Here is a 72,089-nt window from a genome sequence, read left to right as displayed (position 1 = left end):
AAGGCTTTCTCTGCATCTATTGAGATAATCATATGGCTTTTATTTTTCAATTTGTTAATGTGATGTATTACATTGATTCATTTGTGGATATTGAGAATCCTTGCATCCTTGGTATAAAGCCCACTTGGTCATGGTGTGTGATCTTTTTAATGTGTTGCTGGATTCTGTTTGCTAGAATTTTGTTGAGGATTTTTGCATCTATGTTCATCAGTGACATTGGCCTGTAGTTTTCTTTTTCTGTGGCATCTTTGTCATGGTTTGGTATTAGGGTGATGGTGGCCTCATATAATGAGTTTGGAAGTTTACCTTCCTCTGCAATTTTCTGGAAGAGTTTGAGTAGGATAGGTGAAGCTCTTCTCTAAATTTTGGTAAAATTCAGCTGTGAAGCCTTCTGGACCTGGGCTTTTGCTTGCTGGAAGATTTCTGATTATAGTTTCAATTTCTGTGCTCGTGATGTGTCTGTTAACATTTTCTATTTCTTCCTGGTTCAGTTTTGGAAAGTTGTACTTTTCTAAGAATTTATCCATTTCTTCCAAGTTGTCCATTTTATTGGCATATAATTGCTGATAGTAGTCTCTTATGATCCTTTGTATTTCTGTGTTGTCTGTTGTGATCTCTCCATTTTCATTTCTAATTTTATTGATTTGATTTTTCTCCTTTTGTTTCTTGATGAGTCTGGCTAATGGTTTTTCAATTTTATTTATCCTTTCAAACAACCAGCTTTTGGCCTTGTTGATTTTTTCTATGGTCTCCTTTGTTTCTTTTGCATTTATTTCTGCCCCAATTTTTAAGATTTCTTTTCTTCTACTGACCCTGGGGTTCTTCATTTCTTCCTTTTCTAATTGCTTTAGGTGTAGAGTTAAGTTATTTCTTTGACTTTTTTCTTGTTTCTTGAGGTATGCCTGTATTGCTATGAACCTTCCCCTTAGCACTGCTTTTACAGTGTCCCACAGGTTTTGGGTTGTTGTGTTTTCATTATCATTGATTTCTATGTATATTTTGATTTTTTAAAAATGTCTTCTGTGATTTGTTGGTTATTCAGCAGCGTGTTTTTCAGCCTCCATATGTTGGGATTTTTAATAGTTTTTCTCCTGTAATTGAGATCTAATCTTACTGCATTATGGTCAGAAAAGATGCTTGGAATGATTTGAATTTTTTTGAATTTATCAAGGCCCAGGATGTGCTGTATCCTGGAGAAGGGTCCCTGTGTGCTTGAGAAAAAGGTGAATTTCATTATTTTGTGGTGAAATGTCCTGTAACTATCAATTAGGTCTAACTGGTCTATTGTATCATTTAAGGTTTGTGTTTCCTTGTTAATTTTCTGTTTAGTGGTCTATCCCTAGGTGTGAGTGGGGTATTAAAGTCTGCCACTATTATTGTGTTATTGTTCATTTCCCCTTTCATACTTGTTAACATTTGTCTTACATATTGCAGTGCTCTTATATGGAGTGCATATATATTGATAATTGTTACATTTTCTTCTTGGACTGATCCTTTGATCATTATGTAATGTCCTTCTTTGTCTCTTTTCACAGCCTTTGTTTTAAAGTCTATTTTATCTGATATGAGTATTGAAACTCCTGCTTTCTTTTGGTCTCTATTTACGTGGAATATATTTTCCCAGCCCTTCACTTTCAGCCTGTATGTGTCCCTTGTTTTGAGGTGGGTCTCTTGTGGACAACATATATAGGGGTCTTGTTTTTGTATCCATTCAGCCAATCGTTGTCTTTTGCTTGGGGCATTCAACCCATTTACATTTAAGGTAATTATTAATAAGTATGATCCCATTGCCATTTACTTTATTGTTTGGGGTTGAAGTTTATACATCCTTTGTGTGTTTCCTGTCTAGAGAAGATCCTTTAGCATTTATTGGAGAGCTGGTTTGGTGGTGCTGAATTCTCTCAGCTTTTGCTTGTCTGGAAAGCTTTTAATTTCTCCTTCATATTTGAATGAGATCCTTGCTGGGTACAGCAATCTGGGCTATATTGCTCTGTTTGGGGTGGCCTTTCTGTATTCTGGCAGTTTGTGGAGTTCTCTTTATTGTGGAGTTTCCTTGCTATGGGTGGGGTTTCACAGGTGACTTATCAAGGTTTCCTGGTTAGGGAAGCTTGTGTCAGTATTCTGGTGGGTGGGGCTGGACTTCTTCTCTCTGGAGTGCAATGAAGTGTCCAGTAATGAGTTATGAGATGTCAGTGGGTTTGGAGTGACTTTGGGCAGCCTGTATATTGAAACTCAGGGGTGAGTTCCTGTGTTGCTGGAGAATTTGCATGGTATGTCTTGCTCTGGGACTTGTTGGCTCTTGGGTGGTGCTTGGTTTCAGTGTAGGGGCTTTCCTGGTGGCTCAGAGGTTAAAGTGTCTCATTGCAATGTGGGAGACCTGGGTTCGATCCCTGGGTCAGGAAGATCCCCTGGAGAAGGAAATGGCAACCCACTCTAATATTCTTGCCTGGAGAATCCCTTGGATAAAGGAGCTTGGTGGGTTATAGTCCACGGGGTCGCAAAGAGTCGGACATGACTGAGCGACTTCACTTTCACTTTCATGGAGGCATTTGATGAACTCCTGTTGATTAATGTTCCCTGGAGTCAGGAGTTCTCTGGTGTTCTCAGGATTTGGACTTAAGCTTCCTGCTTCTGTTTTTCAGTCTTATTTTTACAGTAGCCTCAAGACTTCTCCATCTATACAGCACCATTGATAAAACATCTAGGTTAAAGATGAAAAGTTTCTCCACAGCGAGGGACACCCAGAGAGGTTCACAGAGTTATATAGAGAAGAGAAGAGCGAGGAGGGAGATAAAAGTGACCAGGATGAGATTAGGTGGAATCGAAAGAGGAGAGAGCAAGCTAGCCAGTAATCACTTCCTTATGTGCGCTGCACAGTCTGGACCACTCAGAGATGTTCACGGAGTTATACAGAGAAGACAAGAGGGAGAAAGGAGACAGAGGTGGCCAGGAGGATAAAGGGGGGAATCAAAAGGAGAGAGACAGATCCAGCCGCTAATCAGTTCCTTAAGTCGTCTCCACCGTCCGGAACACACAAAGAGATTCACAGAGTTGGGCAGAGAAGAGAAGGGGGAGGGAGGAGATAGGCGACCTGGTGGAGAAAAAGGAGAATCCAAATGGGGAGAGAGCAGTCAAGCCAGTAATCTCACTCCCAAGTAAAAATGGGTACTGAAGATTGGGTTCTTAAAGGTACAAAATTGATACTAAATATAAAAAAGCAAAGATTAAAAATCTAGAGTAGAGGTTGGATTTTCCAAAATACAATAATACAGAAAAAGAAAAAAATTCACAAAAATTATAAAATATATATATATATATATATATGAAGTTTGCTTTAAAAAATAGGATCTCTCTTTTTTTGGCAGAGTAATAGTAGGTTATAAAAATGAAAATTAAAGGAGTAATAGAGGATTTAAAATAAAAAAATTAAAATAAAAAATATAGTAAAAATAGTAAAACTATATCTAGGACTTTCTCTGGTGGTGTTGTGGGCAGTGTGGAGTCAGTTCATTTTTGGATAGTTCCTTGATCCAGCTTATATCTCTCAAGATCTATAGGCCTCCTTCCTATGTAGTTGGTACTATCTACAGGGTTTTAATGTATTGCACCTGTCACTTCCAAGGAGGGCCCCTCTGTTTTAGCTTCTTCTGTTCGCTGGTCCCTTCAGTGTCTAATTTCCACCCTGGCACAAGGGGGCGGTGGTGGACACTCTTTTAGGCTCAGTTGTTCAGTTGTGCCGTGGGGAGGGAGGGACACTGCAAACAAATAACACTGGCGTGTGCTCGCAGTGTCTTGGCCACACTGGGTTTGCTCCCACTCACGGTGTGTGTGCTTTCCCTGTCTGCACTGCTCATGCTCTAGGTTGCTCTGCCGGGAACTGTCTGAGGCTGGCCCTGGGTTGTATGCACTTGCCAGGTCTAAGCCGCTCAGGTTCAGGTATTTGGGTAGTCCTCAGAGGCACAGACTCGGTTGGGCCTGCGTTTTGTGCCCTTCCCAGATCTGAGCAGCTCAGGTGACCAGGTATTTGGTGAACGAGGTTGCTGCGACTTATCCCCTCCCCCGTCCCTGCTGCCCAGTTTTCTGGGTGTACAACTGGTGCACCTTCTACAGCAGATGTTGACCATCCAGAATCCCAAGAAGTCTTGGTTAGCAATGAAGCCTGCTTATAGTTTGGTAGATGATTCCTCTCTGGGGCTGTGACTGCCCCCTTCCAGCTCTGGCTGCCTTCGCCTGCCTGTCACTGAGGGGAATGGGTGGTCTGAAGCCAGCTAGCTGTGCTCAGTCCTTTCTGTGAGCAGGCCTGATGGTGTCTTAGGTTAGGGCTTTTAGCATAGCTCTAGTCAGTCCTTTGTTCTGTGAGAGGGCCTCCTTTTGAAGACAATTGGCTGCTTTTCCGGATGCTTGATGTTCTCTGCCAGCATTCAGAAGTTGTTTTGTGGAATTTTCTCAGCGTTCAAATGTTCTTTTGATGAATTTGTGAGGAAGAAAGTGGTCTCCCCATCCTATTCCTCTGCCATCTTAGGACCGCCCCCTGCAGTATTCATTTTAAATAAACTAAGACCACACAAGCTAATAATTTGACAAACTCTTGTAAATATAATAGGCCAATTACAAAAGACAAAAAATAATTTAAAATGTTCAATAAATGCTCAGAGGATACAGCTATGTTAAATACCTGTGATCAAAATATTTACCCTATTTGGTGAACAGTTTCCTTTGAATTACTTTCCTTAATGCTCTTTTAACATCTTTGTTTTGAAGGCTGTAGATAAAAGGATTTAGCATAGGACTCACAAAGATATAAAAAACAGCTACACTTTTCCCTGTTCTACATATGTCTCAGAAGGGGGTCTCAGAGGCATGCAGAACAATGTCCCATAAAATATAGTGACAGCCCTCAGGTGAGATCCACAGGTGGAGAAGGCCTTGTGCCTCCCTTCTGCAGAATGGATACACAGAATTGTTGTGAAGATGAAAATGTAGGAGATGAGGATGATGGTGAGAGAACACATGAGGTTGAAACCAGCCCCCATGAACATGGCAGTCTCTTTGACATAAATATCTGAGCAAGCCAAGATTAAGAGCAGTGTGTCTGCATAGTGAAAGTGGTTGATTTCATTTGGTCCACAGAAGGAGATATGGAGCATCAGGATGATCTAGGCAAGACCATTTGCAAAGTGTTAAATATAAGGATCAGCAACAAGAGAAAGGTAGACACCTTGGGACATCTTGCTGCCATATAACAAGGGTTTGCAGATGGCCATGTAGCGATCATAAGCCATCACTGACAAAATATAATAATCTGTGATCACCAGGGAAATGAACAAGTGAAATTGTATGACACAACCAAGGAAGGAAATATCTTTTCTCTTTGATAAGAGATTGACCAGCATCTGAGGAGTGACATTGGTGGCATAACAGAGATCTACAAAGGCGAGGTGGCTGAGGAAGAAGTACATTGGAGTCTGAAGCTTTGAGTCAGTTCTGATTAACAAAATCATGCCCACATTACCGACAACTGTGATCAGGTAGATGACTAGGAAGACCACAGAAAGCACAGGCTGCAATTCAGCTCGATCTGTCAGTCCCAGGAGGATAAACTCAGTCACCTCTCTATAGTTTTCCTTTAACATTGTGTTTGCTCAGCTTCCAACAATGGCTAAAGTAATGGAAATAGAATTCATTTGTCTTTTATCATTTTTTCATTTCCTACATCATGTCATTTAATACTTATTCCTTTTCTTTCAGACTTGTAAATACATGTGACGTAAAGAAATAGCCTCAGTTCAGTTCAGTTCAGTTCAGTTGCTCAGTCGTGTCTGACTCTTTGTGACCCCATGAATCGCAGCACACCGGGTCTCCCTGTCCATCATCAACACCTGGAGTTCACTCAGACTCACGTCCACCGAGTCAGCGATGCCATCCAGCCATCTCATCCTCTGTCGTTCCCTTCTCCTCCTGCCCTGAATCCCCCTCAGCATCAGAGTCTTTTCCAATGAGTCAACTCATGAGGTGGCAAAAGTACTAGAGTGTCAGCTTCAGCATCATTCCCTCAAAAGAAATCCCAGGGCTGATCTCCTTCAGAATGGACTGGTTGGATCTCCTTGCAGTCCAAGGGACTCTCAAGAGTCTTCTCCAACACCACAGTTCAAAAGCATCAATTCTTCGGTGCTCAGCCTTCTTCACAGTCCAACTCTCACATCCATACATGACCACTGGAAAAACCATAGCCTTGAATAGACGGACCTTTGTTGGCAAAGTAATGTCTCTGCTTTTGAATATGCTATCTAGGTTGGTCATAACTTTCCTTCCAAGGAGTAAGCGTCTTTTAATTTCATGGCTGCAGTCACCATCTGCAGTGATTTTGGAGCCCACCAAAATAAAATCTGACACTATTTCCACTGTTTCCCCATCTATTTCCCATGAAGTGATGGGACCAGATGCCATGTTCTTCATTTTCTGAATGTTGAGCTTTAAGCCAACTTTTTTTTCACTCTCCACTTTCACTTTCATCAAGAGGCTTTTTAGTTCCTCTTCATTTCTGCCATAAGGGTGGTGTCATCTGCATATATGAGATTATTGATATGTCTCCCAGCAATCTTGATTCCAGCTCAGTAAACTTGTAATTGATGTTTTCTATAATTAGCTTAACATAGAGCTCCTTTATGTACATTCACACTTTTATATAAAGCAGTCATATTTTCAATGCTTTTCTGCAAGTGTTTTCATATTTGAAAAACATTTCTCTTTTCTGCAAATACTACTATGAAATGTTTACTTATAGTTTCTTTGAATATTGCTTTTCTTTGAAATTATTAGTCTTTGCTTTTTAGTATCCCTTTTGATGTAGTATCTAAAGCAAAAGAATCTGCCTGCTTGCAGGAGACATGAGTTTGACCCCTGGGTCAGGAAGATCCCCTGGAGAAGGAAATGGGTATCCACTGAAATATTCTTGCTGGGAAATCCCATGGACAAAAAAACCTTGTGGGCTGCAGCCCATGGAACCATAAAGGAGTCCTACATGAGTTAGTGAGTCAATAACAACACTATCTTAAGCATCAGTCATTGAAGCTCATGTGTTTTCTCAGCTACGTAGACTTAAGGAAGTGGTACAGATATGTTTTTGTAGAAATAGAATCTGTCTACCTACCCCCGTAGGACCAAGATCATTTTCAAGCTGATCCCTCACTCTGCAATGCATGTTCATTTTCCCCACTTGTGTCTATCTCAGGTGGCCCTCATATCACCAAAGCTTACTTAACTTTTACAATTTTAGCTAAGGACATTCTTGGATTTGTGTATCATAACCAATTATTGGGTGTAAAAATTGATTCATGGGACTTAAATCAGTGTGTTTGTATAAAAATAATGAGCATACAGTACTAAGTGATATGTGTATGTGCATAGGTATACACACACACAGCCACACCCACACACACACACACACACACACACACATATATATATATATATGTATATATATATATATATATATATATAGAGAGAGAGAGAGAGAGAGAGAGAAAATTAAACAACCTAAAAGGTAATGATTAAAGGAAAATATTCCCAGGTGGATCAGAAGGTAAAGAATTTGCCTGCAATGCAGGAGACCTGAGTTCTGTCCCTGGATCAGGAAGATCCCCTGGAGAAGAAAATGGCAACCCACTCCAGTATTCTTGCCTGGAGGATTTCATGGACAGAGGAGCCTGGGGGAGGATATAGCCCATGTGGTAGCAAAGAGTAGGATATGACTGAGTGATTAACACACACACAATATACTGAAACTCACCCCATGGGAGAATGCAATCATTGCAAAAGATTGTGAAACACATCCCCAAATCATAATGATTTTGCTGTAACCATACCTCATTTTAACTCTTGCAAAAAGTAAAGAAAAACGCTAGAGCATGAATTAAATATGTTCTTTAAAACATATGTCATACTGTTAATAACAACAATAATAAAATTACACATACAGCTGAATCTATAGGTAAGAAATCATAAAATTCACCTCCCAATATCTCTGCAGGATAGAAATTACCATTACAATGATCCTGCAAAAAAATTACATTTTTTTTCAATAGCTCAGATACAGATGTGTCAATGTTATACTGGCTCTTATTAATAACTACAGTACTAAAGGATGGACACTGGTCACATTGTAAAGCACATGGTAAATGAATCACTCCTGCTTTCTTGCCCACTTGCATTAACTCATTCTGCTTTTAAGAATTTTAGACCTACTAAGTAGGGTAGTAAAGGGCAAGACAAGTCACCTAAATCAATGAAATCATAATTATTTAAGTTCATAACATTATAGCAAGTGTCATAATGAGAAGCCATTATTTTGGTTCTGGGATTGCATCTAATGCCTCTGTTTATGGTCATTCATCAAAAACCCTAATAATATATCCAATCTTTGTGTGTGTGTGTGTGTGTTTGAAAATGAGACAGTGCAAGGAATGAACATTCCAGATAATTTAACGATACTGATACTTTATGGTAATAACCTTCTTTTACAAAAATAGAACACAACATCCTACATGGTTGAGCTGGGAAACTCAGAGAGAAGTATTTGCAAGTGGACAGAAGTAGCTCTGGAACAAATAAATTTTGTACTGTTGATACTCACCCTCACCATTGAGGCTGTCTCATGTGGCCTTTGATATAGTTTTTTCCATTATTATGTTACTCTACCATACATTTATAAATATTTATATCCCTGGGTTGGAAAGATCCCCTAGAGAAGGGAAATGCCACCCACTCCAGTTTTCTGGCCTGGAGAATTCCATGGGCTATATGATCCATAGGGTTTCAAAGAGTCAGACACAACTGAGTAACTTTCACATGCTCTTTAAGAACAGCAAATTTAAACCAAGACACTTGCTAATTCATCAGAGAATGTTTCAAGCATAAGTTTTAGTTATTAAAATACTTATTTGTAAATTACAACGTATATTTTAACAATAACTAATCCTACCTGTGAAAGAAGAGAGATTTTTCAGAGACAGCATGGATGTGGAGAAACTTGGGACCTTATAAGCTAGGCTTCAATTATTTCTAGTAGAAGTCTTTCAGACTATTAACAACCACAAAAAATCTCTTCTTTTTAAAGAATAAACTAACAAGGCAACTGGCAAATACCTTTCATTTGTTTTTTAATTGATTAAAAATTAACGCCCATGGTGTATTCAGGTCAATGTATGTCGAAACCAATACAGTATTGTAAAGTAAAATAAAGTAAAAATTAAAAAAAAAAAAATAAAGCCCCCCCCCCAAAAAAAAATTCAGTTGATTCCTCAAAACAAACAAACAAACAAATTCTTTGGGAATTAAAGCAAGAAATTCTCAGAAAAATAAAAAAAGGAGAATTAGTCTCACACAAATTCTCACTGAAATAACCTGATATAAGGGTATATAATGCACAGAAGAAAACTAAACTTGAAGAGTAGGGGGAAAGAGAACAGTGAGAAATTCACTGACAAAGTTCACGAAAGTTAAAGGAATATTGATATTAAATAAACATTTAATATAATCATAATTACACTCATATATAATAATATTTAAAGTTCATTTTAAAATAAAAATTATTGTCAATAATTAAGTATATACTCCCAAATGATGCCACATAAGTTAGAAGCAGAATATAACTAGAATTAAAATACTCTAAGGTACTTCTGTTATTTCATTAAAAAGTAGACTTAGTGCTTAATGGAGATTTCTGTCAAAAGTTTTATGAATGAGGATTCCACTGTGTGATTAGTCACTTAGTCATGTCCGATTCTTTGTGACTCCAGGGACTGTAGGCCACCAGGCTCCTCTGTCCAAGGGGACTCTCCAGGCAAGAATACTGGAATGGGTTGCCATGCTCTCCTCCAGGGGAACTTCCCAACTCAAAGACTGAACTCAGGTCTCCTGCTTTGCAGGCAGATTCTTTACCATCTGAGCCACAGGGAAGCTTAAATAGACCAGTGTGTGTGTGTTTTAGTTGCTCAGTCATGTCCAACTTTTTGTGATCCCATGAACCAGGGCTCACCAGGCTCTTCGGGCTATGGGATACTCCAAGCAAGAATACTGGAGTGGGTTGCCATTTCCTTCTCCAGAAATAGGTTAGTACTAAGGCCTAAATATATTTGAGAAGTAGCTTGACATACTCAAATATTTTAATGGATGTATAATGTACGCAAAGGAAAATCAAACAAACAAAAAACTTTTCCTCTAAAAGCAAAGGAGAAAAGAAAAGATATAGGCATCTAAATGCAGAGTTCCAAAGAATAGCAAAAAGAGATAAGAAAGCCTTCTTCAGAGATCAATGCAGAGAAATAGAGGAAAATAACAGGATGGGAAAGACTAGAGATCTCTTCAAGAACATTAGAGATACCAAGGGAACATTTCATGCAAAGATGGGCTCGATAAAGGACAGAAATGGTATGGACCTAACAGAAGCAGAAGATATTAAGAAGAGGTGGCAAGAATACATGGAAGAACTGTACAAAAAAGATCTTCACGACCCAGATAATCATGATGATGTGATCACTAATCTAGAGCCAGACATCTTGGAATGTGAAGTCAAGTGGGCCTTAGAAAGCATCACTACCAACAAAGCTAGTGGAGGTGATGGAATTACAACTGAGGTGTTTCAAATCCTGAAATATGATGCTGTGAAAGTGCTGCACTCAATATGCCAGCAAATTTGGAAAACTCAGCAGTGGCCACAGGACTGGAAAAGGTCAGTTTTCATTCCAATCCCAAAGAAAGGCAATGCCAAAGAAGGCTCAAACTACCCCACAATTGCACTCATCTCACATGCTAGTAAAGTAATGCTCAAAATTCTGCAAGCCAGGCTTCAGCAATATGTGAACCGTGAACTCCCTGATGTTCAAGGTGGTTTTAGAAAAGGCAGAGGAACCAGAGATCGAATTGCCAACATCCACTGGATCATGGAAAAAGCAAGAGAGTTCCAGGAAAACATCTATTTCTGCTTTATTGACTATGCCAAAGCCTTTGACTGTGTGGATCACAATAAACTATGGAAAATTCTAAAAGAGATGGGAATACCAGACCACCTGACCTGCCTCTTGAGAAATCTGTATGCAGGTCAGGAAGCAACAGTTAGAACTGGACATGGAACAACAGACTGGTTCCAAATAGGAAAAGGAGTACATCAAGGCTGTATATTGTCACCCTGCTTATTTAACTTCTATGCAGAGTACATCATGAGAAATGCTGGACTGGAAGAAACACAAGCTGGAATCAAGATTGCCGGGAGAAATATCAATAAACTCAGATACGCAGATGACACCACCCTTATCGCAGAAAGTGAAGAGTAACTAAAAAGCCTCTTGATTAAAGTGAAAGAGGAGAGCAAAAACGTTGGCCTAAAGCTCAACATTCAGAAAACGAAGATCATGGCAATTGGTCCAATCACTTCATGGCAAATAGATGGGGAAACAGTGGAAACAGTGTCAGACTTTATTTTGGGGGCTCCAAAATCACTGCAGATGGTGACTGCAGCCATGAAATTAAAAGACACTTATTCCTTGGGAGAAAAGTTATGACCAACCTAGATAGCATATTCAAAAGTAGAGACATTGATTTGCCGACTAGGGTCTGTCTAGTCAAGGCAATGGTTTTTTCCTGTGGTCATGTATGGATGTGAGAGTTGGACTGTGAAGAAGGCTGAGCACGGAAGAATTGATGCTTTTGAACTGTGGTGTTGGAGAAGACTCTTGAGAGTCCCTTGGAGTTCAAGGAGATCCAACCAGTCCATTCTGAAGGAAATCAACCCTGGGATTTCTTTGGAGGGAATGATGCTGAAGCTGAAACTCCAGTACTTTTGCCACCTCATGCGAAGAGTTGACTCATTGGAAAAAACTCTGATGCTGGAGGGATTGGGGGCAGGAGGAGAAGGGGAAGACTGAGGATGAGATGGCTGGATGGCATCACGGACTCGAGGGACGTGAGTCTGAGTGAACTCTGGGAGATGGTGATAGACAGGGAGGCCTGGCATTCTGCGATTCCTGGGGTCGCAAAGAATCGGACACAACTGAGTGAACTGAACTGAACTGATGGTTTACAAGTTTTGAAAAATAGTTTGGAAATTATTAACCCTCCATATATAACAAATTGTCATTGTCTTAGCAATATTTGAGAATTCTGACTTTTACAACTTTTTACTGTTTTGAGTATTATGGGTAGAATTATCTGGCCTTTATTAATTTTAGAGAGCAATAATAATGGTGTCTTGTTTTTTCATTGAATTTCTATGTGATATTCATTTTAAATACATTGAAATATCACAAGGTAATTACCCAACACATTCTTTCATGTCTCGTAAGTGATTTACAAAAGAAAAAAAAACGACAAAAAGGGACTTATTAATTTAATATTGTCTGTAATTTGTCAGAGAATGCAAAATATTACATACCACTTACCAAATGTGTTGGAGAAGGCAATGGCAACCCACTCCAGTACTCTTGCCTGGAAAATCCCATACACGGAGGAGTCTGGTGGGCTGCAGTCCATGGGGTCGTGATGAGTCGGACATGACTGAGTGACTTCGCTTTCACTTTTCACTTTCATGCATTGGAGAAGGAAGTGGCAACCCACTCCAGTGTTCTTGCCTGGAGAATCCCCAGGACGGGGGAGCCTGATGGGCTGCCGTCTATGGGTTGCACAGAGTCGGACAAGACTGAAGCGACTTAGCAGCAGCAGCAGCAGACCAAATGTGTACCCTATTTGACAAACAATTTCTCTTGAATCACTTTTTTTTTTATTACTCTTTTAACATCTTTGTTCTGAAGGCTGTAGATCAAAGGGTTTAGCATAGGACTCAGAAAAATATAAAAAACAGCTACAATTTTGCCCTATTCTACAGATGTCTCAGAAGGGGGCCTCAGATACATGCAGAACAGTGTCCCATAAAATACAGTGACAGCCGTCAGGTGAGACCCACAGGTGGAGAAGGCCTTGTGCCTCCCTTCTGCAGAGCGGATACTCAGAATGGCTCTAAAGATGAAAATGTAGATGAGGATGATGGTGAGAGAACACGTGAGGTTGGAACCAGCCCACACGAACATGGCAGTCTCTTTGGCATAAGTATCAGAGCAGGCCAGGACTAAGAGCGGTGGGTCGGTACAGTAAAAGTGGTTGATTTCATTAAGTCCACAGGAGAGATGGAGCATCAGGATAGTCTGGGTAAGACCATTTGCAAGCCATAAATATAAAGTGTAGTAACAAAAGAGAGGCAGACACCTCAGGACATTTTGATGCTATATAAAAAGGGTTTGCTTTCTAAGGCCTGCTTGACTTCACATTCCAGGATGTCTGACTCTAGGTGAGTGATCATACCATCATGATTATCTTGGTCTTGAAGATCTTTTTTGTACAGTTCTTCTGTGCATTCTTGCCACCTCTTCTTAATATCTTCTGCTTCTGTTAGGTCCACACCATTTCTGCCTGTCTAGTCAAGGCTATGGTTTTTCCAGTGGTCATGTACGGATGTGAGAGCTGGACTGTGAAGAAAGCTGAGCACCAAAGAATTGATGCTTTTGAACTGTGGTGTTGGAGAAGACTCTTGAGCGTCCCTTGGACTGCAAGGAGATCCAACCAGTCCATTCTGAAGGAGATCAACCCTGGGATTTCTTTGGAAGGAGTGATGCTAAAGCTGAAACTCCAGTACTTTGGACACCTCATGCAAAGAGTTGACTCATTGGAAAATACTCTGATGCTGGGAGGGATTGGGGGCAGGAGGAGAAGGGAACGACAGAGGATGAGATGGCTGGATGGCATCACTGACTCGATGGACATGAATCTGAGTGAACTCTGGGAGTTGGTGATGGACAGGGAGGCCTGGCGTGCTGCAATTCATGGGGTCACAAAGAGTCGGACACGACTGAGTAGCTGTACTGAACTAAACAAGGGTTTGCAGATGGCCATGTATCAGTCATACGCCATTGCTGTGAGAATATAGCTATCTGTGAACCCCAAGGAAATGAAAAAGTCAAACTGTATAAAGCAACCAAGGAAATAAATAGTTTTTCTCTCAGATGAGAGATTTACCAGCATTTGAGGAGTTACATTGGTGGCATAACAGAGATCTACAAAGGAAAGGTGGCTGAAGCTTTGAGTCAGTTCTGATTAACAAAATCATGCTCACATTACTAACAACTGTGATCTGGTAGATGACTAGGAAGACCACAAATAAACAGATCACAACTCAGCTCGGTCTGTCAGTCCCAGGAGGATAAACTCAGTCACCTCTGTGTAGTTTTCCTTTAACATTGTGTTTGTTAAGCTTCCAATGATATCTAAAGTAAAGGAAATAACAATAAATTGGTCCTTTGTCATTTTTTCCACTACTCACATTGTGTCATCTGAGGCCTATTCCTTTCAAACTCATAAATACTTGTGGTATAAAGAGATAACGTAGGAGACTTCCCTGGCAATCCAGTGGTTAAAACGTCACCTTCTAATGCAGTGCCTGTGTGTTTGGTTCCCAGTTAGACAGCTAAGATCCCAGATGCTTCATGGCCATAAAACCAAAACATAAAACTATACTAATAATGTAACAAATTCAGTAAAGATTTTATAAATGGGCCACATCAAAAGTACTTTAAAGACCCAAATAAGCTAGTAAGCATGAACTATGTATTTTCAGTATCTAACTTAATGCAGTTTCTTTACATAAAGGAAATACAGTTTCTTTACATATTTTTAAATGTTTCTCTGCTATTCTTTTAATAGTTGAAAAGCTTTTATCTTTTCTAGAAAACATTAGCATGAATTGACCACTGATAATTTCTTTAAATATTGTTTCTCTTTGAAATTATGTTCCTTTATTTTTACTATAATTTTGATGTGGTGTCTAAAGCATCAGTAATTAAAACTCATTTTTTCACAGCTAACAGGCTTAAGTAAGTGGAATAGAGATATCTTTATAGAAAGTGTCTGTCTTCTAACCTGCCACTCTAACCTCAAGGTTATTTTAAAGATAGCCCCTCACCTTGCGATGTATGTTCATTTTATCCACTCTTGACTATCTCTGGTGGTCTTCACCAAATCTTACTTGACTTTTAAGACATCTCAAGATATCCTTGTCTTTCTATATTACAGTCACTTATTGAGGGCAAAAGTTGATTCCTGGGGTACAAAATAAACCAGTGGTTTTGTTTTGTTTTGTTTTGCAAAAACAGGTAAGCAATTAGTACATAAGTAATATGTGTATATTTTTATACATACACATGGTAACTATTAATTGAAGGAGCAATAATGTATTAAACATATTATTTGGGGAGAAATAATGTATTAAATGCATTAAACACATTGTTGGAGTAGTAATTGTAAGAGACAGAAAGAATAAAAGAAAAGCAGGCCCCAGCAAGGGCCACAGAAAAAATTTATAATTATTGATAAACTGGATGCTATAAGGCATGAGACTCTTGGAACAAGTCCAGAGGAAACAATTCATAATCTTGAAAACAAGATATGATCCTGGGGTCGGAAAACCAACCCCAGACTGTTTCTCAACTGGCATCTCAGAGTCATGTGTTTTATGTATCTGGAGGAAAATCTATAGATAAGAATACTAGTCTTAGTTACTGATTTGTTATTGATTACTGTTTCCTAATTACTCAATGGTTAATGATCATTTTGTTCTTTGGCCCTAAAGGCCACGTGAGTTATAGTTTAACTCCCCATATATTCTTTCATTCACAGCTGAAAGTATAATAAAGCTGGCTTGGATTCAGTTTTGGCACCTTCACCTTGGAGCAGTGTTGGTCCCCTGATCCTCGCTTTTCTCTGAATTCTTGTGTCTCGTTTCTCATTCTCTTGCCGTATCGTGCTTTTGGAACCTTGCTTGTTGAGCTGGTCTCGACGGTAATAATGCATTAAGTGTGTTATTGGGGGAAAGTAATGTATGAAAAGTTTCCTCTTAGGACAAGAGACAATTATTTTAAGATGACGGACAGACACATCCCCAAACTGTGATGATTTTATTGTAACTCTACCTCATTTTAACTCTTGTAGGGAATAAGGATATACTCTACAACAATAATTCTAAGTTATTTAAAGCATGTAAAAGGAAACACTGATAATAATAATTATATTACCCCTAAAGTTGAGAAAGTATGTAAAAAATCATAAAGTGCATTTCTCAACATTGGTGCATAAGGGAGACCATGAAGGCCATGTTAGAAAAATCTACACTTTCTTTCAATAGCACATAACCAGGTATGTCATTGTTATAATGACACTTATTAATAGCTACAGTGCCAAGAATGGACATGGGTCACATTTAAATCACTTTGTAAATGAACCACGTCTGCTTTTTTTTTTTTTTTTTTTTTTTTTTTGCGATTTACACTATTTCATTATCCTCTTGAGATATGTGAACTTATTGACCAGGGTCATAAAATGAAAGAGAAGTCATCTAAATCAATTAAGATCACAATCATTTGGTTTTCCTTTTATAAATTCTTAAGATTATAGTCATCCATTGGAAGGACTGATGCTGAAACTGAAGCTCCAATACTTTGGCCACCTGATGCGAAGAACTAACTCATTTGAAAAAACCCTGATCCTGGGAAAGATTGAAGACAGGAGGTGAAGGGGATGACAGAGGATGAGATGGTTGGATGGCATCACCGACTTGATGGACATGAGTTTGAGTCATCTCCAGGAGTTGGTGATGGACAGGGAGGTCTGGTGTGTTGCAGTCCATGGGATTGCAAAGTGTCAAACATGACTGAGCAATGGAAGTGAACTGAATATTATAGTTCTTCTTGAAATAAGTAAACATACTTTTGGGTAAGGATTGTGTCTTTAGTATGTATTTATTGAATCCTTAACCTAAACTCCAAATAATTAACATCTCCATTCAATTTTCACTGTGCCAGAATGAGACAGTGCAAGCAATAAACATTCCAGATCATTTACCTGAGTACTTTATGGTCACGACCTTTCTTTTCAAAAACAGAACACAGTATCTGACAAGATTGGGCAAGAAAAACTCAGAGAGAAGTGGAAGAAATGGCCAGTATTTAGAAAGGATGCCTGAATTTGAGTTACATTATAGCATTTCACCAACTGAAATGGCACTGATGGAGATGGCATCACCTAGTCAATGGACATGAGTTTGAGTACACTCTGGGAGTTGGTGATGGACAGGGAGGCCTGGCATGCTGCAGTCCATGAGGTCACAAAGAGTCAGACACAACAGAGCGACTAAACTGAACTGAACTGAACTGATAGCATTTCACAAACTTAATTGTGTCTTATATTTGATGCATCTGTTTATGACAGCCTTTTCTTGGGGGGGGGGTACATCACCTTCATCAGGTGAAAGCAATTAGAGGGGCAGGATAGCAGAAAGGGGGCTTCTCTGGTGGTTCAGATGGTAAAAAATCTGTCTGCAATGCAGGAAACACGGGTTCAATTCCTGAGTTGAGAAGATCCTCTGGAGAAAGGAGTACCTACCCACTCCAGTATTCTTGCCTGGAGGATTCCATAGACAGAGGATTCCAGTGGGTGACAGTCCATGGGGTAGCAAAGGGTTAAACATGACTGAAGAACTAACACTTTCTTCTTTTTTTTTTTTTTTTCATTCTCATAGCAGAAAGTACTCAATTAGCAGGAATTACTTAGCTGATGATCTAGGCACAGCTAATTCTTCTTTTACCTCCATTACAGAGAAAAAGAAGAAAAATAACTTTTAAAAGAACTTCACCTAGCTTATAAAATAATAATGATTTCCACACAACATTTAGTGAAGGATGTTTCTTCCATTGCATTTATTCTAAGTATGTACTGTTCTTTCCTACATTAATGCAAAAATTTTATTAAAATTAATTTAAGAATTATTTTAAAAATTGCTGTTTTATGAGAATAGGCTTCAGGCCATGACTTTATTCTGATTAAAATATTTATTTCTAGATTCCAAAATATTTTAATAATAACTAATCCTACCTATGAAAGAAGAGTGATTTCCCAGTGACAGCAAGGAAGTGAAAAACCTAAGGAGTTGATACCATTATTGTCACAGAGGAACCAAATCCCCAGGGTTGCATTATTTCTTACATAAAATCATTTAGACTATAAGCAAGTTTTTTACTCTTTTTACAATCTTAAGTCCATTGAGGACATAACTTCTTGCCACTCCCCAGTATCATCAGGGAATAAAATCTCCTGAAATGGTGAAGTAATGGGATCCATTATTTGTTTTAACTTATGCCTAAATGCCTTGATATTTTGAGACTTGATTTGGGGAACACATTAAGTTCTCCTATTTGCAAGAAACAAGATGGAAGAGTTCATAATACAGGTAACCCATCGGATAATCAGACAACTTTTGTTGCATTTGGACTACTTATTTCCTGATTCTGATCCTTGTTTTTTATATTTTAGGTAGTTATAATAATGAACACATAGCAATGGGAACACTGTAGGTAGACATAATGTAAATGTGCTGCTGATTCTTCCTTTATCAGTCTAGCCCATCTAGATCTATTGTCTTTTTTCTCTACAATTTTTCTGTTGTTGTTCACTCATAGTTTAATCCTTAGATTCCATCAATAGAGCCCCTAGGGTAACTAGTTTTGAGTTTTGCCAGTGGGAGAAATCAAGAGCATAACACAGGTGAGAGTAAGAGAAAAATATCGAAATTTCTTTTCCATTTTTCTCCCAGTTTCATAATGAAGTGCTAGAGTAGCTGCATCTTTTCAAAGAAAATTCCTGCTGCGGTGTGGGTTGAGAAGGTGGGCTGGGACATTCTTGCTGGATATAGTTTCACTGGACTCAGTAGTTCTTGTGTTGGCCTCTTCAGGTCTGGGAATAAAATTGCATTCTAGGCTTAGCCACAGATACTTTAATTTCTTGGACTGATTTCTTTAACTCTGACTGCATTCTCTTTATAAATTTGTTCCATTAAATTCTCTTTAGTTAAAACATCTGAGTAGAATTTTGTTTCTCATCCCTTACTTACATCAGCATGTCACACGATAGTTATTCAATAAATACTGCAGTAGAATAGGCATTTCTGGCTTAAATATTGCTGGATGCTAATCATTGAACCACCATCCTTCTGGACCATGGGTCACTTGCAGTCTAAACACAAGAATCAGAGATTAACATTACTGGGATTATCACAGATAAAATTGAATTTGAGAATGTCTTAGAGGTGTTTTTCTGTCCCCTTTTTTTGACAACTGGAATCACCCAGGCACAGCAGAGCAGTGAGATAACCACTGCTCCCTCCTCCCCTTTCTGGAGCCAAGACCACGCAGTGTGTCTGACTGAGATGGGACATTGTTACCAATCAGCTGTAAGTAAGCAGGCATAAGTGGAGAGTCTGAAGTGTACTTCACATCACAGTGTGTTTATAGTTGTTTCCAGACGTGCTTGACTTGAAATAAAGATACTGCACCAGTGTACTCTGCGGTGCAGTACAGCACAGCAGAGTACACAAAAGCAGTCAGTGGTAGAGGATGCATGCACATTATGTAGGCCAGACATGTGAACTAACTTACATGATTGGACATGTGAACACACACTCACATCTTTGAAAGTTCACAACTTGAAAGTTCATATGTAAAGGACCTATTGTATATGAATGCAGTTTTGCTGTTTGTGGCAGCATGGATGTACTTGGAGGGCATTGAACTACTAAAATAAGGTAGAAAGAGACAAAAAGAAATGCTGTATGATATCACATATAGGTAGAATAAAAAAAAACCAACAATATTGTAAAGTAAACAAAAAAGAACCAGCGGCACAGATAAAGACAAACTACTTGTTACCCGTGGGAGAGGGAAGCAGGGGAATGCAATACAGCATTAGGGGAAAAAGGAGTTGTTATGAAAATACATAAAATCACATGTAAAGAAAGTGAAGTCGCTCAGTCGTGCCTACTCTTTGCGACCCCATGGACAGTAGCCTGCACCAAGCTCCTCCATCCATGGGATTCTCTAGGCAAAAGTATTGGAGTGGGTTGTCATTTCCTTCTCAATGGAATCTTCCCGACCCAGGGAGCGAACCCAGGGCTCCCGCATTGTAGACAGATGCTTTACTGTCTGAGCCAAAATTTCAAAGCACTACAGATTTTAAAGAATGGTCCAGCCAATAAAAATAATAGAATAACATAACATAAAATTTATACACATATAAATATTTGCTGTTGTTCAGTCGCTTATTCATGTCTGACTCTGTGACCTCATGGACTGCAGCATGCCAGGCTTCCCTGTCCTTCACTATCTCCCTGAATTTGCTCAAATTCATGTTCATTGAGTCCGCAATGTCATCCAAACATCTTCTCCTCTGTCACTCCCTTCTCTTCCTGCCTTCAATCTTTCCCAGCATCAGGGTCTTCGTATCAGGTGACCAAAGTTTTGGACCTTCAGCTTCAACATCAGTCCTGCGAATGAATATCCAAGATTGATTTATTTTAGGATTGAATGGTTTGATGTCCTGGCTGTCCGGACAAAAGCATTCTCTAGCACCACAATTCAAAAGCATCAGTTCTTCAGCACTCAGTCTTCTTTATGGTCTAGCTCAAACATCCATAAATGATTACTGGAAAAAACACAACATTGTCAATATGGATCTTTGTTGACAAAGTGATGTTGCTGATTTTTAATATGTTGTCTAAGTCTGTCAAGCCTTTTTTTCCAAGGAGCAAGGATCTTTTAATTTCATGGCTACAGTCACTATCAACAGTGGTTTTGGAGCCCAAGAAAATAAAATCTTTCATTATTTCTACTTTTTCTATTTTTTTCTATTTACTATGAAGTGATGGGACCCGATGACATGATCTTAGCTTTTGGAATATGAGTTTTAAGCCAGTTTTTTCACTCTTCTCTTTAACCTTCATCAAGAATGTCTTCAGTTTTTCTTTGCCTTCTGCCATAAGGGTGATGTCACCTGCATATATGAGGGTATTGTTATTTCTCTGGGCAATCTTGATTTCAGCTTGTGCTTCATCCAGTCCACCATTGTGCATGATGTACTCTGCATATAAGTTAAATAGGATGACAATATACAGCTTTATCATACTCCTTTCCAAATTTTGAACCTGTTCGCTGTTCTATGTCAGTTTTAACTGTTGCTTCTTGACCTGCGTACAGATTTCTCAGGAGGCAGGTAAGGTGTTCTGGTATTCTTATCTGTTTGAAAGTTTTCCACAGCTTGTTGTGACTACACAGTCAAAGGTTTTGGCATAGTCAGTGAAGCAGAACTATATGTTTTTTTTTATGGAATTGCCTTGCTTTTTCTATGTTCTGATGGATGTTGGCAATTTGATCTCTGGTTCCTCTGTTTTTTTTCTAAATTCAGCTTGTGCATGTGGAAGTTCTCAGTCCCCATACTTTTGAAACTTAGCTTGAAGGATTTTGAACATTAATTTGGTAGCATGTGAAATGAGTGTAATTGTGTGGCAGTTTGAACATTTCTTGGCATTGCCTATCTTTGGGACTGGAATGAAAAGTGACTTTTACCAGTCCTGTGACCACTGCTGAGTTTTCCACATTTACTGGCCTATTAAGTGCAGCATTTTAACAACATCATCTTTTAGGATTTGAAACAGCTCAGCTGGAATTTCTTCACCTCAACTAGCTTTGTTCATAGTAATGCTTCCTAAGGCCCACTTGACTTCACACTCCAGGATGTCTAACTCCAGGTGAGTGATCACACCATGATGGCTATCTGAGTCATTAAGACCTTTTTTGTTCAGTTCTTCTGTGTATTTTTGCCACCTCTTCTTAATATCTTCTGATTCTGTTAGGTCCTTACCATTTCTGTCCTTTGTTGTGCCCATCTTTGCATAAAATATTCCCTTTGTATCTGTAATTTTCTTGAAGATATCTCTGCTACTGCTAAGTCACTTCAGTCGTGTCCGACTCTGTGTGACCCCATAGACGGCAGCCCACCAGGCTCCCCCATCCCTAGGATTCTCCAGGCAAGAACATTGGAGTGGGTTGCCACTTCCTTCTCCAATGAATGAAAGTGAAAAGTGAAAGTGAAGTCTCTCAGTCGCGTCTGACTCTTTGCGACCCCATGGACTACAGCCTACAAGGCTCCTCCATCCATGGGATTTCCCAGGCAAGAGTACCGGAGCCAATCTATTGGTTTCTTGTATTTCATTGTTCACTTAGGAATACTTTCTTATCTCTCCTTGCTATTCTTTGGAATTCTACAGTCACATGGGTAAGTCTTTCCTTTCTCCTTTGTCTTTCACTTCTCTTCTGACCTATTTGTAAAGCTTCCTAAAACTTATGCCTTGTTGCATTTTTTTTCCCTTGGGGAAAAAGAAAAATTAACTGCCTCCTGTACTATGGAATCTCTGTCCATAATTCTTCAGACACTCTGCCTATCAGATCTTGCCCCTTGAATCTATTTGTCACTTCCACTGTATAATTAGAAATCTACAAATTGTTAAACTTAGAACTAGGATATTGTATACTGTAGACAAGATCCAGTACAAAGGAAAATGTTCTCAATCATTGTTCAAAAACTATTAAGCATTTCAAGACAATGAGAGTAGAGCATGAAATGGGCTTATGAAAACAGAAGCATGCTAACTGCACAAGTTGGATCTGCATGAAGCTTGCCTTTTCTGCAATACAGTTTGTAAGCAGAGCTGCCAAAGGAGTATGGAGGGAAAAAGGAAAGTATCCTAAAACCTACAAAAATATTTTAAAAATGGAAAAGAGAAAAGAAAATTGTGCCCCAAATCGTGTTAAATGCTTGTGTAGTGTGTGTACTCAGTCGCTAAGTCTATTCTCACTCTTTGTGACCCCATGGATGTAGCCAATGGGCTTCTCTGTTCATGGAATTTTATTGGCAAGAATATTGAAATGGGAGTCATTTCCTCCTCCAGCTAAGTATTTGTGAGACTGTTCAAAAAGAGAATTCACCTGTCTAGATGAATTTCATAGGACATCCTATTACAAGTGAAAGGGAAACTTTTTTTTTTTTTCAGAAAAAAAGCATCAAAAATAAACTGTTTGCAAGAATTCACTGTAAGAATATTTCTCAAATTTCACAAGTACTTTGTTTTGTTTTAAATCTCATGAGAAAATGATGACAGGATGTTAAAATCATGGATCCTCAATAAAAACAATGCACCCACACAAAATCTTTTCCAATGAGTCAGTTTTTTGTATCAAGTGGCCAAAGTATTGGAGCTTCAGCTTCAGCATCAGTCTTTCCAATGAATATTTAAGACTGATTTCCCTCATGCTGGGAAAGATTGATGACAGAGAGAGAAGAGGATGACAGAGGACAAGACGATTGGATGGCATCACCGAGTTGATGGGCATGTGTTTGAGTAAGCTCCAGAAGTTGGTGATGGACAGGGAAGCCTGGTGTGCTATAGTCCATAGGGTAGCAAAGAGCTGGACAGAACAGAGATGACTGAATGACTGACACAAAATCTTCCAAAGAAATAAATCCACATTCAAGTGGTTCTTTGATTGTCTGCCTCTAATGATAAGATCTCTTGTACTAGAATCAGTCCCATTCTGCATCTGAGGACATGTTTGTGGGGAGTGGAACGTTTGCCTATTTTGATTCTTCTGCAACAGTGACAGTTCTATAAAATATTGTTCATAAAGATCAATAGATATTTCAATAACTCTGTTGTCCAGGAAGTTAGTTGAATTTGAAACTGACATTGAAAACAGAAAGGATTGCATGTACATATTTTGAGAAAACAAAGTGAAAATTGTGGGCGTAAGATTAAGACTTTAATAAAATGTCCTTTCAACTAAAAATAGAAAGTAGAAACACGGAGGCTTAATATTAGTTTGGGTATGCATCTATTTTCTCTACCTATGATTAAGAAAGTTCACTGATCCACTCTAAACTGAGAAAGCTACCATATTTCTAGCAGAATATGGGAAGTAGAGGCCTGCTCTTAAAGCAAATCTCAGAAGGACTTAGGAGCGGTAGCCATGCATGTGATATTGGGAAAAAACCCACACAAGATTCACTGGAACATCTGGGTTCATAAAGTCAATCGTATGCCTCAGTCTTATTCTAAAAGAAATCAGTCATGAACATTCATTGGAAGGACTTATGCTGAAGCTGAAACTCCAATACTTTGGCCACCTGATGGCAAGAGATGACTTGGCAAGGAAAACTTAGGGAGAAGTGGATAGAAGTGGCTCTGGTATTCTTGATAGACTCTCAGCCGGAAGCTCTGTCTTGTGGCCTTTGATCTATTTCTTTTTCAATTGTGATACCACTCCATGGTATATTTATAAATATTTGTACTATGAGAAAAATAGAATTTAGGTCAGCTGGTAAAGAATATGCCTGCAATGCAGGAGCTTCCCTGGTGGCTCAGAGGGTAAAGCGTCTGCCTGCAATGCGGGAGACCTGGGTTTGATCCCTGTGTCAGGAAGATCCCCTGGAGAAGGAAATGGCAACCCACTTCAGTACTCTTGCCTGGAAAATCCCATGGACAGAGAAGCCTGGTAGACTACAGTCCAGGGGCTTGCAAAGAGCTGGACACAACTGAGCGACTTCACTTAGTGCAATGCAGGAGACCCCATTCTGATTGCAGGGTCCAGAAGATCCCCTGGAGAAGGGATAGGCTACCCAATGCAGTATTCTTGGGCTTCTCTGTTGGCTCAGATAGTAAAGAATCCACCTACAATGCAGAAGACCTGGGTTTGATCCCTGGATTGGGGAGATCCCCTGGAGGAGGTCGTGGCAACCCACTCCAGTGTTCCTGCCTGGAGAATCCCCATGGACAGAGAAATCTGGTGGGCTACAGTCCATGGGGTCCCAAAGAGTCAAAGATGACTGAGTGACTAAGCACACAGCACAGCAAACTGTTCAATACCTAGTCCTAACTGTGAAAGAAGAGTGATTTCCCAGTGACAGCACAGATATAAAGAAGCTGAGGAATTTATACCAAAATTGTCACAGAGGGACCAACACCTTAGGGTTCAATTATTTCTCACAGAAAATCATCTAGACTATGAACCGCCATGAGTGGTTTATTCTTTTTAAAATCTTAAGCCCATTGAGGACCTGATTCTTGCCTCTCCCCAGTATCTTCAGGGAATCAAATCTGAAATGATGTACTAATGGGACTCTTTTTTTTTTTTTTAAACTAATGCCTAAATGTCTTGATATTTTGAGACTTGACTTGGGGAAGTTATTAAGTTCTCATGCAGATAGAAGACTGAATGATATAGGAAAACCATCAGAAGGTCAGATAACTTTTGCTGCACTTGAACTACTTATTTACTGATTCTGAACATTGCTCTTTGTATTTTAAATTGTTATAATAATAAATACCTGGCAAAGGGAATACCATGGATATACAGATAATATAAATGTGCTGATGATGTTTCCTTTGTCAGTCTAGAGCATCTGTAGAGTTTGTCTTTTTTGTCTTTTTGGTCAACCTGGAGCTTAGTCCTTAAATTCCATCAATAGAGCTCCTCAAGTGTCTAATTTCCATCTGAGGTAGGCCAGCGGGAGAAACCAGGAGCATAACAGAGATGAGAAGGAAAGAAAAGTATCCAAATTTCATTTTCATTTTCTCCCAGTTTCACAATGAAGTGTTAAGGTGGCTGCATCTTTTCAAGGAAAATTCCTGCTGAGGTGTATGTTGAAAAGGTGGCCTGGCACATTCTCCCTGGATCCCGTGACAGTAGAGCCCTGACAGAGGCCCTTGTGTTGGCTGCTTCAGGACTTGTATGAAAATTACCTTATGACCTTAGCCTCCAGGTGCTTCAAATTCTTGGACTGATTTGTTTAACACTGCCAATATTCTCCTCATTAAATTAAATTCTTTCCATTAAATTATCTTCAGTTAAAACACAAGAGTAGGATTTTGTTTAGTCTCACATCCCTGACTCAGACTAGAGTGTTACACAATAATTACTCAATAAATGTTGTGATTGAAGTGATATTTCTGGCTTCATCATTGCTGGATACTAAAGGGGCCATTGAATCACTATCCTTCTTCGTCATGGATCACTTGCAGACTACACGCAGGAGTCAGAGATTAAAATTACTAGCATTGTGCTGTGCTTATTCACTGAACAGATCTGACTCTTTGTGACATCATGGACCATAGCCTGCCAGGCACCTCTGTCCATGGGGATTCTCTAGGCAAGAATGCTATAGTGGGTTGCCATGGCCTCCTCCAGGGGATCTTCCCAATCCAGGGATTGTACCCAGGTCTTTGCATTGCAGGCAGATTCTTTACTGTCTGAGTCACCAGGAAGCCCAAGAACACTGGAGTGGATAGCCTACCCCTTCTGCAGGGGAACTTCCTGACACAGGAATTAAACCAGGGTCCCCTGCATTGCAGGTGGATTCTTTGCCAGCTAACATAACAGCAGTCTTGCAGATAAAACTGAATATGAGAATGCAGCTTAGATATGCCTCTCTATCCCTTTCTTGAGAGTTACAGTCACCCAGGCACAGCAGAATAGTGACAGGACTGTTGTTCTCTCCTCCCCCTTGACATGACCAAGCAGCATGTCTAATTGAGATAGATGTGGGTATCAACCACACAGAGCAGAAAAGGACATTTCTATTGATCACCTGCAGTGATCTTTTTCATCATGTCATGTATTTCCATTCACCAAACCAGTGTAGGTAAGTGGAAATCTATACAGAGCATCTGAAATGTCTTTCAAAATCAGTACTGATTTTACACTTGCCTCTGGATATCTTTGAAATAAAGATATTGTACAGTAGAATACACAAAAGCACAACCACTTGTAGAGGATGTATGCACATCATGTACACCAGTCATGAGAATTAACTTATGTGATTCGACATGCCAACAACACATTCACATCTTTGAAAATTCACAGCTTGAAGGTTCATATGTAAAGGACTTATTGTATATTAATACAGTTTTGCTGTTTGTGACAACATGGATTAAATTGGAGGGCATTAAGCTACTGAAATAATGAATAAAGAGAAAACACAAATGTTGGTTGATATCACATGCATGTGGAACATAAAAAATATAACACACTTGTGAATTAAACAAAAAAGAAGCAAACTCACAGATACAGAAGCCAAGCTATGGCTGCCAGTGGGGAGAGGGAAATGGGGAAAGTCAGTAGAGGGTTATGGGAAAATCAAGTTATTATGAGAATATGTAAAATCATGTGTATGAAACTCTTGAAAATTTTAAAGCACTGCAGAATTTAAAAAATCTTTCACTAAATAAAAAAGTGTGATCTTACTTTGGAAACTGTAGGCATATGTGTGTGTGCACACAGTTAGCACAGAGCATTGCAGAAAATCATGTGAGCTGCTCCCTCAAACACAAATGTTTTACTTCATTGAGGCTGTGACTCATTTCTGTCTATGAGTTTCCAGTCAAGATGCAACAACCTTTGCTGGAGAATAAGAGTTAGCACTGAGTTACAGGTGCTCTAAAGTAACGTTTAGGAGGAAACTCTGAAAACAGCATATTCATTTGTATGACAGCATCAAGATGACTTAGGAAATTTTTCATGATCTTTAACACACAAGCAACTCAAGAGATAGAATAAGTGGTGATTACCAGAACAGAGGAAAATAGAAGGAGAGTGATTTAGACTTGGGAATTTCAAACGTATAAAGAGGTGACAGGAAACTGAACTAGAGAAGTTCATTTGAAGAAGGATTCATTTATTATGTATCACTTGATGTTTGCCTGTGGGACCAAAAGTGGTCTTGACTCATAAGCTCAATGACTTATGTGAGATCCAGACATACACCAACTGAAGCAGAATAGAAGTACTGATAAATGGAAAGACAAACAAACAAACAAAAAGTCTGTTGAGAGAATTTGGGTTTACAGAAAGAAAATCACAGTTGACCTGGCTGCCTGGTCAGGTTGGAGAGAAGATGTGCATCTTCTCAACAAGGTACTTATGGGTTTACTAGTTCATAGCCAAGAAGAGCCTCTATCTGTTGGAAAAAGTATATACTAAAGGATTAGCTCAAGGACAGTAGAAAGCTACAAATTGTTAAACCTGGAAGTAGGACTTTGTACACTATAGATAAGATCCAGTACAATAGCAAATATACTGTATCCTTGTCAAAAACTATGGAGCATTTCAAGACAATGAAAGGAGAGCATTGCATCTAATATAAGGCTTTCTGAGACCAGAACACTGTTAACATACTAGCTGAGTGTACACAAATCATGCCATTCCTGCAAGACTGAGGGCAATCTACTTGCATAGATGAATTTTGTAGGATATTTAATTACAAGTCAATGAGAAAACATTTTGTTTCAGAAAAAAAAGCAGTAAAGGTAAAATTTTAGCATGAATTCACTGTAAGATGGTTTTCACATCCTCTGTTTTATTTGTTTGCTTTGGTATATATCTCATAAAAACCTTCAAAAGGCTATTAAAATCACAGATCCTCAATAAAAATGAGGCACCCCAACAATCTTAACAAGAAATCAAAAAATCAATATGCAAGTGGTTCTTAGGTTGTCCGCTTCTAATGATAAGATCTCTCATACTAGGATCAGGTCCATCATATGCCTGAAGACATGTCCTTATATTACTGTGTGGGAAGCCTTTCTTGGTTCTTCTGCACCACTGACAGCTCTGTAAAATATTGTTCAGAAAGATCAATAGACATTTTTTTTAATCTTTTTTTTTTAATTTTAAAATCTTTAATTCTTACATGCGTTCGCAAACATGACCCCCCCTCCCGCCTCCCTCCCCACAACATCTCTCTGGGTCATCCCCATGCACCAGCCCCAAGCATGCTGCACCCTACGTCAGACATGGACTGGCGATTCAGTTCTTACATGATAGTATACATGTTAGAATTCCCATTCTCCCAAATCATCCCACCCTCTCCCTCTCCCTCTGAGTCCAAAAGTTCTTTATACACATCTGTGTCTTTATTCCTGTCTTGCATACAGGGTCGTTATTGCCATCTTCCTAAATTCCATATATATGTGTTAGTATACTGTATTGGTGTTTTTCTTTCTGGCTTACTTCACTCTGTATAATTGGCTCCAGTTTCATCCATCTCATCAGAACTGAGTCAAATGAATTCTTTTTAATGGCTGAGTAATACTCCATTGTGTATATGTACCACAGCTTTCTTATCCATTCATCTGCTGATGGACATCTAGGTTGTTTCCATGTCCTGGCTATTATAAACAGTGCTGCGATGAACATTGGGGTACATGTGTCTCTTTCAATTCTGGTTTCCTCGGTGTGTATGCCCAGCAGTGGGATTGCTGGGTCATAAGGTAGTTCTATTTGCAATTTTTTAAGGAATCTCCACACTGTTCTCCATAGTGGCTGTACTAGTGTGCATTCCCACCAACAGTGTAGGAGGGTTCCCTTTTCTCCACACCCTCTCCAGCATTTATTGCTTGCCGATTTTTGGATCGCAGACATTCTGACTGGTGTGAAGTGGTACCTCATTGTGGTTTTGATTTGCATTTCTCTAATAATGAGTGATGTTGAGCATCTTTTCATGTGTTTGTTAGCCATCCGTATGTCTTCTTTGGAGAAATGTCTATTTAGTTCTTTGGCCCATTTTTTGATTGGGTCGTTTATTTTTCTGGAGTTGAGCTGCATAAGTTGCTTGTATATTTTTGAGATTAGTTGTTTGTCAGTTGCTTCATTTGCTATTATTTTCTCCCATTCAGAAGGCTGTCTTTTCACCTTGCTTATAGTTTCCTTTGTTGTGCAGAAGCTTTTAATTTTAATTAGATCCCATTTTTTTATTTTTGCTTTTATTTCCAGCATTCTGGGAGGTGGATCATAGAGGATCCTGCTGTGATTTATTTCTGAGAGTGTTTTGCCTATATTCTCCTCTAGGAGTTTTATAGTTTCTGATCTTACATTTAGATCTTTAATCCAGACATTTCAATAACTTTGTTGCCCAGGAAATTAGTTGAATTTCAAACTGACACTGAAAACAAAAAGGAATGCCTGTACCTAACTTGATAAAACAAAGTGTAAATTGTAGGAATTAGATTGAGACTTTACTAAAGTTTCTTTTGACTAAAAAGAGAAAGTAGAAACACAGAGGTTAACTTCTGGTTTGGATGTGCACTTGTTTTCTCTACCTCTGATTAAGATAGTTCATTGATCCTCTCTAAGCTGAGAAATGTTACCACATTTCTAGAAGGATATGAGAGGTAGGGACCTACTCTTAAAGCAAATCTCAGAAGAACTTCGGAGCAGTAGTCAGGAATGTGACATTGGGAATCAGCCCTCTAGAAATTCATTGGAACACCTGGGATCAGAGAGAAAATCATATGTCTTAATCTTATTCTCCATAATTTCAAATCACTGTTTGCCTTAAAAGCTGTATGTGGGCACAAAAAAATATCAAAATGAAAGTTTGATGACTGCTTGTTTTATGTTTTCCCTTTCTTTTATAATGAAATGACTTCCTCTCCAAATTTCCGAGCTCTTATCAATATCCTTCATGATGAACGTGGATGTCTTGAAAAGGTTCAGACAATAATAGGAGTCTGAAACTGGCAAAGTGATTGGCAAACATCATTTATATAGATCAGTTGATTAAAACAACCCAAAAAGGCAGTGACTCACTCTTGAAGTTTCAGCTAAACAGATAGAAGTTCTTTTAAAGGAAAATTGTGTCACTAACTCACCTTGTGCTACACGGCTAGTATGTGTTCGGGTAGTGTTTGAGTTCCTGCCTTCACAAACCAAGTTGTCTACAGTTTCAGTCATAAGTTGTTTCCATACCTCAACCTGAAGACAGGTCCACAGCTAGCACAACACTGAAGCTGAAAACAAGAAAACTAATGATAACTGCGATTCATGGGGTTGCAAAGAGTTGGGCACGACTGAGCGACTGAACTGAACTGAACTGAATAATGATAACACTTTACCCACAGAGAAAGATAATCTAATAGTGCATCTATCTCTATAATCAAACTAAAAGAAGCCAGAAAATAAAATATATTTTAAATACTGAAAACAAGTATTTGTCTTGGTATATTCATACCCAAATGAATGCTCCATTCCAAATGGACAAATGATATTCTTAGATAAAAGGATTGAAGGGACTCTCACTAAAAGAACTAATTAAGGGTTTATAACACTAAGAAGAAAACTAAACCATAAATGAAGAGTGACAGCAAAGATAATTGTTATAGAAACAGGGGTAAGTGTCACCAAAGTCAAAGAAACATGGATATTGAATCAATATTTAATACACATATACTTGAAATCATATACTACATAATGTGTAAACTTCATTATTAAATAATTTATTATTAATGATGAATTCTATACCTTCAGATGAAAGTTTATTAGTTAAAAGCAGGATATATTCATAATTAAAATGTTCTAAGTTCCTTTTATTATTTAACAATAAAGTAGATATACTGATTAATGACTAAGACAAGTATGAATATAAAATTTAAGGAAATTTATTGAAAATAGATGATAGACTGTGTCATAGTCAAACAAGGAGCAAAAAGAAAAGAAACTTGGAAAATATGATTTAATTCACAGTGGTTAAAATCAAAAAGCTTTGACCAATCTAGGAAAGTGAAAGTGAAGTCACTCAGTCGTGTCCGACTCTTTGCGACCCCGTGGACTGTAGCCTGCCATGCTCCTCTGTCCATGGAATTCTCCAGGCAAGAATACTGGAGTGGGTTGCCATTTCCTTCTCCAGGGGATCTTCCAGACCTGGGGATTGAACCCATGTCTCCTGCATTGCAGGCAGACGATTTCACCTCTGAGCAGCAAAGATATTACTTTGCCAACAAAGGTTCTTCAAGTCAAAGCTATGGTTTTTCCAGTAGTATGGATGTGAGAGCTGGACTATAAAGAAAGCTGAGTGCTGAAGAATCGATGCTTTTGAATTGTGGTGTTGGAGAAGATTCTAAAGAGTCCCTTGGACTGCAAGGAGATACAACCAGTCTATCCTAGAAGAAGTCAGACCGGAATATCCATTGGAAGGACTGATGCTAAAACTGAAACTCCAATATTGCCGGAGTCCAGCTCCAGCAGCCAGGGTTTCAACCTGAAGGGAGGGATGGTGTCGCTGAGTAATGACGCAGCCTCTCAATTTTCTTAGACTGTGCATTTATTTCAAGTTTAAGATTTTTATACTTTTAACTAACTTGCGTTAGGTCAGAGGTTTGACATTTTCAGTTCCTCTTCACCCAGAATTATTATCTCCATAAATCATTGTTGCCCTTCAAACAGAGTTCCTGCTTCAGCGATTCTCTCGGAATCAACTTTACCATCTATTATCTACTTCCTCTTATGTGTCCTATAGCTAACTTGTGATTGCATTGTAACTCATGCTACATTCCTCAGTTTATTTCTTATCTTTCTAAATCCTGTTTGCCCCTAACAGCCTGAGCTCACTATCTCTTAAAAAGGCTTCTAGCTATTAGTATCTCTAAAATTCCTAACCTCTGTAAGCTATAGTAAAATATGCTAACATTACAACATTCCTTAAATCTTTAACTTCTAACTATTTTAATTATTTCTAAGCCCTAAATTCAGTAAACTCCTTTGCCATAAACATTTTCCTCACAAATAGGCTTCAGATAGCAATCCCTCCCATGGCCTCAAGCTGCGGCCTATGTGCTCATCCTGGAACACTCTTTTGTAAAAGTCCTTAAACAAATGTCAATGATTAACTTTATGAATTATTCTCTGAGCACAGCTGCAGAAGGCTTTGTGCCTTCTCATGCTTCTCTCAAGAACAATAAGCACCTTAATATTCCTTTTCAGTCAACTCAGCCGAGGAGAGGAAAAAACAAGTCAGAATCACAAGGCCTAACTCCTTCATCCCGAGTCTGTGCCTGCAGGACAAAGAGAGGGGTTTGGGGCCATGCCTCCATTTTGTCAGTAATGCCTAACAGGGCTCCCGACACAATACCTTGACCACCTGATGCAAAGAACTGACTGAACAGAAAAGACCCTGATGCTAGGAAAGATTGAAGGCAGAAGGAGAAGGAGATGATAGAGGATGAGATAGTTGGATGGCATCACTGATTTGATGGACGCAAGTTTGAGCAAGCTCTGGGAGTTGGTAATGGACAGGGAAGCCTGGCATGCTGCAGTCCATGGGGTTGCAGAGAGTCAGACATGACTGAGTGACTGAACTGAACTGACTGCACTGGAAACAATAAACATACCGCTAAAGAGCTATGATTATCAGAAACAACTTTTAGCTTTTAAGTATCAGAAATGAGATAGAAACTATAACTGTTATGAGGAATAATACTAACTTATTACTTGACATAATTTAATAATATAAACTCCATGTTTAAAGAACTATGCAAAGAAAAGAGAAAAATACACAAACATTTCTCTCATGTCTTATGTGTGAAACAATAAAACTTGTGTGGGGATACTGAAGATCTGAAAAAAGCAGAGAAATCAACTAGCTTGGCCGAATAGAACCATATACTGCTCAACTGCCATCTCTTCTGAGAGTTTTCCAGCACCATAAGATTCCCCCACTTGTATGCCTCAGGAGGAGATGCCAAAGGTAAGCAGTGGGGTCCATGACATGGAGATGTGTGAATCCTAAACAAAAGTGTTATTGTGTGAATACTTAGCAATGATTTGTTATGCTTAGACAAGTGCTCTTTATATTATTTTGTGTTTATGATTGTGAGCTGGTAAAATGTCATAATAAAAATGATGAATGCATATAAAAGGCATAAAAGAATTATGTAGATCTTTCCAACTTTTCTGAAACTTGTATGAATCAAAGCATGTAATCATCACTGAAAAAAAGTTAGACTAAAATATAATAAAGATGACTTTGCAAAGGAAAAAAAAATGATGAATGAAAGTAAAATATCAGTTTTAAAAGCAGGACACCTTTTGGTAAACAAGTCAAAAGATTCTTTTTTTTTTTTTTCAAAATCTAAAAGCAATTTGGCATTTCTGCCAAATGATTTAAGAATGAGGATTCCATTGGACCAGTACTAACATCTAAACAAGTTTCTTAGAGTAATAGGATACACAGTGATCTTCACTGATACATAATGTGAACAAAGGAAAAAAATCAAGCAAACAAAGAGAAAAACCTCTTTTCCTGATACGGCTGATAAGTTTTTGAAAATATTTCGGAAACTACAAACCCTCCAAATCAAACAAATTTCATTGTCTTAGCACAACTTGGTGAATTTGTCTTTTATAACTTTGTACCATTATGAGTACTGTGAATAGAACGATCTGTCCTTAGTAATTTTACAGAGCAATAACAATACTGTCTGGTCTTGTCATTAAATTCCTATATGACATTTATTTTACATACACTAAAATAACACAAGCTAATGATCTGACACATCGCTCCAAGTCTTATAAGTGAATTACAAAAGAAAAATAAGCCAATAGGAAGAGTGATTTATTAACAGAAAATTATCTCTGATTAGTTAGAGATATATTACATACATCTGGTGAAATGTGTATCTGATTTGACAAACAATTTCTCTTGTAACACTTTGCTTATTGCTCTTTTTTACATCCTTGTTTGGAAAGCTGTAGGACTGTATATTAAAACTCTGTACAATTATGAGTAAAGTGGATATCATAAACTGTCCTTTATTAGTTTTATACAGCAATAACAATGCTGCTTGGTCTTGTGTTTTAATTTATATGTGGTGTTTTTTTTAATACACTGAGTCACAACTAACAATAGGCTAACAGTATTCCAAGTTTTATATGTGAATTACAAAAGAAAAAATAATTCAGAGCCAAAATGATTTTTTAATTTAAATAACTCACTAATTGATCAGACAATATGGATATGTTACATACCTGTGATCAAAATGTGCACCATACTTGGGAAAAAAATTTCCTTTCTATCTTTCTCCTTACTGTGTTTTTAACATCTTTATTCTTAAGGCTGTAGATCAAAGGATGTAGCATAGGACTCACAAAGATATAAAAAAGCAGCTACAACTTTGCCCTGTTGTCTCAGAAGGGGGCCTCAGATACATGCAGAACAGTGTCCAATAAAAGGCAGTGACAGCTGTCAGGAGAGACCCGCAGGTGGAGAAGGCCCTGTGCCTCCCTTCTGCAGAGCGGATATGCAGAATGGGTCTAAAGACGAAAATGTAGGAGATGAAGATGATGATGAGAGAACACATGAGGTTGAAACCAGCCCCCATGAACGTGGCAGGTTCATTGAAATTAGTATCTGAGCAGGCCAGGACTAGGAGAGGTGGGTCCGCACAGTAAAAGTGGTTGATTTCATTGGGTCCTCAGAAGGAGAGACGGAGCATCAGGATGGTCTGGGCAAGACCATTTGCAAAGCCATAAGAATAAGGAGCAGCAACAAGAGAAAGGCAGACACCTCGGGACATCTTGCTGCCATATAACAATGGTTTGCCGATGGCCACATAGTGATCGTAAGCCATCACTGTGAGCATGTAATAATCTGCAATCACCAAGGCAATGAAAAAGTGGAACTGTATAAAGCAGCCAAGGAAGGAAATGGTTTTCCTCTTGCATAAGAAATGAACCAGCATCTGAGGAGTGACAGTGGTGGCATAACAGAGATCTATAAAGGAGAGGTGGCTGAGGAAGAAGTACATTGGAGTCTGAAGCTTTGAGTCAGTTCTGATTAACAAAATCATGCTTACATTGTCGATGACTGTGATCAGGTAGATGACTAGGAAGACCACAAAAAGGGCAGGCTGCAAGTCAGCTTGATCTGTCAGTCCCAGGAGGATAAACTCAGTCACCTCTGTATAGTTTTCCTTTAACATTGTGTTTGCTCAGCTTCCAATGAGATCTAATGTAAAGGAAATAAAAATGAATTTATCTTTCATCATTTTTCCATTGTTCACATCATTTAATCTGATGCCTACTCCTCTCAAACTTGTAAGTACTTAGGGCATAAAGAAATAATCTAACAGACATTCTTGGTAATCCAGTGGTTAAAATTTCACCTTCCAATGCAGGGGATAAGAGTTTGATCCCCAGTTAGGGATCTAAGATATCACATGCCTCTTGGCAAACATTATAAGAAATTCAGTAAAGACTTCAGAAATGGTCCACATCAAAAATATTTTTTTGTAAAGCAGAAACCACCTAGTAATCAAGCATTAATGTTTTCAATATTTAACTTTAAAAGTAGAGTTCCTTTCAGCTTCACTGGTGGCTCAAGTCATTAAAGAATCTGCCTGCAATGTGGAAGACACTGGTTTGATCCCTGGTTGGAAAAGAGCTCATGAAAAAGGAAATGGAAACTCACTCCAGTAACCATGCCTGGAGAATTCCATGCACAGAGGATCCTGGCATGCTACAGTCCATCGGGTCATAAATGTTTGCTTGGGCATGACTGAGTGACTAACAACAAAAGGGAAAGAGAGGTCCTTTGCATAAGAACAGTCATATTTTCAATTTTTTTTTTACATTTCTTTTCATAGTTGAAGCTTTTATCTTTCCTAAAAATCATTATCATTAATTGGTCACTTTCAATTCCTTTAATCATTACTTTTATTTGAAATTATAATCATTTATTTTCAGTATAATTTTTATGTGGTATCTAAAACATCAGTAATTGAAACATTTATTCACGATGGAATGATTTTTTAAATTCTCTTTTCTTCAATTTATTTTTTTAATTTTAGGAAAATTGTTTTATAATATTGTGTTGGTTTCTGCCGTACAACAATGCAGATTAGTCATAATTATACATATATCCCCTCTCCTCTCCCCATCCCACACTTCTAGGTACAATGGAATGAATTTAATGTGTGGAATAAATAGATCCTTATAGAACCAGTGTCTGTCTATCTGCCACTCTAACCTCAAGGTCATTTTCAACCTAGTCCCTCACCCTGTGTTACATGTTCATTTTATCTACTCCTGCCTAACTCCAGAGGCCCTCACATCAACAAATTTTGCTTAATTTTTTAAGACATCTCTGGATATACTTAGATTATTATATTACAGCCAATTATTGAGGGCAAAAATTGGTTCATGGGACATAAAAGTAAATAAGTGATTTTCTATGAAAACAGATAAGCATATAGTATATAAATAGCATGTGTCTATTTTTATACATATCAGTTTAGTTCAGTTCAGTCGCTCAGTCGTGTCTGACTCTTTGTGACCCCATGAATCGCAGCACGCCAGGCCTCCCTGTCCATCACCAACACCCAGAGTTCACTCAGACTGACGGCCATCAGGTCAGTGATGCCATCCAGCCATCTCATCCTCGGTCGTCCCCTTCTCCTCCTGCCCCCAATCCCTCCCAGCATCAGAGTCTTTTCCAATGAGTCAACTCTTCACATGAGGTGGCCAAAGTATTGGAGTTTCAGTTTTAGCATCATTCCTTCCAAAGAAATCCCAGGGCTGATCTCCTTCAGAATGGACTGGTTGGATCTCCTTGCAGTCCAAGGGACTCTCAAGTGGTATCAAATATTAAAGGACAGAGTGATTAGGGGAAAATAATGTATCAAAAATTTCATTTGGGGGGAGGAGACAATTACTTAAAATGATTGACAGACACGTCCCCAAACCATAATGATTTTGTTGTAACTCTACCTCATTTTAACTCTTGCAGAGAATAAGAGTAAACTTTATGACAAGAATTCAACTGTCTTCAATCATGTAAAAGATCACACTTATAATAAAACAATCATATTACCTATAAAACTGAGACAGTAGGTAAAGAAACCACAAAGTTCAATTCTCAAATTTTGTGCATGATAAAGGAGACCATGAAGGCCATACTCAAAAAAATCTACACTTTCCTTCAATAGCACATAGCCAGGTATGTCATTGTTATAAGACTCATTAATAGCTACAAGGTTAGGAGTGGACATGGGTCACATGTAATGCCCTTTGTAAATGAACTACTCCTGCTTTCTTACCCATTTGAACTATTTCATTATCTACTTGAGATATTTGAACTTATTACCCAGGGTGATAAAATGCAAGGCAAGTCATTTAAATCTATGAAACCACAATCGTTTGGTTTTTCTAAATTCCTAAGATTAGAGTTATAGTCATAATAAGCAAACATTCTTTGTTTCTGGTTTATGTCTTTAAGGTTTGTATTTATTCAATCATCAGTCAAGATATTTAACATCTCCATTCAACTATTACTGCATGGAAATGAGGCAGTGCAAGCAATGAACATTTAAGATCATTTACCTCAGTACTTTACAGTCATGATCTTTCTTTTCAAAAACAGAACACAATATCCTACATGATTGGGCAAGAAAAACTCAGAAGTGGACAGAAGTGGCCTTGGGGACTAATGAGATTTGTGCTCTTGACAATCATACTTACCTTGAGGCTCTGTCTGTGACCTATGATCTATAGCTTTTTCCAATATGATACCCCTTCATGGTACAGTAATAAATTTTTATACTATGAGAAAAATAGAAGAATTTAAGCCTACTCAGTTTTTTAAAATCTGTATGTTAATGAAGGTTGCAATTTTCACCTAATGAAATCTTGCGCTTACTTCTTCATGAGCGAAGTGTCGAAAACAACCAACCTAATACTTAAAAATGACTATTGAATCTGAGTCACGTTTTAACATTTCTCAAAGTGAATTGTGTCTTATATTTGATGTGTGTGTTTATGATACACCTTTTAGAGGGAAACCTATCATCTTCATCAGGTGAAAGTTAGTGGCAATTAGAGAGGCAGTAACTAATCACACTAGGTCTACAGCCTTGTCTAAATCAATGAAACTAAGCCATGTCCGTGGGGCAACCCAAGACGGGAGGGACATGGTGGAGAGGTCTGACAGAATGTGGTCCACTGGAGAAGGAAATGGCAAACCACTTCAGTATTCTTGCCTTGAGAACCCCATGAACAGTATGAAAAGGCAAAATGATAGAATACTGAAAGAGGAACGCCCCAGGTCAGTAGGTGCCCAATATGCTACTGGAGATCAGTGGAGAAATAACTCCAGAAAGAATGAAGGGATGGAGCCAAAGAAAAAACAATACCCAGCTGTGGATGTGACTGGTGAAAGAAGCAAGGTCCGATGCTGTAAAGAGCAATATTGCATAGGAACCTGGAATGGTAGGCCCATGAATCAAGGCAAACTGGAAGTGGTCAAACAAAAGATGGCAAGAGTGAACCTTGACATTCTAGGAATCAGAGTCCGAAATGCAGTACTTGGATGCAATCTCAAAAATGACAGAATGATCTCTGTTTGTTTCCAAGGCAAACCATTCAATATCACAGTAATCCAAGTCTATGCCCCAACCAGTAACTCTGAAGAAGCTGAAGTTGAACGGTTCTCTGAAGACCTACAAGACCTTTTAGAAATGACACCCCCAAAATATGTCCTTTTCATTATAGGGAACTGGAATGCAAAAGTAGGAAGTCAAGAAACACCTGGAGTAACAGGCAAATTTGGCCTTGGAATGCAGAATGAAGCAAGGCAAAGACTAATAGAGTTTTGCCAAGAAAATGCACTGGCCATAGCAAACACCCTTTTCCAACAACACGAGAGAAGACTCTGCACATGGACATCACCAGATGGTCAACATTGAAATCAGATTGATTATATTCTTTGCAGTCAAAGATGGAGAACCTCTATACAGTCAACAAAAACAAGACCAGGAGCTGACTGTGGCTCAGATCATGAACTCATTATTGCCAAATTCAGAGTTAAATTGAAGAAAGTAGGGAAAACAGCTAGACCATTAGGTATGACCTAAATCAAATCCCTATGACTATACAGTGAAGTGAGAAATAGATTTAAGGGCCTAGATCTGATAGATAGAGTGCCTGATGAACTATGGAATGAGGTTCGTGACATTGTGCAGAAGACAGGGATCAAGACCATCCCCATGGAAAAGAAATGCAAAAAAAAAAAAAAAAAAGCAAAATGGCTGTCTGGGGAGGCCTTACAAATAGCTGTGAAAAGAAGAGAGGCAAAAAGCAAAGGAGAAAAGGAAAGATATAAGCATCCAAATGCAGAGTTCCAAAGAATAACAAGAAGAGATAAGAAAGCCTTCTTCAGCGATCAATGCAAAGAAATAGAAGAAAAGAACAGAATGGGAAAGACTAAAGATCTCTTCAAGAAAATTAGAGATACCAAGGGAACATTTCATGCAAAGATGGGCTCGATAAAGGACAGAGATGGTATGGACCTAACAGAAGCAGAAGATATTAAGAATAGGTGGCAAGAATATACAGAAAAACTGTACAAAAAAGATCTTCACGACCAAGATAATCATGGTGGTGTGATCACTCATCTAGAGCCAGACATCCTGGAATGTGAAGTCAAGTGGGCGTTAGAAAGTATCACTACGAACAAAGCTAGTGGAGGTGATGGAATTCCTGTTGAGCTGTTGCAAATCCTGAAAGATGATGCTGTGAAAGTGCTACACTCAATACGCCAGCAAATTTGGTAAACTCAGCAGGGGCCACAGGACTGGAAAAGGTCAGTTTTCATTCCAATCCCAAAGAAAGGCAATGCCAAAGAATGCTCAAACTACTGCACAATTGCACTCATCTCACATGCTAGTAAAGTAATGCTCAAAATTCTCGAAGCCAGGCTTCAGCAATATGTGAACCATGAACTTCCAGATGTTCAAGCTGGTTTTAGAAAAGGCAGAGGAACCAGAGATCAAATTGCCAACATCCGCTGGATCATGGAAAAAGCAAGAGAGCTCCTGAAAAAAACATCTATTTCTGCTTGATTGACTATGCTAAAGTCTTTGACTGTGTGGATCACGATAAACTGTGGAAAATTCTGAAAGAGATGGGAATACCAGACCACCTGACCTGCCTCTTGAGAAATCTGTATGCAGGTCAGGAAGCAACAGTTAGAACTGGACATGGAACAACAAACTGGTTCCAAATAGGAAAAGGAGTAGGTCAAGGTTGTATGTTGTGACCCTGCTTATTTATCTTATATACAGTGTACATCATGAGAAACGCTGGGTTGGAAGAAACACAAGCTGGAATCAAGATTGCCAGGAGAAATATCAGTAACCTCAGATATGCAAATGACACCACCCTTATGGCAGAAAGTGAAGAGGAACTGAAAAGCCTCTTGATTAAAGTGAAAGAGGAGGGTGAAAAAGTTGGCTTAAAGGTCAACATTCAGAAAACGAAGATCATGGCGTCTGGTCCGATCACTTCATGGGAAATAGATGGGGAAACAGTGGAAAGTGTCAGACTTTATTTTGGGGGGCTCCAAAATCACTGCAGATGGTGGCTGCAGCCATGAAATTAAAAGACACTTACTCCTTGGAAGAAAAGTTATTGCCAACCTAGATAGCATATTGAAAATCAGAGACATTACTTTGCCGACTAAGGTCTGTCTAGTCAAGGCTATGATTTTTCCAGTGGTCATGTATTGATGTGAAAGTTGGACTGTGAAGAAGGCTGAGTGCCATAGAATTGATGCTTTTGAACTGTGGTGTTGGAGAAGACTCTTGAGAGTCCCTTGGACTGCAAGGAGATCCAACCAATCCATTCTGAAGGGAATCAGCCCTGGAATTTCTTTTGAAGGAATGATGCTAAAGCTGAAACTCCAGTACTTTGGCCACCTCATGAGAAGAGTTGACTTATTGAAAAAGACTCTGATGCTGGGAGGCATTGGGGGCAGGAGGAGAAGGGGACGACCGAGGATGAGATGGCTGGATGGCATCACTGACTCAATGGAAGTGAGTCTGAGTGAACTCGGGGAGTTGGTAATAGACAGGGAGGCTTGGCGTGCTGTGATTCATGGGGTCGCAAAGAGTCGGACATGACTGAGCGACTGAACTGACCTGAACTGATAGTAGAAATTCGGCTTCCCTGTGGCTCAGTTGGTAAAAAATCTGACTGCGATGTAGGAGACACAGGTTGAAACCCCAGATTGGGAAGATCCTCTGGAGGGAATGTCTACCCACTCCAGTATTCTTGCCTGGAGGATGCCATGGACAGAGAAGCCTGGTGAGTTATAGTCCATTCGGTACCAAGTAATTGTACATGACTGAGTGACTTTCCCATTTTTTTTTTTTTTTTTGCTTTTATGCCAGAAGGAACTCAATAAGCAGTAATTACTTTGGTGATAATCTATATAGCAGTACTTCTTTTACCCATGTTATAGAGAAAAAAGAAGAAAAATAACTATTTAAAAAGAAATTTGCCTGACATAAAATAATAATGATTTCCACACAGTGGAAATCTTCATTCTTCATTTTCAGTGAAGAATGTTTCTCCCATTGTATTTATTCTAAATATGTACTGCTCTTTTCAATAATCAGAGGTTAAAGTGTCTGCCTGCAATGTGGGAGACCTGGGTTCAATCCCCGGGTCGGGAAGATCCCCTGGAGAAGGAAATGTTAACCCACTCCAGTATTCTTGCCTGAAGAATCCCATGGACAGAGGAGCCTGGTGGGCTACAGTTCACGGGGTCACAAAGAGTCGGACACGACTGAGCGACTTCACTTTCTTTCTTTCTTTTCAATATAATCCCAGAAAAGCCCCCCCCCCCCTTTTTTTTGGAGGGAGGGGCTTCCCTAGTAGCTCAGTTGGTAAAGAATCCACCTGCAATGTGGGAGACCACAGTTCAATTTCTGGGTCAGGAATATCTGCTGGAGAAGTGATAGGCTACCCATGCCAGTATTCTTGGGCTTCCCTGGTGGCTCAGCTGGTAAAGAATCTGCCTGCAATGCAGGAGGCCTGGGTTTAATCCCTGGGTCAGGAAGATCCCCTGGAGAATGGAATGGCTACCCATTCCAGTATTCTGACCTGGAGAATTCTGTGGATTGTATAGTCCATGGGGTCGCAAAGAGTTAGACATGACTGAGTGACTTTCACTTCACCTTTCAATATAAACTCAGTAATTTAATTTAAATTTATTTAAGAATTGTTTAAAAAATTGCTAATGGATGAAAATACATTTCAGGCCATAATTTTATTCTAATTGATTAAAATATTTATTTCTAGATTTAACAATATATCTTAACAATGCCTAGCCTTACCTGTGAAAGAAGAGTGATTTCTCAGTGACAGCATGGGAGTGAAGAACCTGAGGAGTTTATACCAGAATTGCCACCAAGGGACCAAATCCCTGGGACTGAACTCTTTCTCAGAGGAAATAATTTAGATTATAAACAACCACAAGTGTTTTACTCTTCTTTTTTTAAAAATAAATTTATTTATTTTAATTGGAGGTTAATTACTTTACAATATCATATTGGTTTTGCCATACATCAACATGAATCCGCCACAGGTATACACATGTTCCCCATCCTGAACCCCCCTCCCTCCTCCCTCCCCATACCCTCCCTCTGGGTCGTCTCAGTGTACCTGCCCCAAGCATCCAGTATCATGCATCAAACCTGGACTGGTGATTCGTTTCATGTATGATATTAAACATGTTTCAATGCCATTCTCCCAAATCATCCCACCCTCTCCCTCTCCCACAGAGTCCAAAAGACTGTTCTGTAGACAACCACAATTGTTTTACTCTTTTTATAATCTTAAATCCACTGAGAACATAACTTCTTGTCTCTCCACAATATCATCAGAGAATCAAATCTGAAATGGTGAAGCAATAAGATTCATTTTGGTCTAGTACAAGTTATGTCTCAGTGTCTTGATATTTTGAAACATAACTTGTGGGAAATATTAAACTCTCCTGTTTACAACATACAAGATAGAAGAGTGCATGATAGAGGAAAACCATTGGATCATCAGACAACATTTGTTGCATTAGAACTACTTATTTCCTGATTCTGAATCTATTCTTTATATTTTAAATAGTATAATAATAAATACATAGCACAGGGAACACTGTGGATATATAGATAATACAAATGTGCTGGTAATTCTTCCTTTGTCAGCCTAGCTCATTTAGACTTATAATCTTTTTTCTCAACTTTTTTTTTTTTTTTTTTGTCCATTTGGAGTTTATTCTTTAGATTCCATCAATAGAGCTCCTTTGATGTCTAGTTTCCATCAGAGTTTGGCCAATGGGAGAAACCAAGAGCATAACACAACTGAGAGGGAGGGGAAAAAAAAATCAAATTTCCCTTTAATTGTCTCCCAGTTTCACAGGGAAGTGCTAGGGTGGCTGCATCTTTCCAAGGAAAATTTTGGCTGAGGCTTGTGTTGAGAAAGTAGCAGGGGACATTCTTCCTGGATATAGTTTCACTGGACTCCTGACTGTAGCCCTTGTGTTAGCTGCTTTAGGACGGGGATGAAACTGCTTTCTGAATTTATCCTCCAGGCACTTCAACTTCTTGGATTGACTTCAACACTGTCTGTGTTCTCTTTATTAAATTCTTTCCATTGAATCCTCTTCAGTTAAACCATCTGAGTAGAATTCTGTTTTGTGTCATGTCCCTGACTTAGAACAGACTTCACAAGATAGTTAATAAATGTTGCAGTGGAAGACACATTTCTGGCTTTATCATTGCTGGATACTACAGAGGCCACTGAATCACCATAATGGATCACTGGCAGACTCACACAGGAGGCAGAAATTAACATTACTAGCATTATTGTGATTAAATTGGATTCCGAATGTGGCTTAGCCATGCTTTTCTGTCACTTTCTTGAGAATTTAAATCACCCAGACATAGCAGAGCAGTGAGATAACTCTTGTTCCTTCCTCCCCTTTCCAGAGCCACGACAAAGCACCATGTCTGATTGAGGAGAGACATGGATATCAATCACACGAAGGGCATTTTGTATTGATGGTGAGGTACCTGTAATGATATTTTCCATAATGTTATCAATCTCCATTTACCTTACCAGGATAAGTTCATGGGAGTCTATGGAGAAGATCTGAAGTGTCCTTCAAAATAACCACTGCTTTTACACTTGTTTCCATTCATCTTTGACTCCAAATAAAGATACTGCACCACCGTACTCTATACAGTACAGTACAGCAGTAGGGCATTATGCTACCGAAATAAAACAGATAGAGAGAAAAAAATATTGTGTGCTATCACATATATGTGGATTGTAAAAAAATACAACAGACTTGTGAATTAAACAAAAAAGAAGCAACTCACAGATACAGAGGCAAAACTAGTGGTTACCGATGGGGAGAGGGAAGCAGGGGAATGTAATATTGTGTTGTGGGGGGAGGGAGGGGTTATTATAGGAATATAAGAAGTCATGTGTATGAAACTTGAAATTTTTAAAGTACCACAGAATTTAAAGAATCTTTCACTCAATAAAAAATATAATACAATTCACATAATATCCATGGAATTCTCCAGGCAAAAATACTGTAGTGGGTTGCCATTTCCTTCTCCTTTTACATATGCATATATTTATGTGTGTGTGTTTGTGTAAAAATGCTATATGTGATCATCCTTTGGAGCTTGTAGGTATGTGTGTATGCACACATTTCATGCAAAGCACTGCAAAAAATCATAAACGAAATGCTCCCTCAAACACAAATATTTCACTTCATTGAGAGCATGATTCATTTCTACCTATGAGTTTCCTACCAAGATATCACAATCTTCACTGGAGAACAGGAGTTGGCACTGAGTTACAGGTGCTATGAAAAGAGGTGTTTGGGAGGAAATACTCTGAAAACAGTGTATAACATCATCAGGATGGTTTAGAACAATTTTCAAGATCTTTAACACACAAGAAACCCAAAAGAAAGAATAAGTGATGGTTATCGGAACAGAGAAAAATGGAAAGATAAAGATCAAGACATGGAAATTTCAAATGCATAAAGATGTGGCAGGAAACTGAAATAGAGAAGTTCATTTGCAGAATTCATTTATTACATGTCACTTGATGATTGCCTGTGGGAGTAAAAATGGCCTTGACTCACAAGCTCAGTGACTTGTGTGAGATCCAGACATATCCCGAATGAAGCAGAGTAGAAGTACTGATAAGTGGAGAGAGAGAAAAAAAAAAAAAAGTCTAGTTAGAGAATGTGTTTACAGAGAAAGAAAAATCACAGTTGACTTGGCTGCCTGGTCATACTAGAGTGAAGATGAGTATCTTCTGAACAAAGTACTTATGCATTTACTAGTGCACAGCCCAGAAGAGCCTCTTCTCATGGTGGAGTAGCTCAAGGACGGTAGAAGGGTATCAACTGTTAAACCTGAAACTAGGACATTATATGGTCTTCACTGGTGGTTCAGATGGTAAAGAATCTGCTCACAATGCAGGAGACCCGTGTTCAATTCCTGGGTTGGAAAGATCCCTGGGAGAAGGGAATGGCAACCCACTCCAGTGTTCTTGCCTGGAGCATCCCCATGGACAGAGTAGCCTGGTGGGCTACACTATAGACAGAATCCAGTACAAAAGAAAATTTACTCATTGTTCAAAAACTATCAAGCATATCAAGACAATGAGAGTAGAGCATAACAACTAATCTAAGGAGCTTCTGAGGACAGAATCCTGTTAACTGCACGAGTTGTATGTGCCTGAATCCTACCATTCTTACAACACAGAGGTCAGGAGAGCTGCCAATGTAGGGTATGGAAGGAAAATGAGAGCTTCCTAAACCCCACAAAAAATGGAAAAGATTAAGGATAGATGAGCCCCAAAGCAAGAGTCAGTGCTTGCACGGTGTGTGTGCTCAGTTGTTCAGTTGGGTCTGGCTCTTTGTGCCCCGTGGACTGTAGCTGATCAGGCTCCTCTGTCCATGAGAATTTTAGTTGCAAGAATACTGGGGTGCATTGCCATTTCCTCCTTCAGGTAAGTGCTTGTGAGATTGTCTTAAATGGGAATCTACCTGTCTAGATGAACTTTGTAGGGCATTCACTTACAAATGAATGAGAAAACAAATTAGTCTGAGAAAAGAGCAGTAAAGATAAACTTTTAGCAAGAATTCACTGTAAGAATGGTTCTCAAGCTTACTCTGCCTTTTTTTTTTTGCTTCCTATTGTTTTATATCTCATGAAAGACTATGAAAGGGTATTAAAACAATGTATCCTCACTAAAACCAATACAGTATTGTAAAGTAAAATAAAGTAAAAATAAAAATAAATAAAATAAAATAAAATAAAGCATCCACACCCAATCTTAATAAGAAATCAAAATCAATATGCAAGTGGCTCTTAGGTTGTCCATCTCTAATGATAAGATCTCTTGTACTAAGATCAGGTCCATCCTACTCCTGAGAACATGTCCTTACATTTGTGTGGGGGAGCAGAATGTTTGCCTTTCTTGGTTCTTGTGCAGTAGTGACAGCTCTATCATATAGTGTTCAAAGAGATCAGTAGAAATGTCACTAACTATATTTTCCAAGAACTTAGTTGAATTTGACACTGACAAGGAAAACAAAAAGGATTGCATGTACTTATTTTGAGCAAAGTGCAAATTTTGGGAATCAGATCGAGACTTTGCTAAAATTTCTCTTCAAATGAAAATAGAAACTAGAAGCACAGAGTTTTTACTTCTGGCTTGCATGTACACTTCCTTTCTTTACCCCTGATTAAGATAGTTCATTAACCCTTTCTAAGCTGAGAAACATAACCACATTTCTAGCAGGATATGGGAGGTGGGGACCCATTCTTAAAGCAAATCTCAGAAGGAATTAGCAGCACTAGCCATTTACTGGAACACCTGGGTCAGAAAGCATATCATACTCCTCAGGCTTATTCTCCATAATTTCAAATCACTATTTGCCCTATGAGATGTATTCAGTCACACAAAAAATATCAACTTGAAATTTTGATGCGTGTTTGATTTGATATATTTTCCTTTTCTTTTAAGCTGAAACTGCTTCCTCTCCAAAATCAAAAGCTTGTATCTTATCCTTCCTGATATACATGTATGTCTTGGGCAGGTCAGGCATGAATAGGACTTTGAAACAGACTAGTTGATTGACAAACACCTTCTCTGTAGACAATTTCACTGATGCCTCAAAACAACCCAAAGAGGAAATGACTTATTCTTGAAGTTTCAGCTAAACTGAAATAGAGGTTCCTGTAAAAGAACAGTCAATTTCTAACTCATCTGTGCCACGTGGATAGTATGTGTCAAGGTAGGATTTGAATTCCTGATTTCACACACCTAGTTGACTGCTTTTTCAGCCATAGGTCGTTTCCATACCTTAACCTGAAGACATAGTTTGTCCTTTCTTCCCTCACTATTTTTTTTTTACATGTTCCTTTAGCTTTCCCTGTGTGAGTGCTTTCCTGGTTCTCATTGGACTTAGGTTGGTCATGGCACTAACTGAAAGGTGCAAGTTGAAAATTTTCAAAAGACACTTTCTGTGCCTCCACAGAGATTGACCTCCATCCTCCATGCTGTCTTAACTCTCTGCCCCATCCTTGGCTGAAACACTCTGTTTTCATTACTTGTTAATATTGCTATGGTCACAACCAGATTTCAAACCCTTTTGAGCAGAGATGCGATTTCCACAGCTATCCTTGGAGATAACAGTTGAGAACAAATATGTGCTAAGTAATTCAAGAGTAGGCAATGTATATTTAATTCAATGACTGTACAATAATTCTTATTTTTCCCCTCAGGCCAATCTGTATTTAATCGAACACATTATCTCACCTCTCAAAACTGAAAGTTTACGGGGAGAGGATGTGGGATGTGTAACTAACTCATTTAAAAACCGTAGGAAGAAAACAGTGTGGGAGTCATTATTTATAGGTAGCATTAACATTATTTATATGTAACTTTGAGTACATCCTATGTGCCAGCATTAGACTTAGTATTACACAACCATTAGCTCAGTTAATCCTCACAAAGACTGTGGGTGCTTAGTATTAGTACCTTCATTTTACAGATGGGAAACTGAAGCAAGTAGAGATTAATAAACTTTCCCTGGAACCTACAGTTAATAAACTGTGAGGCTGGGATCAGACTATTAGACAGTATTTTATAACATATTGCTTAGGAAAGAAATGCAACAAATTCACCCAATGCTACACATTCTCTGGGTAAAATGGCATTCACTTACTCATTAATCCATTCATTCATCCATGCATATAGTTAACAAGGGGGCTTCCCTGGTGGTTCAGAGGATAAAGCATCTGCCTGCAATGCAGGAGACCCTGGTTTGATCCCTGGGTTGGGAAGATCCCCTGAAGAACCCACTCCAGTATTCTTGCCTGGAGAATCCCATGGACATAGGAGCCTGGCAGGCTACAGTCCATGAGTCGCAGAGTTGGACATGACTGAGCGATCAATGGTATAGTTAACAAATACTCAGAGAAAATTATGTTTGCCACTGTATGGTCAATGAAGAAAGTGTCAGAAAAAGACAAAAGATGATTTTTGTCCTTCAAATGCTTCTGTTTCATGGTGGGAGTGAAGAGGCATTGAAGTTGCACAATCAGAATTATATATCTAAGAATGAGTGAAAATCATGTTGGAAACTGGAAGGGAGTAGATCTTTCACTGCTCAAAGAACTGTAATGCATAGGGCATAGTGATATTTTATTAACTCAAATGATATATATTCAGAACATGTACATTCTAGGTTTGGGGATAAAGTCTGACTTTAAATATGTGAGCAAAGTTAAACATGGTTTATTGACCTGGTCCTCACGAAGTTGAGAATACTGATGATAATATATGAGTCAATCACACTGATAATATTAAAACAGAATTTGCAAAATTTATCTGAATTACAGTTATATGATATTGTGAGACTATATCCTAAGAGAATATAACTTTAAGAAATCAGCCACAGAGGCACTGACAATACTAAAGGATAGATACAACTAAATCCCAACTAATGCTGAAACTGAAAATTGATAATTAAAAAAGATAATACTTTACCCATAGAAAAATACCAAATTATCTGGTAGAGCATCAGTCTGTATAACCAAGATAAAAGAAGACAGAAAGTAAAATATTTTAAGTCCTGAAAGCAAGTAACTGTCTTTCTACATTCACATCCAAATGAATTCTTCTTTGAGAATGGACAAGTGATACTCTCAGATAACTGGAAAGAGAGACACTCTACTGAAAGACGTGATTAAGGGTTTACCTCACACAAAAGAAAACTAAACCATAAACGAAGAGTGAGAGCAAGAAAACTGTGAGAGAAACATTGATAAATGTCACTACAGTTAAAAGAACATGGTTATCATTACCATCTTTCTAAATTGTTATGGGGAGGGAGGTGGGAGAGGGGTTCAGTATTGGGAACTCATGTACACCAGTGGCGGATTCATGCCAATGTATGGCAAAACCAATACAGTATCATAAAGTAAAATTAAAAAAAAAATAAACTTTTTTAAAAAAGAACATTGACATGGAGTCAAAATTTGATATAATTTTAATCATAAAATATAGATAATATTTAAACTTCATTATTGAAAAATTGTTATTAAAGATATATTCTCAACCTTCAAATGATAGTTTGTAAGTAAGAAGCAGTATGTATTCATAATTAAAATATTCTAAGTTCCTTTTATTATTTAAAATCAAAGTAGATGCATTGAATAATGAAGACTAAGTTAAGACAAGTATGCATATACAATTTAAGGGAACTTATTAAAAGTGGTAATAGAACATGTCATATTCAAACATGGAGTAAAAAGAAAACAAACTTAAAATATAATTTAATTCACAGTAAGTAAAGGGAAAAACACATAAAGAAGTTTGTGAACAGCATAAGGTAATTATTAGAAAATATTCAAAAGTGCCAATATTCACAATAAAATAGAGCACACAGTGATTAAAAGGACTCAGGACTTGAAAATAAAAGAGTCAAAATATACATCATAGCCATAACCAAAAAAATAGTAATAAAACACTGCCTAATATATGTGAATATCAGACAAATTTGACTTTTAGTCTTCATACATCACAGAAGGGATAGAAACTATACATGTTAAAAGGGATTATACTAACTCAATACTTGACATGTCATAATAATATAGCCTAAATACTTTTAAAAAAATACCAAAAAAATAGGCAAATTCACATCATGTTTCTCCATTTTTATATGTGAAAATTCAAACATCTGTAAGGACACTGAAGATCTGGAAAAAAAAAAATCACTAGATGGCCTTAATAGGACTCTACTCTGCTCAGTTCCCGTCTCTTCTAATCACTTTTCAACATCATAGTCTTTCCCCAGATATGCCTCAGTAAGAGATGCCAAAGATGAGCAGTAGTGTTCATGACATGGAGAGGTGCGGGATCTGAGTTTCTAAAATATATGAAACAAAAGGACCTGCTGTTATAACACAGGGAACACTGTTCAATACTCTGTAGTAACAGAAACGGGAAAACAATTAAAAAAAATAGATATACGGATATTTATAACTAAGTCACTTTGCTGTATATCTGAAACTAACACAATATTGTTAATCAACTCTGCTCCAAAATAAACTAAAAAAAAATTTTTTTTTGGTGTTGCTTGTTGTTTTTTTTTTTAATCTTTTATTTTTTTAAATTTTAAAGTCTTTAATTCTTACATGCATTCCCAAACAATAAACTAAAAATTTTAAAAATAAAAACTGTGGCTATGCTTGAAAATATTAATTTGTAGTTATACTGACGCTGGTGTTCTTTATATTAGTTTATAATTTGGCTGTGTATTGGAAATCATTCATAAAGACAAAAAGTGAAACTCCAAAACTAGTTTTATGATAAGGATGTAAGTTAGTTTAAAACAGGTAAAATGAATAATAAAAAAATATTCGAATCAATATTTGGCATTTACATCAAAAATCTTATGAATGAGAATTTTATTCGACCAGTATTATCATCTAAAATATGTCCTGGAATAATAACTTGAGATTCCCAAAAATCTTCATTCCTATATAATTTGAATAATAGAAAACAAAAGAGACAAACCAAAAAGACAAATACACATACAAGGTTGACAAGTTCCTAGAAAATAAATTGAAAACCCATTAAGCCCTGGAAATCTAAAACATTGTCATTTCCTTAGCATCATTTTGAAATTTTATCTGTTAAAAGTCTGTACCTTTTTGAGTAACATGGATAGAATAATCTCTCCTTTATTAATTTTATACAACAATAACAATGTTATTTGGTCTTGTGTTTCAATTTATATGTGGTATTATTTTAATACACTGAGTCACAGCTAACAATTTAAAAACATTCTTGCAAGTCTTATTGCTGAATTACACGAGAAGAATGATCAATAGACAAAATGATTTGCTAAAGTGCTCACTAATTGATCAGAGACTATTATATGTTACATACCTGTGACCAAAACGTCTACTCTATTTGACAAAAAAATTTCTCTTGAATCACTCTCCTTATTGCTTTTTTAACATCTTTGTTCCGAAGGCTGTAGATCAAAGGGTTTATCATAGGACTCATGAAAATGTAAAAAACAGCTACAATTTTGCCCTGTTCTACAGAAGTCTTGGAAGGAGGCCTCAGATACATGCAGAGAAGTGTCCCATAAAAGACAGTGACAGCTGTCAGGTGGGACCCACAGGTGGAGAAGGCCCTGTGCCTCCCTTCTGCAGAGCGGATATGCAGAATGGCTCTAAAGATGAAGATGTAGGAGATGAAGATGATGATGAGAGAACACATGAGGTTGAAACAGCAACTACAAACATGGCAGTCTCTTTGGCATAAGTATCTGAGCAGGCCAGGACTAGGAGAGGTGGGTCCGCACAGTAAAAGTGGTTGATTTCATTGGGTCCACAGAAGGAGAGACGGAGCATCAGGATGGTCTGGGCAAGACCATTTGCAAAGCCATAAGAATAAGGAGCAGCAACAAGAGAAAGGCAGACACCTCGGGACATCTTGCTGCCATATAACAATGGTTTGCCGATGGCCACATAGTGATCGTAAGCCATCACTGTGAGCATGTAATAATCTGCAATCACCAAGGCAATGAAAAAGTGGAACTGTATAAAGCAGCCAAGGAAGGAAATGGTTTTCCTCTTGCATAAGAAATGAACCAGCATCTGAGGAGTGACAGTGGTGGCATAACAGAGATCTACAAAGGCGAGGTGGCTGGGGAAGAAGTACATTGGAGTCTGAAGCTTTGAGTCAGTTCTGATTAACAAAATCATGCTTGCATTGCCGATGACTGTGATCAGGTAGATGACTAGGAAGACCACAAAAAGGGCAGGCTGCAAGTCAGCTTGATCTGTCAGTCCCAGGAGGATAAACTCAGTCACCTCTGTATAGTTTTTCTTTAACATTGTGTTTGCTCAGCTTCATCATGTTCTAAAGTAAATGAAATAAAACTCATTTGTCATTTTCCCATTACTCACATCGTATCTGATGCCCACTTCTCTCATAATGTAAACACAGGTGAAATAAATGGCATAGTAAGCAGGAAATTTATACATTGAATATCTGAATTAATACAGAGCTCCTTTACATAAAGACAATCATGCATTCAAATGCTTTTCTCTATGTCTTTTCATAGTTGAAAAAATCTTTTTTTTTCCCTGAAAATTGTTTTCATGAGTTACTTACAATTCTTTAAACATTGCTTTTCATTGAATTTATGACACTTTGCTTTTCCAATATAACATATGATGTGGTATCTAAAGCATCAGTCATCAAAACTCATGTGTTTTCATAACTTAGTGGACTTAAGTTCATGGAATTGGTAGGTCTTTATAGAACCAAAATCTGTCTACCTGCTCCTTCAAACTCAAGATCTCTCTCATACTGGTCCCTCACTCTGCAATGCATATCCTCTTTCCCTACTCTTGTCAGTCTCAGGGGATCCCAAAATAATCAAATATTACTCAGTTTTTAAGACAGCTCAAAATATCTTTGCTTTCTATTTTATAGTCAGTTATTGGGGTCAAAATTGTTGCATGAGATACAAAATTAAATCCCTATTTTTGTATAATAACAGAGAAGCATATAGTACATAAACAATGTGTATGTTTGTGTTGGTGGATGGGTGTATGTATATATATATATATATATATATGTATATATAATATATCAGTGATATTAAATATTCAAGTATAGAGTGATTGGGATACAGAAATATTGTATTAAAATCTCCCTGGTGTGACATATGTGGAACTAGATAGGTGGTACTGATGAACTTATTTGCAGGGCAGGAATAGAATTGCAGACATAGAGAACTGGCTTCAGACATAGCAGAGGAAGGAGACGGTGGAGTGAACTGAGAAAGCAGCATTGAAACATATACATAACCATATGTAAAACAGAGAGCTAAGGGAAAGTTGCTGTACAACACAGGAAACTCAACCTGGTGCTCTGGGACAACTGAGAAGGGGGATCATGTGCAAGGTATGAGGGGGGTTCAAGAGGGAGGGTGCATATGTATATGTATGGCTGATTCAAATGTCCTATGGCAGAAGCTAACACAATTCTGTAAAATATTTATTCTCCTATTAAATATAAATTTAAAAAGCAATCAAAAAAGATTGTCAAAAATATGCTTGGATCATAATGACTTTGTTATAAGTTTACCACATTTTAATTCTTGCAAAAAGTATAAATTCTAAAACTGGAATTTTCAATATAAAGTTCATTAAAGCATGCAAAAAACATACTGAAAATAATCATATGATCCATATAACTGAGACAGTATGTAAGAAAGCATAAAGTGCATCTCCCAACTTTTGTGCATGATAAAGGTGACCATGAAGATCATGATGAAAAAATCTGCACTTTACTTTCATAGCACATAAAGGCATGTCATTGTTATAACGACTCTTATTAATAGCTACCATTTCAGTGATGGACAGAGGTCACTTTGTAATGTACTTTGTAAACGAAACACTCCTGCTATCTTGCCCATGCGTATTATTTCATTATGCACCTGAGAGATTTAGACTTATTAACAGCATAATAAAATACAAGTCGCCTAAATCAATGAAATCATAATCATTCTGTGTCTGTCATAATAAAGCATTTTTGGTTCTGGGATTGTATTTTAGTGTCTGTATTTATTAAATTATTTATCAAAAGCCAAAATAACTAATACAGTAAACCCCCTACATACAGACGTTCAAGTTGCAAACTTTCAAAGTGCGAACATAGGAGTCAGCTCCTGGTTGCCAGCCATTGCACAGTACTAGCGAACTTTTAAAGGTACTGTACTGTAAGACTAGAAAGTGTTGTCTTTATTTTTGTGTTTGTTCTTTATGTATTATTTGTACTATAAACATATTATTGTACTTCTTATGAACATGTATTGCCGATTGTGTTAATTGGGTACTTAGGCTAACTTAGTTGGACTTAAAAATTGTAATTAAAAATGCAATCTCAGAACTGAGCTCATTGATATGTAGAGGATATTTTGTCTTTCTATTTATTTTTACTGTGGGATAATGATAGAGTGCTTGATGAACTATGGACGGAGGTTTGTGACATTGTACAGGAGACAGGGATCAAGACCATCCCCATGGAAAAGAAATACAAAAAAGCAAAATGATTGTCTGAGGAGGCCTTACAAATAGTGGGAAAAGAAGAGAAGCCAAAAGCAAAGGAGAAAAGGAAAGATATAAACATCTGAATGAAGAGTCCAAAGAATAGCAAGAAGAGATAAGAAAGCCTTCCTCAGCCATCAGTGCAAAGAAATAGAGGAAAACAACAGAATGGGAAAGACTAGAGATCTCTTCAAGAAAATTAGAGATAACAAGGGAACATTTCATGCAAAGATGGGCTCGATAAAGGACAGAGATGGTATGGACCTAATAGAAGCAGAAGCTATTAAGAAGAGGTGGCAAGAATACACAGAAGAACTGTACAAAAAAGATCTTCATGACCCAGAAAATCACGATGGTGTGATCACTCACCTAGAGCCAGACATCCTGGAATGTGAAGTCAAGTGGGCTTTAGGAAGTATCACTATGAACAAAGCTAGTGGAGGTGATGGAATTCCAGTTGAGCTATTTCAAGTCCTGAAAGCTGATGCTGTGAAAGTGCTACACTCTATATGCCAGCAAATTTGGAAAATTCAGCAGTGGCCACAGGACTGGAAAAGGTGTTTTCATTCCAATCCCAAAGAAAGGCAATGCCAAACTACTGCACAATCGTTCTCATCTCACAGGCTAGTAAAGAAATGCTCCAAGCCAGGCTCCAGGAAATGCTCCAAGAAAATTCTCCAAGCCAGGCTTCAGCAATATGTGAACCGTGAACTTCCAGATGCCCAAGCTGGTTTTACAAAAGGCAGAGGAACCAGAGATCAAATTGGCAACATCTGCTGGATCATGGAAAAAGCAAGAGAGTTCCAGAAAAACATCTATTCCTGCTTTATTGACCATGCCAAAGCCTTTTACTGTGTGGATCACAATAAACTGTGGAAAATTCTGAAAGAGATGGGAATACCAGACCAACTGACCTGCCTCTTGAGAAACCTGTATGCAGGTCAGGAAGCAACAGTTAAGACTGGACATGGAACAACAGACTGGTTCCAAATAGGAAAAGGAGTACGTCAAGGCTATATATTGTCACCCTGCTTATTTAACTTATATGCAGAGTACATCATGAGAAATGCTGGGCTGGAAGAAGCACAAGCTGGAATCAAGATTGCCAGGAGAAATATCAATAACCTCAGATATGCAGATGACACCACTCTTATGGCAGAAAGTGAAGAGGAACTAAAAAGCCTCTTGATGAAAATGAAAGAGGAGAGTGAAAAAGTTGGCTTAAAGCTCAACATTCAGCAAAAGAAGATCATGGCATCTGGTCTGATCACTTCATGGGAAATAGATGGGGAAACAGTGGAAACAGTGTCAGACTTCATTTTTGGGGGCTCCAAAATCACTGCAGATGGTGATTGCAGCCATGAAATTAAAAGACACTTACTCCTTGGAAGAAAAGTTATGACCAACCTAGATAGCATATTGAAAAGCAGAGACATTACTTTGCCAACAAAGATCCATCTAGTCAAGGCTATGGTTTTTCCAGTAGTCATGTATGGATGTGAGAGTTGGACTGTGAGGAAAGCTGAGCGCTGAAGAATTGATGCTTTTGAACTATGGTGTAGGAGAAGACTCTTGTGAGTCCCTTGTACTGCAAGGAGATTCAACCAGTACATCCTAAAGGAAATCAGTCCTGGGTGTTCATTGGAAGGACTGATGTTGAAGCAGAAACGCCAATGCTTTGGCCACCTGATGAGAACTGCCTCATTTGAAAAGACCCTGATGCTAGGAAAGATTAAAGGAAGGAGGAGAAGGGGATGACAGAGGAAAAGATGGCTGGATGGCATCACTGACTCAATGGATGTGAGTTTGAGTGAACTCTGGGAGTTTGTGCTAGACATGGAGGCCTGGCGTGCTGCAATTCATGGGGTCACAAAGAGTCGGACACAACTGAGCACCTGAATTGAACTGAACTGAACTGAATGAGGTATTTCAAGCAATTAGCATTCCAGATCATTTGAGTATTTGATGGTAATGACCTTCTTTTACAAAAATAGAACACAACATCTTATGTGATACGGCAAAGAAAGCTCAGGAAGAAGTGTTTGTAAGTGGACAGAATTGTCTTTGGAGAAGAACAAATTTGTACTCTTTAAAAATTTTATTTATTATTATTATTATTATTATTTACTTTACAATATTGTATTGGTTTTGCCACACATCAACATGAATCCACCCCGGTTGTACATGTGTTCCTAATCCCGAACCCCCCTCCCACCTCCCACCCTCACACCATCCCTCCGGGTCATCCCAGTGCACCAGCACCAGGCATCCTGCACCCTGCATCGAACCTATACTGGCGGTTTGTTTCTTATATGATATTATACATGTTTCAATGCCATTCTCCCAAATCATCCCACCTTTTCCCTCTCCCACAGAGTCCAAAAGACTGTTCTATATATCTGTGTCTCTTTTGCTGTCTCGCATACAGGGTTATCATTACCATCTTTCTAAATTCCATATATATGCGTTAGTATTCTGTATTGGTGTTTTTCTTTCTGGCTTCCTTCACTCTTTATAATCGGCTCCAGTTTCATCCACCTCATTAGAACTGATTCAAATATATTCATTTTAATGGCTGAGTAATACTCCATTGTGTATATGTACCACAGCTTTCTTATCCATTCATCTGTTGATGGACATGTAGATTGCTTGGGAAAACTGGTAAAAGAATGAAACTAGAACACTTTCTAACACTATGCACAAAAACAAACTCAAAATGGATTAAAGGTCTAAACGTAAGACAAGAAACTATAAAACTCCTAGAGGAGAACATAGGCAAAACAGTCGCTGACATAAATCACAGCAGGATCCTCTATGACCCACCTCCCAGAATACTGGAAATAAAAGCAAAAATAAAACAAATGGGACCTAATTAAAATTAAAAGCTTCTGCACAACAAAGGAAACTATAAGGAAGGTGAAAAGACAGTCTTCGGAATGGGAGAAAATAATAGCAAATGAAGCAACTGACAAACAACTAATCTCAAAAATATACAAGCAATTCCTTCAGCTCAATTCCAGAAAAATAAATGACCCAATCAAAATTTGTACTCTTGACATTCACTTGAGTTTCTGTCATTAGTCTAGTTCTTTTTCTACTATGATACCACTCCACTCTACAGTTGTAAATATTTGTACTCTAACAAAATAACAATTTAAATCAGGACATTTGCTAATTCATCAGAATATGTTTCAGGCCATCACTTTTTAAAAAAAATTTATTGTGGTGAGAACATTGAAGGTCTGCTCTCTTAGGAACTATCAAGTATGTAATATAGTATTGTTAACTATAATCATCATTCTGTACAATAGATCCCCAGAATTTATTCATTTTATAACTGGAGATTTGTATCATGTTATCAACATCTCCCCATTTCTCTCATCTCTGAGACTGTGGTAACCAAGATTCTACTCTATGTTTCAGAATATAATATGGAAATATCTCAAAAAATTAAAAATAGAACTACCATATGATCCAATAATCCCACTTTGGGATATGCTTCCAAAGGAAATGAGAACCGATCTCAAAGGATGTCAGATCTTTAAATCCAAAGATTAATGAAACTTTCACTTTTTCACATCTATGTAAATCCAAAGATTAATGAAACTTTCACTTTTTCACATCTATATAGTATTTGATTCCCTGTTAACTAACCTATGAGACCATGGAATGAGTAGGGAAGTTGCTAGTAATATTAGTAGTGCAATGTTTTGGTAATATCTCAAAACTATGGTAAAAAAAAAATCTGAAATAAATAAAATGAAGGAAAATACTAAAAACGCACATGTTCAGTCATGGGTAAGGACCTAGAGAGAGATAGGCAGAAACCTGCTGACTGAATAAAATATTTATAAGGTATGATGTTTCTTCAGGTGTAGATGCTACTGAATATATTAGTAACATCATTTACTACTGTGATCAAGAAAGACTACCAAGAAAATTGAGCTCCCAACAAGTGAGGTCCACCTTTTATAATATATAATGGCAATTTTTTTCTGCTTCATATTTCATTGTGGATAAGATGAATTTGTCTTTGTGAATTTTGATCATTGACATTGAATCAAAGTCAGTTAAAAAATAAATAAATAAACTTTTAGCAGCTTGCATTTGCTTGCATTGTAAGAAAAACTATAGAGGATTTTTATTAGAATATATACTATTGTAAATTTGAGGCCCCTATCTTATTTCTCTATTTTTCCTTTCACACTTAGTCTAAAGCCCCATATATTGTGGTTGTCCATTAGCGTTTATTGAATAAATGAAAGAACAAATGAGTGAATGACATATATTTCTCCAGTGATGGATATCTCCCTACCAAACAACTAGCTGTAATTAGCATATTATAAAAATAACACACATTGTTCATCTGAATCTCTTTTAGAAGGATCAAACTACTGCTATAGAATGCCATTTCTAGAATAACAGGCATTAACTTATGAGAAAACAGTGTAAAATAAATTATGATATACTTTATTATATAGTCTAATCAATGGGAGAAGGCAATGGCACCCCACTCTAGTACTCTTGCCCGGGGAATCCCATGGATGGAGGAGCCTGGTAGGCTGCAGTCCATGGGGTCGGATAAGTTATACAACAAGTATCTTTTATTATGGAGTTCAGATTTCTACTGACACTTTCTGACAGGATAAAACACAATCAACTCTTTGTTACATTCTTTGCAAATTCAGATCTCAAATTAATTTGCCACCTGATTAGACTTTGTAAAGAAGACAATGCAAATCAAATAATAACTACAGAATTTTATTTTAAAATACATTACATTTTTGAGGGACAAGCCTCATAAATTGTACAATTTTCACCATTGTGATTTCAAAAAAAGAACAAAATTTCTTAATAAAATTATTTTTCAAATATAAAAAAAAAATAAAAAAATAAAAAAAATTTATTTTGCTATACCTTATCCTCCCTGTGAAAGAAGAGTGACTTCCCAGTGACAGCACAGATGTGAGAACCTGAGGAGTTTATATCAGAATTGTCACAGAGGGACCGACTCCCTAGGGTTCCATTATTTCTCACAGAAACTCATTCAGACTATTAATAACCAACAAGGTTTCTTTTATTTTTAAAATCTTATCCTCATGAGGGGCACGACAATTTGCCACTTCCTAATATCACTAGGGGATCAAACTTCCTGAAATGATGAAGCGATGAGATTCACTCTTCATTTCAGTATGTATGCGGGTTGGTCTACATAATTCGAGACTTGACTTGGGGAGTGGGGGAATATTAAGTTTCGTTGTTTTCATCATGCAAGATAGAGTAGTGCCTGGTACATGGAGTTTTACAGTCTAGAAAACCATTGGAAGAACATTTAAATTTTGTTAAGTTTGAACTAGTTATTTCCTGATTCTGAGTCCTCCCATTTAAAAAAAATACATATAAAAATACAATAGCTAAGAGAATTTCACTGTCGTTCAGTCACTCAGTGGTGTCTGACTCTTTGTGACCCCATGGACTACAGCATGCCAGGCTTCCCTGTCCATCTCCTTCCATGTCACCATCTCCTGGAGTTTGACCAAACTCACGTCCACTGAGCTGGTGATGTCATCCAACCATCTCATCCTCTGTGTCCCCTTCTCCTCCTCTTTTCTATCTTTTACAGCATCAGGATCTTTTCCAAAGAGTGGGCTCTTCTCATCAGGTGGCCAAGGTATTGGAACTTCAGCTTCAGCATCAGTCCTTCCAATGAATATTCAGGACTGATTTTCCTTAGGATTGACTTGTTTGATCTCACTGTAGTCCAAGGGACTCTCAAGAGTCTTTTCCAATACCACAGTTCCAAAGCATCAATTTTTTGGCTTTCAGCTTTCTTTATGGTCCAACAGTTACATACATACATTTGCTACTGGAAAAACCATAGCTTTGACTATACGGACCTTTATTGACAAAGTAATGTCTCTGCTTTTTAACATGCTGTTCTAGGTTTGTCATAGCTTTCATTCCAAGGAGCAAATGTCTTTTAATTTCATGGCTGCAGTTGCCCTCCACAGTGATTTTAGAGCCCAAGAAAATAAGTCTGTCACTGTTTCCATCGTTTCCCCGTCTATTTGCCATGAAATGATGGAACAAGAGTATATTGTAAATATCCAGATAATGTAAATTGCTGGTAATTCTTCCTTTGTCAGCCTGTCCCACCGGGATTTATTGTCTTTTCCCATCTGGGGTTGAAGTCTTAGATTCTATCAACAGAACTACTTTAGTGTCTGGTTTACATCTGAGCGTTTCCAATGGGGGAAACCAGGAATACGACAGAGGTGGCAGGAAGAGAGAGGTACCCCAATTTCATTTTCATATTCTCTCAATTTCATAATGAAGTGGTAGGGTGGCTACAGTCCTTCCAAGGAAAATTCTTCCTGAGGAGTATGTTGAGTATGTGGCCTAGGACACTCTTCTTAGTTCTAGTTTCACTGGACTCCTGACACTAGTCCTTGTGTTGGCCACTTAAGTACTGGAATGGAAATTGCCTTCTGCAATTAGCCTCCAGGAACTTCATATTCTTTGTTGTCTTTAACATTTCCTGTGTTCTCTTTATTAAATTAAATTAATTTTATTAAATTCTCTTCAGTTAAACCATCTGAGTAGACTTTTTTTTTTTTTTTGTCTCAGGTCTCTGACTCAGACCAGAAAGTTGCACAATAGTTACTTAAATGTTGCAGTGGAAGAGAGATTTCTGTCTTCACCATTGAAGCCTCGCTTGGAGAAAGTTGAGCATTACTTTGCTAGTGTGTGAAATGAGTCCAGTTGTGTGATAGTTTGGACATTCTTTGGAATTGCCTTTCTTTGGGATTGGAATGAAAACTGACCTTTCCAGTCCTGTGGCAACTGCTGCATTTTCCAAATTTGCTGGCATATTGAGTGCAGCACTTTCACAACATCGTGTTTTAGAATTTGAAATACCTCAACTGGAATTACATCACCATCACTAGCTTTGTTCATAGTGATGCTTCCTAAGGCCCACTTGACTTCACACTTCAGGATGTCTGGTTCTAGGTGAGTGATCACACCAGCATGGTTATCTGGGTCATTAAGATCTTGTATAGTTCTTCTGTGTATTATTCTCACCTCCTCTTAATATCTTCTGCTTCTGTTAGGTTCATACCATTTCTGTCCTTTAATGTGCCCCTTTGCATGAAATGTTCTTTTGTTATCTCTAATTTTCTTGAAGAGATCTCAAACTTATTCTTATTCAATTTATTTCCCATTCTATTGTTTTCTTCTATTTCTTTTCATTGATCACATAGAAAGTTTCTCTTATCTATCCTTGGAGAAGATTCCTGAGAGTCCCTTGGAATGCAAGTTCAAACCAGTCAGTCCTAAAGGAATTCAGTCCTGAATATTCATTGGAAGGGCTGATGCTGAATCTGAATCTCCAATATTTTGACCAACAGATGTGAAGAACTGACTCATTGGAAAAGACCCTGATGTTGGGAAAGATTGAAGGAAGGAGGAGAAGGGGATGACAGAGAATGAGATGATTGGATGGTATCACTGAGTCAATGGGCATGAGTTTGAGCAAGCTCTGGGAGTTGGTGACGGACAGGGAAGCCTGCGTGCTACAGTCCATGGAGTCACAAAGAGTTGGGCACGACTGAAATGAACTAAACTGACATATATATATATATATATGTATATGTATATGTATATATATGTATATGTATGTATATGTATGTATATATATGTATATATACATTTCTCCAATATTCAGATTTCTCCAATATTCAGGATCTTCATCTGTTAGAAAGAAATCATAATTTTCTATCACAGGGATATTATAAGTGTTAAAGAAACTGTTGCTCCTTACTAAAGGACATGTGTATTCATTTTGAAATACTTAGCACACAAATGTCTGATATCTAATAAGTACTCAGCAGATGATACTAGCTATCTTACTAAAAAAGTTGTAAATATATGAGCTCTACAACCTGGTAATGTAAATAAATTCTGAAAATACAGCTTTTAAAATTATCCATAACTGCTTCACCATATATGTCCCAATCAACTGAACAGGAATATAGCAAAAATAAGATTTTGAAATATATTTTATACTGAATTTAATATAAAGCCAATGATTCTATTCGTTCAACCTGAAGTTAGGAAAATCTCAAAATATTTGCAATTATTAAAAGGATGTATTCACAGCTTGTAAGGTTGAAGTCGATTGGAAAAATATTTACAAGCTCATTGCAATTTATCAAGCATCATAGGATTAGTCAGCAAATTCAAATTTCTACAATGAAGCCTATGGATCACCTTAATGAAGAAACAATTTTTAAATTCCACATTAAAATATAATGTCTCCCAACTAAAATATTTAATATAATAACATGAATATAAGCTAAGTGATATAAAATATGAGGTAATTATCAATATAATTTTATAGGTGAGCTTTTACCCATATCCACAAACCAACTGGACTGAAGAGCATTTTCAGAATGACACAATAGTTTATATGGATTTTGTTTTTCTACAAAGCAGGGTCTTTGTCCACTTCACAAAGACAGTGCATTAATTATTCTTTGCATGTTTATGATAACTGATATATAAATATTTTGCATGTTTCTCTCTTATCTTTTGAGATAAGTATCTTAATGACCCAACATCTTTAATTATTGTATTACCTGGGTTCTTACATCAAAATATAATTATATAAAATGACTTATGAAGTATGCCTTTCTTTGAAAGAGTAGTTTTGGACTTAGAAGAATATATTGTTTAAATAAACTCTTTTGGTTGATCTTTCTCTTTAGGCAAATGCCTAGCCCTTCATATTTTAGTCCTTTTCCCCCTTATATGACTTATGAGAACTTCCAGCCCTGGAAAAGGAGTCTGTAATCTGCATCTGTTATCTTTGTACTTCTTTCTGATCTTTCTTGACTTCTAATCTGCATGGTTAATGTTTGCTCTGCCGTTGTCCACCAGGATGTGGGCATCTTGTGGGCATTACTCTCTCCTGATTGGACACAGCCTGCTAATCTTACCTGCTGACCCAGCTGCATCTAGACTCTTAGGGGAATTACAGACTTAAACCTCTTCTTTATATTTACTGGGACCTCTCCTGGAAATTTGCTGTGTAGGAATCAACTTGACTGGCTACATATCCCAGACTTCAAATGGTAGCTATCTTCATATTTCTCTATTTGGAATATACTAAAAATTTGGAAATCTGGCTACTGTTCATGTCCAATAGAGACTGAAGTAATGGTGGGAGTATTAAGTCAAGTCCAAGTGTAAACTCTCTTAAGTAAGCTGTGCACAAACTTCAGTTTGCTTTGGCTGACAAACAAATTGACTCAGTACTGAAGCCTCTAGCAAGGAAATTGGGACAACCAGTCTCAGAGAGATCTGCTAAGGCCTTGAATCATCTTTTGCTTTTTCTATCAATTATTAGTATTTCTTTCCCCAAAGGTATGATTCAGGGGTCTTTATTTTTCTCCATCATAGTCCCTGCTTTTTAATGTGAAACATGAATGGAAGATGGAGATTGGAGAGGAAGATTGGCTTAGTCATATGCAAGATATAAAACTACTATATTATTTTTGTTTTTCATAAGAGTATTATAAGTAAACTGGGTCAGAAATACTAGGAGTTGACTCTGCTTCCAAATATTAATGTAGATATGATCTTAAATGTTAAATATTATATGTTATCAGGAATCATAAATTAAACACATCTGTGCTAATAAGTCTAATTTCATTTAAATTATCTCCAATTAGATCTGAATGTCTAAAAATAGATTCCTTGCAAATTGCATTTTAATCCATGAGATGAAATTATCTTTGATTACTAGTGAAAATGAGGTAAAGTACAGTTTACATGAAAAGCCAGTAATTCAAACCCTCCCCTTAGCTTCATTGTTCTGTTATTTATTCAATGTTAGTGTTAGTTGCTCAGTCATGTCTGACTCTTTGTGATTCCATGGGCTTAGCCCACCAGGTTTCTCTTTCCATGGAATTCTCCAGGTAAAAATACTGGAGTAGGTTGCTGTTCCCTTTTTCAGGGATCTTCCTGACCCAGGGATCAAAACTAGGTCTTCTGTATTGCTGACAGATTCTTTACCATCTGAGTCACCAGGGAAGCCCATGGTGGCTTTATTCAATCCTCTTTTTTAAACATTAACTATGCACTCAAAATGTTTATAGACTGCTACAGATTGCTACTCAGGATATTAGGGTTTTCCAGGTGACTCAGTAATAAAGAATCCTCCTGCCAATACAGGAGATAGAGACCTGGGTTTGATCCCTGGGTCAAGAAGACGCACTGGAGAAGGAAATAGCAGCCTACTCCAGTATTCTTGCGGGGAAATCCCATGGACAGAGGAGTCTGGTGGGGCTAGAGTCCACGGGACTGCAAAAGAATAGTTGGACACAACTTAGTGAATAGACAACAAAGGGAGCTCAGGATATGGAATTGACATTAATTTTGTCCTCAGACACTTACTATCCTTAAATAGAATAGTTATGAAAGGAAGCATGTACCACAGAGGAGGCAGGGAAACAACAACGTGAATTCAGAAGGAAACACTATTCTAGCTGAAGATAAACAGAGACCATTCATCATTTTTAAAAAAGAAATCTACCTGAGAACTATTCCTAGTATCAAAATCAGTACTATGTGTTTTTGTACTTACTAAAAGACACTTTGTGCTTCTAATGATTAACCCATAAATAATGATCCTGTTAATTAAGAAGTGACTTTTGTTGACGCCTCCAGAGGGAGCACTGATAATGTCCCTTAGGTGATTTTGTGATGAAATCATCTGGCATGAATCTTCCAACGTTAGCCTTTCTTGTATAAATCCTCCTATTTGAGGGACCTTAACAGAGCTAAGAAATCACAATCTCTTCATAGGTAAGTCTGACAGTTCTGAAAATCAAGAACTCTTAAGAAATATTGTTTGATATTTCTTTGGAACATAAAATGGAGCTAGTAGTGAGTGTTAAGTATTGCCACATAAAGACCAAACAGTAGGCAGATCGACCCCAGTCTTTCGGATGGAGACAGTAAGTGACTTGTGATGTATTGGGAGGTCAAGCAAGTCTTGCAACCATCCTTGACCTTAGTTACAGGCCCATTTCAGAATCTATGTGATTTTCTAAATCCAATTTCTAAATCACAGGTAGGATTTAGAGTAGGCTTACCTGTGGAGCTTTAGCAAATTCTGGGTATTCAAGAAGTTCATAGATCATACTTGCCTTATAACTTTTTTTTCCCTCCAAGCTTAGAGCCTTAGAATTTGGCACAGGAAAATGTACTCCCAATTTATATGATAATTTTGTACTTATTTTAAAGGGATGAGTTTAAAGGAATTTGGGTACATGAGTGTAAGATTAAAGGTGAGAGGGAAAAAAATGAACACATTTCCTTCCTGCATTAGGTTTTCTGCATTGAAATTACTAGCTTTGGTATATCAGAACTGCCAAAGCAGGTGTACATTGCTTTACTCAAGAGGAATATGCTTTCCTCTGCTGTGCTTGTGTCCCTTTCCAACACTGCTATTGATTTTATTGAACTTCCAGCTGAATCATCCCATTTGTCCAACATTCTTAGAAAAAAATTATACAGGATTTATGGTTTTTGGATTTAATCCCCCTGCATTGTATATAGACCTTTAATTCATACCTACCCTAAGCATAAGTGTGGTTGCTTTGAGTAGTTCTACTCTTTGAACTGTAATGATGTTATACATTTAACTGTTATCTTTTGGAAGAATATTCTTATTCCTCCCATTTTCTTACTCACCTTCCTCTTTGAATGAAGAAGAAGATCTCAACAATTAACACAAGCAATCTGCACAGACATTTTCACTACCCTGAACACTTTGTGCTAAGTCACTTCAGTCATGTCCGACTCTTTGTACTCCATGGACTGTAGCCTGTCAGGCTCCTCTGTCCACAGGATTCTCCAGGCAAGAATACTGGAGTGGGTTGTCATGCTCTCCTCCAGGGGATCTTCCAGACCTGGAGATCGAACATACATCTCTTATATCTCCTCCATGGCAAGCGGGTTCTTTACCACTCAGCCAATACTTTAGTGAGAATGATAAAAATGAATCCTTCTCGTTCACTCCCTTACTTCTGCTAGTAACTTGGAAAATAACTATACTAACTCTACTTTTACACTGGGTGTTTCCCATGTGAATCCCAGAAATTAAGCCCTGAATTTCATGTAATGAATAATAGAACAGTGATCCTTAATAAGATTTTCTCTTCTTTTTTATTTCTTGAGTGCAAGACAAAATTGTGGAGTCTCTCAGAAACAAGTTTGTTTTTTTTGTTTTTTTGTTTTTTAACAAGATTTGTGAAACCAACAGAATATTATACAGAAGTCAGAGGCTGGAATTTTGCCTTAATCAGAATAATAGAAAAAGAACTTTGTGTACTCTTGATGACAGCAAGTTCCATAATTAGGAGGAATTTGTGGCAATATCTCAGAAATCACTGAATGGGGAAAGTGTAAGTTTTCAGAGGGTAAATCTAGTGTTAAAAACTTACTTAATTCAAGCATATCATGTAAGTTGTCTCATGCAGCACTTCAGCCCTGGCCATGCATTAAAACCCTGTAGAAAGCTTGTTAAATATGCCAATGTGTGTACTGACCTCATTTGAGCTAAGGCTCAAGGATTAGTGCTTTTAGAAACTCCACATTTGATTCCAGTGTGAAGCCAGAGTTGATAACCCCTACTCTGAGTATTATATTTATGAAAACATGAATTTAATAAAACAATAGAGTTATCTTTTAAGAAATGTGACCATTCTATGTCCTTCTGGACTTGTAAAGTTTAGTGTAGAGATTAACGATAACTCATTTTTTCAATCAGCTTTTACTTTTACCCATCTCCAAGGATTCAGTGTACAAGTTTTAACTGTTAATTATTGAGATTTAAAATACGTACAACTATCACTAGATTGTGTTATTAAAATCACCTTTTATTTGTGCCCCCTCTAGAGAATTTTGTAGTAACTCAGTCTCCATTGGCAACATCAGGGAGGCAAGAAATATACATATCATGGAAAATCAGCTGATGTGATTGGCAAGACTACCCCACCAGTTCATCATTTCTACAACTAATGGATACTGTTTTCTTGACCATGATTCAGGCATTCACCCAAATTCTGGGGATATAACACAAAAAAATTTCCTCACGTGACTAGTATTCCAAGGGTGGAAGGGGTTATAAAAAATAATACTTTTAGAAGTGATAAATGCTATAAGAAAAATAGATCATAATGCTTGATTAGAGAGCTATTTGGTTATTGAATAACTTAGACAAGAGGCCAAGACAAGCTTTCCAAAGGAGGTGTCATGAGAAGAGAGATCTAAATAAAGTGATGAAGTGAATAATTTAATGATCTGAAAGAAGAAGATTCTAGGTGGATAGAACAGTATATGCAAAGTCCCTGAGGTAGTAACATATTAGTCATGTTTAAGGCACAACAAGACAGTCAATGTGGTAGGAAAAAAGGGCTGAAGAGAAACTGATGGAAGAATTTGGAGAAATGTATGAGAAGACATCACACAACCCCTTGCAGACCCTGATAAGAGGTTAAATTTTAAGCCTAAGTGTGATGGAAAGTGTAGCGCCATTTTACCAGGTCACCAACATAATATAATTTGTGTTTATACAATATCAGTGGCAATCTTATATTCCTGGATATGTTCCAGTGTCTTCTTTTTTTTTTTTTTTTCATTTTCTGAACGTTGAGCTTTTTTCTTTTTAAAAATTTTACTTTTACTTTATTTTACTTTACAATACTGTATTGGTTTTGTCATACATTGACATGAATCCGCCACGGGTGTATACGAGCTCCTGATCCTGAATCCCCCTCCCACCTCCCACCCCATATCATCTCTCTGAATCATCCTCTTGCACGAGCCCCAAGCATCCTGTATCTTATATCAAACATAGACTGGTGCTTCATTTCTTACATGATAGTTTACATGTTTCAATGCCATTTTCCCAAATCATCCCACCCTTTCCCTCTCCCTAACAGTCCAAAAGTCAGTTCTATACATCTGTGTCTTTTTTGCTGTCTCGCATTCAGGGTCATCATTGCCATCTTTCTAAATTCCATATATATGTGTCAGTATACTGTATGTGTGTTTTTGTTTCTGGCTTACTTCACTCTGTATAATCGGCTCCAGTTTCATCCATCTCATTAGAACTGATTCAAATTTATTATTTTAATGGCTGAGTAATACTCCATTGTGTATATGTATCACAGTTTTCTTATCCATTCATCTGCTGATGGACATCTAGGTTGTTTCCATATCCTGGCTATTATAAACAGTGCTGCAATGAACATTGGGGTACATGTGTCTCTTTTAATTCTGGTTTCCTCGGTGTGTATGCCCAGAAGTAGGATTGCTGGGTCATATGGCAGTTTTATTTGCAATTTTTTAAGGAATCTCCACACTGTTTTCCATAGTGGCTGTACTAATTTGCATTCCCACCAACAGTGTAAGAGGGTTCCCTTTTCTCCACATCCTCTCCAGCATTCATTGCTTGTAGACTTTTGGATCACAGCCATTCTGACTGGTGTGAAATGGTACCTCATTGTGGTTTTGATTTGCATTTCTCTAATAATGAGTGATGTTGAGCATCTTTTCATGTGTTTGTTAGCCATCCATATGTCTTCTTTGGAGAAATGCCTATTTAGTTCTTTGGCCCAATTTTTGATTGGGTGGTTTATTTTTCTGGAGTTGAGCTGCATAAGTTGCTTGTATATTTTTGAGATTAGTTGTTTGTCAGTTGCTTCATTTGCTATTATTTTCTCCCATTCAGAAGGCGGTCTTTTCACCTTACTTATAGTTTCCTTTGTTGTGCAGAAGCTTTTAATTTAAATTAGATCCCATTTGTTTATTTTTGCTTTTATTTCCAGTATTCTGGGAGGTGGATCATAGAGGATCCTGCTGTGATTTATGTCATAGAGTGTTTTGCCTATGTTCTCCTCTAGGAGTTTTATAGTTTCTGGTCTTACATTTAGATCTTTAATCCATTTTGAGTTTATTTTCGTGTGCAGTGTTAGAAAGTGATCTAGTTTCATTTTTTTACAAGTGGTTGACCAGTTTTCCCAGCACCACTTGTTAAAGAGATTGTCTTTACTCCATTGTATATTCTTGCCTCCTTTGTCAAAGATAAGCTGTCCATAGGTGTGTAGATTTATCTCTGGGCTTTCTATTTTGTTCCATTGATCTATATGTCTGTCTTTGTGCCAGTACCATACTGTCTTGATGACTGTGGCTTTGTAGTAGAACCTAAAGTCAGGCAAGTTGATTCCTCCAGTTCCATTCTTCTTTCTCAAGATTGCTTTGGCTATTCGAGTTTTTTTTGTATTTCCATACAAATCTTGAAATGATTTGTTCTAGTTCTGTGAAAAATATCGCTGGTAGCTTGATAGGGATTGCATTGAATCTGTAAATTGCTTTGGGTAGTATACTCATTTTCACGATATTGGTCTCTTTTGTTTGTTTTGCATTTATTTCTGCCCTAATTTTTAAGATTTCTTTCCTTCTACTAACTCTGGGGTTCTCCATTTCTTCCTTTTCTAGTTGCTTTAGGTGTAGAGTTAGGTTATTTATTTGACTTTTTTCTTGTTTCTTGAGGTATGCCTGTATTGCTATGAACTTTCCTCTTAGCACTGTTTTATAGTGTCCCACAGGTTTTGGGTTGTTGTGTTTTCATTTTCATTCATTTCTATGCATATTTTGATTTCTTTTTTGATTTTTTCTGTGATTTGTTGGTTATTCAGAAGCGTGTTGTTCAGCCTCCAGGTGTTGGATTTTTAATAGTTTTTCTCCTGTAATTGAGATCTAATCTTAATGCATTATGGTCAGAAAAGATGCTTGGAAAGATTTCGGTTTTTTTGAATTTATCAAGGTCAGGTTTATGGCCCAGGATGTGATCTATCCTGGAAAAGGTTCCGTGAGCACTTGAGAAAAAGATGAAGTTCATTGTTTTGGGGTGAAATGTCCTATAGATATCAATTAGGGCTAACTGATCTATTGTATCATTTAAAGTTTGCATTTCTTTGTTATTTTTCTGTTTAGTTGATTTGTCTATAGGTGTGAGTGGGGTATTAAAGTCTCCCACTATTATTGTGTTATTGTTAATTTCCCCTTTCATACTTGTTAACATTTGTCTTACGTATTGTGGTGCTCCTATGTTGGGTGCATATATATTGATAATTGTTATATCTTCTTCTTGGATTGATCCTTTGATCATTATGTACTGTCCTTCTTTGTTTCTTTTCACAGCCTTCGTTTTAAGGTCTATTTTATCGGAGATGAGTATTGCTACTCCTGCTTTCTTTTGGTCTCTATTTGCATGGAATATCTTTTTACAGCCCTTCACTTTCAGTCTGTATGTATCCCTTGTTTTGAGGTGGGTCTCTTGTAGGCAGCATGTATAGGGATCTTGTTTTTGTATCCATTCAGCCAGTCTTTGCCTTTTGGTTGGGGCATTCAACTCATTTACGTTTAAGGTAATTATTGATAAGTATGATCCCGTTACCATTTACTTTATTGTTTTGGGTTCGGGTTTATACATCCTTTTTGTGTTTCCTGTCCAGAGAATATCCTTTAGCCATTGTTGGAGAGCTGGTTTGGTGGTGCTGAATTCTCTCAGCTTTTGCTTGTCTGGAAAGCTTTTGATTTCTCCTTCATATTTGAATGAGATCCTTGCTTGGTACAGTAATCTTGGCTATAGGTTATTTTCTTTCATGACTTTAAGTATGGCTTGCCATTCCCTCCTGGCCTGAAGCATTTCTATTGAAAGATCTGCAGTAATCCTTCTGGGAATCCCCTTGTATGTTATTTGTTG

The 72,089-nt window shown here is 37.8% G+C and overlaps 4 pseudogenes; all 4 read right to left on the bottom strand.

Moving 5' to 3' along the window:
* Positions 1–4,695: 4,695 nt before the first annotated feature.
* On the bottom strand, positions 4,696–5,633 carry LOC138428945 (olfactory receptor 5M5-like; annotated as a pseudogene).
* Positions 5,634–12,734: 7,101 nt separating this feature from the next.
* On the bottom strand, positions 12,735–14,283 carry LOC138429710 (olfactory receptor 5M10-like; annotated as a pseudogene).
* A 20,495-nt stretch (positions 14,284–34,778) lies between these two features.
* LOC138429709 (olfactory receptor 5M5-like) lies at positions 34,779–35,725 on the bottom strand (annotated as a pseudogene).
* A 16,357-nt stretch (positions 35,726–52,082) lies between these two features.
* Positions 52,083–53,026, bottom strand: LOC138429708 (olfactory receptor 5M5-like; annotated as a pseudogene).
* Positions 53,027–72,089: the final 19,063 nt, after the last annotated feature.

The sequence above is a fragment of the Ovis canadensis genome, chromosome 24, assembly GCF_042477335.2.
Source record: "Ovis canadensis isolate MfBH-ARS-UI-01 breed Bighorn chromosome 24, ARS-UI_OviCan_v2, whole genome shotgun sequence".
NCBI lineage: Eukaryota > Metazoa > Chordata > Mammalia > Artiodactyla > Bovidae > Ovis > Ovis canadensis.
This window is presented reverse-complemented; position numbering and strand designations above follow the sequence as displayed.